Here is a 52,256-nt window from a genome sequence, read left to right as displayed (position 1 = left end):
GTGTTAAACCGTTACGATTGTCCAACAAATTGGTATGTATCGTTCAAAATTTATATAATAATCATATCACCGCAGACGAACGACCACTGTCGGCCAGCAATCCGGCGATCGGTGACACAATATATTTAGATTTTTTTCAATTGACAACCGTCGACAAGATACACTTCGACGACGATGAAAATGTTAATAATCGTTACGCAGTCATTCGCATCACGGAGAGCACCAGTTAATCTACGTGGTGTTATATGCGGAACAAATGACAATATTATGAACAACATTTAGGTATATAGACTACAGAGTGATTATCTTGTCTCGGCTTTATATATATATAAGCTCATCATTGATTGATTTCCTCCTCTTATTTGTGTCGATTAAACCACTATAAATATTTACGTATTTTAGTTGTTAAAAGTTAGACGCTTTCGACCACACATTATAATCTAAATTCCGAAAATTAATTAAAATCGAACGGATGTATTTTAGAATTCGAGCGGATCAAGTAATGTATTTATGATTATAAAAACATAAATCTCTACGCCCCTCCCCCCAAATTATTGGCATTTTCAAATAGTGTTCGAGCAGATCGTTTGTGCACAAAAACTGGCGAGATTATCTCTAAATCAAATTCAGAAGCCGTGGAAACGGCGATTTGGAATCATAGTTTTTATATTTATAGGGGGTTCGTATAAATGTTATCCAACCCATCAGAGTATCAGACCCTAGAAGGGGTGGACAGTGATTCGAAAGAACTGATCACCGCTACGTGAATAAATTGCCCTGTACGCATTTTTGACCGTGAAATTTAAGATATTATAATGTACAAATTTACGGTAGTTTACGTTTTTAGTGCACAATTCGTCCGGCAAACCGCGTGCATAAAATATACATATATAATACTCTCGTGTATATTTTACGTGGACGCGCAACTCTTGCGTCAGTACCCGCAGATATTAAGTAGTAATAACTAATAATAATAATAAAAAATAATAATAGGTGATAATTATTATAATATTATACGCAGATTTCGGGCGCGAATGACGCAGGTTCGATCCGGGGCGTGCGGTCGAGACCCGAGGATACATATTATAATAATAGTAATAATAATAACATAATCGTTCTCGGATTCGATGATGATGACGGTGACGATAATTATCATAAACTCTCAGCATCGAAATCGTTGGCTGACTATATACGCGTTATCGCAACTCTGCGCGTACATGCGTATAATATAACGTGCGCTAGGGCCACAAATTATAGAGGAAACGACGGTCGGAGGAATATTGTTATTACTGTAACACGTCATATAATATAGCTACGATCAGTGATCATAATATTGTTACCTATTATTAATTTATAATAAAGGAACAATAATAATATATAATAGTACAATAATTATAACATAGCGCGGTATAGGCACCAGTAGTTGTGACTATAACTTGTAGTTATACCTACGACGTAGTTGTGGCTAACTTATAGTTTTGCCTACGACGTAGGTTATTGTGATGACGGGCGTTGACGCACAACTGTCTGTTTTTTACCGAACCCCCGAGCCCACGGAATTATGTGCACGGGAAAATAATAATATTATTGATTATCGCTTGTACCTACTGTTTTTTTTTTCCAATCAGCGATGGAAATCATGGACAATCATTATTATTATTACCTATATTGCGCGCATGATATTATAATTCAAATTATACCACATTACCACTCATGTATATCAGTGGTGGATTTAACGGGAGGGGGGGCAGAGGGGCCTGCCTCTCCCATGGTCAATCAGATGTGTTAGTATATGGCGTGACGTAAACTTATACGTGAATAAAATAACATAATAAATACATGATTAACCCCCCCTCAAACTGGATCAAATAAAAAGAGTGAACCGTTTATACAATACTTACACCCCCGTGAAACATCATTTATTGAAATTCAATTTTCGTTATAAATAATATAGGTACAATTGTGATATGATCGTCTGTCCCTTCCTTGGAGCCTTGGAGGATAGGATGAAGAGTCGTAGTCTGTGGCACCTCAGACGTCCGAGTCGTCGCACTGAGGTCGGTGTCAGACCTCTGATCGGTACACACATTGTGTCGCTCGCAAGCTAATTTCCACTCACATTTTTATATCGATCAAATTCCCGTCTGAATCTGACATAACTTAAGAAGTGTGATTGAGACATAAACAATCTTATTTATAGCGAAAAAGACGCGGAGGAGTTAAATAATTATGGCACCTCAATGGCGTTATTTTATATGTTTCTCTAGACGGGTTGTAAAAATTTAAAATACCCTTAATTATAAAGGTTTTTTTTCAAAATTGTGGTCAAATTTAAGAGTGATCGTATTGCTTTTAGACTTTCTATAGTATCAGTTAGCTTCTGTACACGGTGATTCACCAAGCATGCTCATCACTTTCTTTTTCTTTTAATAATGAATTTATTCAAATTCTGATTTTTGGAATTTTTAAATATTGGTACTCGGACAATTTTTTCAAATTTTTGAATTTTGTTGTACTACTTAAGGAGTGTGGTGATACAAACTATTGTTTTTCAAATGACAACCCCACTTTAAATTATTTAATGAATAATTTTTTTGAAAATGTTGATGTAGGTACATAATTGTAAACGCAAATGAGTTTCTTAGTTATTAAAATATTTGTACCTTCTAAAAATAATAGTCCTTAAAAATGGTTTTACAAAAATATAAAATTGGATATAGTATTGACTATACTTGGGCCATTTTTACAAATTATTAATATTGTTAGATTAATGATAATGACTAAAATGTTCAAATCGCCATAGCCCCCCATATCTATTATAAACCAATTACCATGGACCTTTTATCCTTATAACACAAAGTTAAATAACTCAAAAACTACTCGTACGAACTATGATTCTGATACGTCAACATTTTAAGATAAATTATCCACTGTATAATTTAAATTTCTTATTGTAAATTTAAATATTCCAAAAATCAGGTTTTGAACAATTGCATTGTTGGAGAAAAAAGGGGTGAGCATGCTTCGTGAATCACTCTGTATATTTTGAATTAAGAAACTATAAATATTAATGTCGTGACAATAGTTTTCTATATATAGTGGCTTACACAATACTGTAATATACTTCCTCAAAATTAGAAAAATTATAATTACTTATGTTGTTTCACCGCAACAGCCGACCCTACCATTTCGTCGCTTTATAACCAGACGGGGGCCAAATGGCAAATGCCCCCACCTGACCCTCCCCCCAAATGACGCCACTGCGAGTGCGGGTGTAGAGCTTCGATCGGCGACCATCACGTCGTCGTGTCCTGCGGTGTGTGCAACCGAATATGATTGTATTGCAAAACCGAAACGTACCCGTAAATTATAAAAAAAATAAAATACGATTTATGCCGATCGTGTGCGTATAATATTATACATATAGTGTTGTGATTACGTGAAACGTCGTTATTATTTTTCGCCGTGCGAGTCGGTTGTAACACCCATATAGATAATATGGTAGGTAGGTATGTTGTGTAGCAAGTCGGGTGTTGTTATATGATTATCGCTATAATAATAATATATACGTAGGTACAGCAGGTACTATATAATGATAATAATAGTAATGATACGCGTATTATTATCCGGCTGTATATGATTATTACGCGCGCGAATGGGAAAAGTTCGTTTTCGGTGCGATTTTTATGCGCGATTATTATTATTATTATTCTTTTGCTGGATCCGAGATACGATCAGTTTACGGGTAAACACTATACGCACGCATAATACCTGCTATAATATCATTATTATGATTATTACTATTCTCCACTGCAAGACGCACCCATATAACGAAAATCTGTTTCCGCAGTATGCTTTTAAAATAATAATAGTATTATTGTTATAATTATTACGGTCGGCGACGCGCTACAAGTGGTCGATGATGATGACGTAACGCGTTTGTTAGGGTAATGAAAAATAATGTATAGACATCTACAGAGGACAGCGGCGGCGGTTAATTCGTTTTCTTTTCTCTACTAATTACTTTGTTGTTTTACACCGTAAGTCATTATGTTATGGTGTCATTCCAACTCACTCGCGAGTTAAGACAATATTACGCAAAAAACCATTTAAATCCATCGTCCTCGCGCATAGATTATTATAGATATCTCTTGCGTACAAGAGAGCATTCTTCGTGGTGGTGGTTCGGGCGGCACGAGAAGTAGTTATACCTACTGCAGATACGCATTGGATTAACTAGGGTTAAAGCCCCCCCCCCCCCCTCTACAGGCTACAGCCTACAAAACTATTAATTTAACATAATCCATTGGGGGCTTATATCTAAATCAATAAGGGATATTTTAGCGGAGTGGCTAAATCGTAGAAAGTAGGCTAAGCTACCCTTTAGCCCTCCCCCCTCTAGTTGCACCACTACAGATACGACCAGGCGCGGTTCTAAGGATAAATTTTCGTACGTGCAACAGTACAATAATAATAATTAATATAAATATGCGAGTACGAGTCAGTACGAATATTGACACGCATGCGCAATATAAATCAGTATCCTTGTGACTCGTCTTTGTGATGTTTTCAACACGTAGTACGCGTTTATAATGCAGTAGCTCTATCAATAGTATATGATCTAAGAGTGAAAGCAATCGCTGTCCTTTGTGAGACCGGCCTATAAGATATGAAAACAGTTTATGTTATCTTAGTGGTACACCCAACACTGTACCTACAAGCCAGTGGCGACACTAGAACTTCTAATGCTCATTGCTCAAGGACCGCGGCAAAATAATCTTTAGTCTATAGGGGTCATTAGCATTACAAATTTAGGGGAAAGGGTATGAGGAACTTTATGCATCGATTGATCGATCCACAAAATGTATCTAGATCTACCCCAGCCAATAGGTTATAACTTATAACTGTATAAGTAATTTATTGACGCCTTCCAACCATAGCAACCCGCTGTAAACCAAATTTCTTGAAAGCCATGGATGTGAGATCTCCAAGTATCCAGCACAACCTACAGTACGGTTTTTGAACTATAATCGAATATTTGAAAACATAGCCACGAACGTCCGATTTTTAAACTAGATATGGACACTGTAAAATAATATTTTTTTGAAAAGGATGTAGGTACTGTCTATATTTTTAGCAAAAGGTCTAGTGTGTGCATGCCGATTTTCAATCATGAACCATTTAGTTCATCAACAACGATAACCTAACCTAACCGTCCCACAATTATTACAATATCAGAGCTGACACTGCTAAAGTCCTAACAGATAAAATAATCTATAAAATATAACCGTGTGTTGGTCATCGTTCTAAATACCTAGTAAGTTTATTATATTTTAAAGAAATTCAAATTTACAAGGATTTAATTTTTTTTAAAGATTATCGTGACATCATATTTGAAATTTTTTTTTTTTTATTTAAGATAAATGCTTCAACATCTTAAGGTTATTAGCCTACAATTGTAACAAATGTGAATAGAAATAACGTTAAGTATTTACAGATATGTATTTACAATTTGTAATTCAAATATATGTAATGGAAAAATTTGTAAATTGCTTCAGTGTTCTCTTCGTTGAGAGCAAGTTGGAGGAATGTTGAGTTTTTGAAAATGTTCCGAGGTTCAGCGTATTTTGGGCATCTAGTGACAATGTGGTCGATCGAGAGTTTCTCCTTGCATGTGTTGCATACTGGAGCAGGTTCTTTGGTGATGAGGAAGGAATGGGTGAGGTGTGTGTGACCTATTCTTGCTTTTAAATTTTGTAATAATGGTGAACTGTTTTATGGATTTGTGACATTTCTTGGAGTGCACTCTAGGCTCATGGGCTTGTAGCTCATTTCCTGTCATGCCATCTTATCGGTACACTACTGCAACAAACTGGTTTTCATTGTTCCTTATTGTTAAATATTTTACTACTTAAGTAAAAAGTTTTGAAAGGGTGGGGGATTTTCCCCTCCCATTTATAGCTATGTCGTTTTTTTTTTTGATCCTCCCTTCCTTTTAGAAATCATGTCTACGCCACTGGCGCAAATGTGTTGTCGGACATTTTAGAAAAATATTGGCGTGTACAAAAAGGGGTCTACTTCGCCATATTTTACTGGTGTATGACTGCTGTAGGTACATCGTATAGTATATTTTGAAATAATATTGAAATATTTATATCGAAGCGAACGTATGAATTACAATAAATTATAAGGTACAACGACCGAGTGGGCAAAGGGCGCCTACTACTGCAGTAGTTTTAATATTTCATATTAAAATACTGTACATTAGTTCAACAATAATTAAAAAATTAAAACCAAGTATTTAATACCCAATCTTTAAAAGAAAAAACCAAGTTATATTTAATGCTTAAATTTAATATTGATTTCAATTTAATTTACCTTTATATACTATTGTGTCATTGTGTTCATTTTTGTTCCGGAGATTTTTTTCCTTAGGATTTTTATTCCAATTACCGACTGCTGTAGGTATATTTGTACATTGTATTGAAATTTAAATATTCATATCAAAGCGAACGTATAAATTACAATTATAATGTACAGCGATCGAGTGGGGAAAGGGTGCATACTGTCTATTGTTCTCAGGAATAATATTATTAGACGTAAGAAATGCATGTCTGCGGTAGGTATGCAGTCCGAAATTCTATCAAAAGGAAAGGAACAACATGTATAGGTAGTTATATTATTCCACGTGGTACGAAAATATTCGTAAAACCGTCAAAAGGTTCAAACTTCAAAGTAAATGACCTAAAATATGTATAAGGTGAACCAACTCTCGCTTAAACAGTGTCTCCTTATACCTTTATACCTAATATGGAAATCCGTACGCTCTTTGTGTGACCTTTTAGTATACCGATTTCACGTCACTCGTATTTAAGACTAATAATATAGTATAATTAATACATTTTTAACATAGGTGATAGCATTGGCCATTAGGTATTGGGCTCAGTTAGAGGCGTATGCAAATTCCGCCCGAATATGGTAAATTCCGCTCGAAACGAACTACAGGTAAAATAAGGTACATGTGAATTCCTCTGGAAAAAAAATTATAATTTATAAACACATCCTACGTATAAGTAAAAAGTTCTTATTACTTAATGAAGTTTAAAAGTTTAAAGTTAGTTTTTTTTGTATTTTTCAATCAAAACCGTGTACCTAATTTCTACAAAGTTTTTTTTAATATTTATTTTTTTGTATATTTAAACGGGCGTACCCATAGGCGCAGACCTTGTTGGCAGAAGGGATAGTCATAATGTAACATAATGTAACAAAATATAAAATATATTAGGTTTAAATGGAATACATTTATTACTTACTGTTAATATACAAATTTGTAAATGTGTCATATTATTCATATTAATAATATGAGTCATATCATAGATTAATTATTATAACTTATAAGTATTTAAATACATTTATACTTCCCATATTTTCTCAATTATATTTAATTAATAAAAATCGTAAAAATATTAATGATTATAATGATAAAGACGAGGCAAAATATAATCATCTAAAATTCTAAAATAAAAATTTAAAACCAATCAAATGAAATCACTTCTATGTTATTATTTTCGTTTGTCAAAATCCCCTAAGTAATAATACATTTTCTACATAATCAATATTAATCATCAATAGATATTTCATTATTTTTATAATTTCTAATTACATTGTAACGTCAGCGTACTCTACAGTTCAATGACTTTTGAACGTTTTAGTCCTCTTTCAGCACACACTAAGGAAGATGCTATACCCGCATACCCGAAAAAAAAAGGTTTGAAAACCGATTATTTACATTTTTATCCAATTTATCTATTTCGAGTAATATATGCAATACATATATTATATATGTCGATATATTTGAAATTATTCACAAATTTCCAAGCACTATTACTATAATGTATCTAATATTACTCGACATAGGTAAATTGGATAAAAATGTAAATAATCGGTTTTCAAACCTGTTTTTTGTGTAAACGGAAATATCTTCACTGCAGTTATTACTTATTGCAGAACGAGGGTCCACGAAAATATGGTCTCCAGAATTCGAATCAAATTTTTAACCACGCGCACGAAATTTGACTCTTTTTCTAACTCAATATTGTTCTTAACTATATTGTATAACTATTTATAACCATGGGACTCCCACCTCTTCCAGAAAATAATATGGTTAAGAGGATGCTATACCCGCATGCGTTGTCTCCGTCTTACAAATGTACAATATAGCAAAAAACTGTTTTACGCGCTATAGAACCGCTTCTCGGTATTTATAGTAGAATATTACCAAAATTCCACAACGCATAGGGAACAACTTTATCTGTGTCGTAGCGTTTTTATTTTTTTTGATAGCATTACTAATAATTTTTAATAATTAAAACAAAAAAAATCCTAATGTTCTCAAACTGATATCTTTAATTTTATTTATGTTATCCAAATAATAAAAACTCTACGATACAGATAAAGTTGTTCCCTATGCGTTGTCGAATTTTGGTAATTCTACTATAAATACCGAGGGAGCGGTACTATAGCGCGTAAAACAGTTTTTTTGCTATATTGTACATTTGTAAGACGGAGACAACGCATGCGGGTATAGCGTCTTCTTAAGTGTGTGCTGAAAGGGGACTAAAACGTTCAAAAGTCGTTGAACTGTAAAGTACTCTGACGTTACGCTTATAATACTATTAGTGAGTGTTTAATATTGTATTAACATAATATAATAATATTATATTTGTGTATAAGTGCATAGCACTGCACGTAATTAACAGCAACGAGTGTATTATAAATTCTTAATACTCGGATGAATCAGTAGAAATGACTAAGCTAGGAACAAACGCGTCAATCATCACGGTATTTCCTCGGTAACTGGTATACCTACGTTATACAAGTTTCCTTCTTCCGACTGCTTTATTTATTGGATCGTAGGTACCTATAATGTTGCAATAATATAATTATAATCAAGACTGGGAATTCGATGCACTTTGCATTGTTTTCCGAATCTTGTTACGCGACGCTCGTTGTTTTATGTTATACCTACACGTTTTTCATGTATCTAAGAACAAGAAGATTTTGTTTTACATTTTTTAGAGCATTTTATGATTTTTGAAGTACTTAAATTCTACATTTGAATTTGAAATTTTATTTTAAGATTTTTAAATGCTTTTACATGATTTTTATATACATTTAAAAAACTATTACTATGTAGGTACAAATGAGTATGTGATCTAAACAAGTTATAATTTATGGAAATAATATTGTTTTTCCTTATTAAAGAAGTCTAAAACGATCAGTAGTCATACTCGATGAATTAGTAGAAATTACTAAGGACAGACGAATCTATCAACGCGGTATTCCCTCAGTATAACAGCCAACAGGTAATATATGACGTATAAAAATCAGGGACTGACACCGAACCTAAAAGAACCGGTTCTGGAACCGGAACCTTTCAAATATTAAGAACCGAAACCTTTATTTTAATAAATAAAGTACCGGAAACGAACTGGGGTTTTTTAATTAAATAGGTTCTTTTAGGCTCAAAAATACAATTATTTTATTTAAATGGTGTTTATATAATTGAATGGTATTTCTGTCATGTGTATAAACTGAATATGATCATATGAGTTTTCTAATATTCCGCATACAATTAATTAAACCCGCATTCCTGATAGGTATTTAAAATTATTATACTTTTCGGTACCTAAATTATATGGAACCGGTACCGAAATTATTTGGAACCTATACCTTTATTTTTAAAGTATTTTTATTATAACCGAACCGGAACAGTTATTTTATTTTTGGAGAACCAGAACCAGGAACCGGAACCGATACCGATAAATTCAAAAGGTTCCAGTCCCTGATACAAATTTTCTTCTTCCAACCACTCCACCTATATTGAATCGTTTATTAAAATATTGAATATAATTTGCATTGTTACCGCTACCGCGAATCCCCTTCTACATAGGTATTCAAATTTCAAACAGTGACGTCAGTATAGCACCTAGGCAGTCTATGCGTAGGTAGTCCTAGCTGATACATCTTCCGTATAAATAATTTAGTGTATATTATATACTGTGTGCTGAAAGGCAAATAAAATGTTTAAAAGATTTTGAACTGTGGGACGCAGACGGTACACTTATACTATTATTTTCAAATGTCTAATGTCTACTAACAGGGGCGGATTGGTGAATTTTTTCGGCCCGGGATTATATGGATCAAACTGGCCCTACAACGCAAATGTAAACCCCCTCCCCCCCAAATGGTCATAATTTTACTCAAATTTCAAAATTTGTTTAGTTTCACTCCTAAATTAGTAAAATATATAATAGGTACCTATAGTTAAGGTTATAACAGTTTTGGGTTAGTCAGATAAGGTGGTTGTTCAGACTGTCCTAACTTAAACTTAAAAGTTTAATCTTAATACATTTTAGATTCTGAATGGAGCGATGAATGTATTGATTTTACAATGATGTGTGTTTTTTTCAAATTTTTAATTCTTTTTTTATTTATTTTTTTTTTTGTGTCTGTCATCACCTTTTAGGACAGTAAAAGTGCTTGGATTTTTTCAACAGTAACTTTTCTGATAAAGTGAATCTAGTTGGTACTAAGGGGGTTCAAAAGTAAAAATTTCCCAGTAGTTTTCAAAAGCGACATGAAAAACAAAAGAAAAATTAGGGAAAAACTGGAATTTTTACGCAAAATCTGTTTTTGAGAAAATCGATTCTAGTTTTTGGTGCAACTCTAAAACAAATGACCGTAGGTACATGACATTTTAACTGAATGTTTACGGACATTTTCAGTTTTTTTTCCTATAAATATCAATAAAATTTTATTTGTTAGTTAAAAAAGCTTGAAAATTTAATAGAAGGCTCCTAGGTTATTGTTTCAAAGGCAGATGAAAAAAATTAAAAATCCTTAGACACAGTTTTTATTTATAAGCATTTAAAGTTCAAATCTTGACAAAATACGGAAAAATCACGAAAATTAGCAAATTATTTTGAGTTGAGAATTCATAAAATTTTCTTTTTAAATCTAAGATTTGAAAATATAATACAAGATTATCCATAGTTTGTCTACCTTTATCAAAAAAAAAAAAATGTCTACAAGAAAGTCAAATTAAATTTTAATGAGCGTTTGAAATTCATATTTTTACAACATTTGATATATTCACTCGATTTCTCATGTATCGGTTTTGTTATTTTATTGTCATTCAAAAACGAATAACTGTAGATACATGAAAATTTTACTAAATGCTTATATTTTCATTTTCTATACACCATAAAATGTTGACTCTTTTTGAGCTGTTAACGGAGATTGTCAGTTTTAAATTTTTCTTGTTTTATTTTTCTATAATTGTCAATAAAATTTTATTTGTTGGGTCAAAAAGCATGAAAATTAAATATAAGGCTCTTGATATATCGTTCTAATAGCAGTTAAAAAATATTAAAAATACATAGGCACATTGTTTTTTTTATAAGCATTTAAAGTTTGAATTTTGACAAAATTTATCAAATTTTAAATTTTTTATAATTACTTTGTAGTTAAAAATGTATAAAATGTTTAACTTTTATAGCTAAGGATTGAAAATTTAAAACAAGGCTCCACGTAAATAGCTTATATATAAATTACTTTATTCACAATAATAACATCATCAATAATACTTGGTAATATGTCTAATATCATAGGCTGACTGACTGTTTTCGCTCAGAATCATTTTTCTTATACAATGATAGCATATCATTGAATTCAAATTTAACACCATCCATTACAGTGACTCACTTGTAACCTACTGTACAGCAGAGCGACATCCACTTACCCACCTTTTTAAAATTTTTATTTAAATTTTTGTTTGTGTGTCCGTCATTACCTTTTAGGTCAGTAAAAATACTTAGATTTTCTTCAACAGTATCTTTTCTGATAGGAAAGTTAATCTAGTTAGTACTTTGGGAGGTCAAGAGTAAAAATTTCCCAGTAGGTAGTTTTCAAAATCATCGTGAAAAACAAAAGAAAAATTAAGGAAAAACGGGAATTTTTAATCAAAATCTATTTTTGAGAATATCGATTTCGGTTTTTGCTGCAACTCTAGAAAAAATTACTGTAGTTACATGAAATTTTGATTGAATGTTAAAATTAGCATTTTCCATACAGCATAACATTTTCCAAATATTTTGACTTATTTTGAGCTGTTTACGGACATTTTCAGTTTTTTTTTTTTAATAATATCAATAAAATTTTATTTGTTGGTTAAAAAAGCTTGAAAATTTAATAGAAGGCTCCTAGTATATTGCTTCAAAGGCAGATGAAAAAAATTAAAAATCCATAGTTGCAATTTTTTTTATAAGCACTTAAAGTTCAATTATTGACAAAATACGTAAAAATGACCTAAAAATTTTGAGTTAGAAATTCATAAAAATTTTTTTTTTAAATCAAAGATTTGAAAATGTAATACAAGATTATCCATAAGTTTGTCTATCTTTATCAAAAAAAAATTGTTTACAAGAAAGTCAAATTAAAATTTTACGAGCGTTTGAAATTCATATTTTTACAACATTTGATATTCACTCGATTTCTTATGATGTAACGATGTTCTTATTTTCTTGTAATTAAAAAACGAATGACTGTATATACTAGAAAATTTCACTGAATGTTTTTTATATTTAAATATAATATCATGATTTAATAATATATTATTATATATTATTTAATAATACCATATTGATTATATTGATTATATATATATATATATATGCATTAAGCTGCACGCAATTTCTGCAATTTAACTGCAACGAGTACATTATAAATTCTTAATACTCGGATGAATCAGTAGAAATGACTAACGAACAAACGCATCTATCATCACGGTTTTTCCTCACTAACAATACCAGGTAGGTACTAGGTATACAAATTTCCATCTTTCAACTCATTGGATCGTACTTATATAGGTATGTTGTATAGAGAGGATAATATGACAGAAAGACCTGACAAATGAAATAATAACATTTGTTCTAATGAATATTTTTAACTTTTTTTTTATATATAACTTATTGTCTTGAGCGTTACACATTTAATATAACATTTTTTATTTTTTAACAATGGAAAAAAAATTTTAATCTGATTTAAATTTGAATATAGCCAACTAGTTAATCTTGTTTTTAGAAAAATTTGGACTGTAAAATCATTCATCTAAGTCAAGTGGTTTAGTTTTTATGGTTTTTTAGAATATCAAATTATTTTGAACTAGGCGTAAGACTCGTTCATTTGAAAAGCAATTACTTTTAAAAACAATATCTTTATTTCAATACACCTACTTCAAAATTCTCATAAAATGTTTAAAAAAAACTTATACTTTTTGAATTAAAAATAATAAGATTTAAAAAAAATAAACTACATGACTTAAATAAAATGATTTTACAATGAACATCTTTTTAAAAACCAGATTTACAAATTGGCTATTTTAAATTTTTCAAAAAAAAATCATATCAGATTGAACATTTTTGATTTCAGTATTAAAAAATATTACACTATACGTGTAACACCAGCGTCTGTAAATTATATAAAAATTTTTAAAAATATTGACCAGAACAAAAGTTATTTCATTTGTCAGGTCTTCCTTGCAATTTGCAATAATATATTATGCGCGTCTGTTATACGTACCGCGAAAAACCCTCCACATAGGTAGCCAGGTGTAGGTATATATTTTAAGCAGCGACGTCGGTAGTACCTATAAGATCGATAACCGTAATCGTCCTGATAATGTTAGTGTATAGTAATGTTTACCCAACTACTCGTACCATGGGCATATAATAATTAATAATTGCGGATGCCGATAAATATCATTAAAAATTAAAATAATAATTTATTCAACGGGGTCAATGACCTATACGCGAATAGCGTGGTGCCTAATTAATATAATATAGTGGAAGAGAAAGAGTATAAGGTACTTAATCGGCGTACGTGTTAGACGTAATTTTTTGAATGGATAATTGACTTGAGAAAATTTTGAGCAGAGTACATTGTACTCTGACGGGTCGGTCGTTGGAAAAGTCTATTAATATTTTTTAGTAGGTACTCACTTACTCACTTTTTTCATTAACGCAATACCTTTTTTGAAGCACGAAATTTCTCATTATCGTGCCCACTGTTAAATATCGCAAAATATACCGCTGAAATGACTAGACGATTCTCGGTCAAATATTTGATTGTGATGTCTTATACCCCATAAAGTAAAAACCTAGTACCTATTTAATATCCTAAGTAATATCTCAGGACATGTGCAATGTATACGGTCAAGACTTATAGTTTCAATTATATTTATAATATTCGTACCTACGTAGGTAGTTATTTTTAAAATTTGTATTCAACAGGTAACATAAAGATAAATGTTGTACTACATGCAGTGACATTTCGATACATCTCTCGAGTACCCAAAAATCGTATTAGTATTCTTAGGTGTAGTTAGGTACCATAATAGGTACTTACCTTATGACTTGTACAGTTGTACACATTAATACGTGTTTGTACGTATGTAGTATGTACCCAATGAATCACGGACGTCAAAAAACTGAGTCCATGGACGTTTGGTCCCCGCCAATTACTAAGGTAGGACGTTTGGTCCCTTGGTATTTTAAACCATCATTAAAATTTAAATAATATTAGTAAATTAAATAAAAATATAATACATTTTCACTAGAAATACAATATTATAATACAATACAATTACAAATATTATATAGGTACCTACTACCTACTTATATTTTATATTTTTATAAAAAATAATAAGTGATTTAATGTAAATAATTTAGATATAGTATTGACCATGGGCTTACTTACGGGGGCGGAGGACACGGTCTAGGACATTTCGGCGTGGCCAATTCGGCGTGGCCATTTCGACGTGGCTGTTTCGGCGTAGGGTCGTTTCGGCGTAAGGCCATTACAGAATTAGGTATAAAATATAAATAAATAAATAATTTTTATATAAAAAACTGTGTATAAAAATTAGAATTGCTATTAAAATTATGAATAAAAATATTCCGGTCACTCAGAAATTAGGTGTAAAATATAAATAAATAAATAATTGTTGTATAAAAAACTGTATACAAAAATTAGTATTAAAATAAGAATTGCTATTAAAATTATGAATAAAAATATTCAGGTCATCATACTTAAATTATGTGCTATTCCTCTTAAAAAACTCATAATATTACGATTATCATAATCACTGACTAATTTTAAAATACGTTTATCGACGTCGATGTATTTTTTTTTCTTTTTTGGTGGACTTTTGCCTGTTTCTAATTGGCAATATCGGCCACTTTGTATTCTCCTTAAACATGATATAAATGCCCATAGTGTCGGGTGGTCAACTGCCATTTGTAGATTAAGCCGACGATTTGCCGCTTCTGCATGATTATTTGTTCGATCTTCTTTATTAAGTACTCGATCATGAACGTTCCAGATTATAGGGGGGAAAATTGGGATTCGACGACGATTTCTTACAACTGTACCAATTTAGTTTTCTTCAAACCATTCTAAGAGAGGAAATATTTCTTCAGGCAGTTCGTCGTATAAAATAAAATAAGTTTACACTATTGTAAATGTCGTCAATTTTAACAAAAGCTAAAGCCAAAATCATCTTAATATAAATTGAAAATTCTGCATTATTTTTATACTTCGAAAATAATTCCAGGTCATTCATTTTAAGTCTAAAATTTTTTGTCAATTGAAATAAACATCCGTGAATTTGAACTTTAGGGAAAATGTTTTTAATTGCTTTGATCGCAGCCTGCTCAAAATCGAAAGCAATTGATTTTGGTTTTAACCCGGGTTTTAATTCAATTAGTATTTTAAATAGCCGTTCATACGTTTGATTTTTTTTTATCGGGTAAAAGAGCATAAATAAGAGGATGAACGCCATCGAGGTATTTACTTAATATTACGTATACTTGCGAAAATAAATGAGGTGCTACTTTAAAAGTGCCATCGACATACCAATTGGAAGACTCTGATAAAATATTTAAATTTTGAGGGCGACAAAAAATTAAAATTCTATCGACTCCAGGTCCACTATCGTGTAATAAAAATTGTTCAGTTACACCTTCAGATGGCGAATACGACGGTAATTCACTGATATTATTAATGAAATTAAATCTTTTGGAGCATCGAGTGCAGCTTGAATTTCACGTGTGCGTCTTATCTGTTTTTTTAAAGCTCCATCGGCCGTCAACGCTCCCTAATTAATTTAAAATTAATTCTCAATTAAAGTTATTAAGATTTTGATATTTACCTTTCCTGCTTGTGATAATCCACTCGTACATTCATTGATGATATTTGATGTAGGCTCCATTGTCTCACGTGCTCGTTTTTTCATCTTAGTGATTGCAGAATAATTAGCTTCAATCATAGCCGCTTCTGAGTCATGGGTCGAATGTTCATTTATTTGTTTTAAGACCTAATAAATAAAACCATAATACATGTATTTAATACCTACTGATAGTTAAAATAATGAAATAAATTACCTCCGAAGTTTTAACTGTTGTATGAATTCTCGCCTTACACGAATCTTTGTAACGACATCGCCAAAACTTTTTTAATTTATTTGCACTAAATGCATCAAAAATATACATGTACAAATATTTCACGTCCACGAAAAGTTTCAATTGCTTGTGCCATGGTGACTACTAACTACTGACTACTTGATGATCTACTCAATGATCGTCTATCGATACAGCGTATAGGTTAACTATACCTAAACCTATATCTTTATTAACTTAGACCGTAATATAAATTATGTTGTATGACAGTATAATCCCATAGTATATATATATATATATATACATATATAATTATTATTATATACAGTTCATACGGCATACCTCCATCCAACCGACGAAAGTGAGATAAAAACTGATAAATTATATCGGTACAATATAATCAATGCTAACATTATATTATCTAAACGCGATTAAAATCATTTTATGAAAAAATGACCACGCCGAAATAAACCCACGCCGAAACGGTCGTACGCCGAAAGGTCCGGATTCGCGGAGAAAATGGGGTTTAACAACTCCCCACCCCACCATTGGCTGTTTATTAACGCGCCAATAGACACACTACATAATTTCCAATAAATTATCCCCCCTCCCCCCGAATGAAAATTCACGAAAACGCCACTGATGGTATTGGTATTTTAAGTTTAAAATAAATAGTGACTGGATTGAAATATTAAAACATAAATAATTATGTAAATATATTGGTACTGTAAATGCATTATATTTTTATACAGTTTACTTATAATTATAATTTAAATTTGAATTATGCAAATTGTATTGTAATGAATATAAAATAATATGTAGGCAAAAGAAATTTCAATTTTTATTAGTTTTTTTAAAAAAAATATTGTCTATGAAAAATTTTACTATCTAGTCGATTTTTTTCAAAAATTTTCAAGAAGGTCAATTTTTCACACCGTCCAGAAACTTGAAAAATTAATACAAGGTCTCATACGTTTAAATTAAAATTATTTTAAGATATTAAAAATACATATTACATTGGTGCAAATAGGAGGGCTTTAGGAATAGGGGCTGAGCCCCCCAAACATTTTGTAAATTTTGTTTAAGCTTATTCAGTATTATTATATTAGAGATTCAGCCCCCCCCCCCCAGAAAAAAAAAAATTTTGAACGCTATCCTACGATATGTACGGTTTTTTGGTGAGCAATAAATTGATGTCAACATTTTTACAAAATTTGTCAAATTCACGTAGATACGTAAAATTACATTTTAGTTAAAAATGTATAAAATATTCAATTTTTATAGCTAAGGCTTGAAAAATTAATCCAAGGTTTCAATTACAACGACGAAAATTTTTTTGTTTTGTCATTAGCATACCTCTACTATTTATTTACTTACCACTTACCATACAGGTACTCATATTCGTTATATTTATTATATTTTATAAGTGATTATATTATCATTAGACATGAATCGACAGTCAAATTAATAAAAACGTTTTATGGTTTTGTGTATCATTATTACCTATGTGGCTATGTCTATAATCCTAGGTGCCTAAATATTCAATATAATATACAGGTAGATAATTTTACTATTGTATTATACTATACATTTTACATAATATTAGGTGCAATGATTGTTTTTTATAATTTTGTATATTTTAACGAGTAAAAATAATATCCTCACTTGGATTTAATTATTAAAACATTAACGCAACTGTTTTAACCATTATTTTCAATACTAATCAACAGCACTGCATCGTTTATCAACCTGCGTTACGCTAAGAAAACCTCGCTTTACAAAAAAAAGTGGAATTTATCATAACTTACATTAAATATTAGGTACCTATATGGTTTATTTGGTATTAATAATAAAGGAATAATACTTGTACATATATTTTATTTTATTTTTGTGCATTAAATGCTTATATTATCATCGTTATGTAATTATTCCTAATAAAATAAAATTCGATACAATATTATGTAAAATAACGTATACGTTTTTGATAAGAAACGTCATTTGCAGGTCATGTGCTACATGAAAATGTTCAAACTGTGCAGTAAACGGTACGTGGATAATGGATATAAAAAGGTTGATGACCGCTGATATAGCAGAATAAGGCAGATACGAAAATTTAAATTTTATTCGCCAGCATGAATAAAGATGCTCATTGTAAATGAATGCTCAATAAAGTGTAAAACCAAACAATATTTTCATTTTTGGTCAAAAAAAAATACAACTTGGCGCGTTAGATGTTCAAGTGAGTTGGCATTTTGCTTTTCTATACACACATATAGGTACGGCAACGACCAATGATACCACAGATGTACCCTCTGGACGTTATATAGGCATTAGGCACCTTACTCATTATCTACTGGATGGCAATCTAGTAATCTACTCAAAGGTCGATGAATTCAAAAAGATTTCGAAAAAAATATTATGAACAAAAACGATATTATTTTATCCTTTAGGCGTATCTATAATATTATGCATTTCGTGTGCATTTTTTTAAAACCATCATTTTATTGTTTTTAGCGGCAAAATAAAAGGACGTGTCTCGAAGGTCCGCGTGTCATATACGCGACTTGTGCGTTCATATTTAAAAACGATAATTGTAATCATATAATTTTTATGCGGAGGCATTATTGATACCTATGGAAGAAATCCGCCTTGCTGCCTACAATGATATAATATATATAAGGACGCTGATCATTTGTACTCAATTTTTAAGGTCAGACTCATCAGTCATCACTTATCCAGTCATCTAATATTGTTATAAGTTTTCGTCTTATTGTTTATAAGAAATAAATAACGTTTTAAAACAATAATTTTTTTTTTGTCATTTAAAATAAAAAAAATAAAATGATTAGTTAAAGCGTGAAATAAATAAATAATTATCAATCATTATCTAACTATAGAATCTAACTATAGGAAAAATTAACTGAACAACAAAAATCATAAAAGAGATATTACGTTTATCATCATTTTAATAAGCTGATACATTATTTCTAATTATTTTATTCCAATAAATAATAAGTTAATATCGCGAGTTATGATAACTTAACAATATGATGCAAATAACATATACTTATAGTACTTATAAAGCTACTTACCTATTACAATGATATTCAGCATCAGCATATTGTTAATGTTTGATTCACGACAATATTTTATTTTTATTTCGATACAGTTTCCTCATAAACTTAAACAGATGTACCAGTACACATATTATGTAGGTGTGCCATTTAAAGTTCAGCACGTACATTTTAGGTTGCAAGTGTTTTTTTTCGGTAATTTGCTGAATGTGCAAAACGATCATCATAATACTTGCACGACGTATACCCAAAAAACAAAACTACTCACAGAAAACACGTTAAAAAATATCAATTACCGCCATTCTATTTTTACCTCATTGCTCATTGAATGTATCGGCGTACAGAAGTCTGAAACCCATTTTTAGCTGGCCAAAAATGCTATTCCTATAAAAACTAAAAAATGCTACATTTTAGTGTTTATTTATTTTTGAAAGTAAATTAAAAAATGAGGTCAATCATTTGATTATTGAATATTATAGAACTGTTTGATTAGAAAAATATTGATTTTTATCGATTACTTCCAACTTTTACGCTATAAATATTAATTAACTTTTTCTCTCTAAATAATTTAATTAAAGTTTAAATTTTTATAATTCACACTTATTATTTTGTTCTTAATACCGTCAGAAAATAATAATAATTTTTTTTAATCAAGAGTAATACGAAATTGAACACGAAAAACACAAGATTTCCATTGTTTATTGGTTATTTAAGAACATAACTAAAAATTACGCAGTTTTACGTAGTATTAAATGCACACATGTTATAATACAAGTTGTCATCAATAAAAAAAAAAATTTGCCCCAAAATTGTTTTTGTAATTTACACAAATTTTTTAGCATCAAATAGTTTAAGCAGACAAATCAATTTCTGATAATGATTGATTTAAATCAATATTATACTACCATCATTGGTATTTGATTCTGGAATTATTAATAATTTCTTAACGTCCTTTGAAAATTCCTGTACATATTTTTCGGAACATTTCGCGAGGACTATATATATAAATGGATCGGACGTAAATATTAAAGTATGCATCAAATCTTCATTTAAATTGTATTCAATCTAGAATTTTTTTCTCACTTGACGCACTTCTTTGTCTAGAAAGTTTATTTTTTGCGGCGCATAAAATTTCTTGTAAAGTCATAACGAGAAACTAAATAATGACTGCATTTTCCGTCTTTGGGTTCGTTTATATCCCGATATCAAGTTATTAATTTGTGGGCTACCTGAAGATAATGCATTTTTTTTTTTAATATGTGTTAACGTCATCCTGTAGACCATTTTCGAGATGAAAAAAAGTGTAATTAATGGGCGCTAGCATACTATAATTTTCTGTATTACACGTGTAATTGCTATTTGCACCATTAGTCATAGATCATACTTGCTATGTAAGTACCGTTTGTAACTTGGCGGCTGGCGTATGCCCAAAGGCACTGGACCAATTTGAGTAGATAACCGTGAACCACATGTTGGCATGTATAGGTACTTTTTGTTTATATAAATATTACCTATTTGATTTATGTGTTCTATTGAATAGGTATAGGTACGTATTTCAGTGTTTCTCAAAAAGTATACTTCTAATTTTTAGCGTATTTATGATTTTATTTGAGAAAAAATTCTTCTTTACGAAGTTTAACAATATGAATTTTATTATGAATTATCATTTACTAATTATTATAATACTGTATATTATTTCGTACTTATTACCAAAAATAGCGATAAACAATTAAAAAATGCACGAAATAATTACAGTAAAACCTCTTTATAACGGTCACCCTATAAGACGGAAATCTCCCTAGAATAGAAAATAACAACGTTCCCGAATAACCTATGTACCGTATATCTTAGTTTCCCCATAACGAAAAACTCTTTATAACTGAAAAATGTGTTGGTCCCAAACGTGAAGCGATTCTGTTAACTTATAGAGAGGTATTACTGTATTACGTAAACAAACGCTAGTATTTCAGCCGGCGACATTGTTCCGATGACGTCAGATAAGCACTGTCTAACGTCGCCTCTGAGTTTGTACTAGACGTGTAAGCACGGACGACTGTTAAATAAGTTGAATTGCGCATGCGCAGTGATCATCGTGAGGCTCGATTTTCATCTAAGTTTACTTAAAATAAATGCGGTATACTGGTAATTGTTATTGTTATTGTTACAGCCAGGACAGCCCTAATTAAACCGTTTTATTGTTGTATTGTTGTAATATTATTAATATTAATATAATATATTTCACTATTTCAGACTTCAGAGGATGTAAGCGCACTATTTGTTTTCTCTCTTTAGCATACACGCAACATAGACAAAACGCATTAACGCAGAATCATTTTCTCTATGTTTTTATGTAATCTTAGAGTAAAATCACCCATTACAAAAAAGATAGGGAATAATATTTTTGAGGGAAGGACATATCGATTTTATATTTTATTGTTATTTGACTTTCAAAATAAACAAAAAAATATTGAACATTTAAATTATGTTTAAATTGTTTTGAGACAATATTTAGACAAATCGATATGTCATTTCATCAATGACGTGATTTTACTCTAAGATTACTTAAAAACATAGAAAAAATGATTCTGTGTAAATGCGTTTTGTCTATGTTGGGCATGAGTCAGAGAGAGAAAACAAATAGTGCGCTGACATACCTTTCAGATCTTTTTGAGATCCTCTTCAGTCTTGTTCGAATCGTCGATTGTGTAGTTGTGTTGGTTCGTTTAAATTTGTTTACACGTGCTGCCGTGCTTTCTATTAAATTCCATTTATTGTAAAGTCTAATTTTTGCTATGAAATGGGGAGGGTTGATATATAAGCCGTCTCACCGAAAAATTCACTGATTGTACCTCTACAGCAGGCGTACCCAACCTAGGCATTTCTCCAGCCAGCGGAAATATTCCAACCGGCCCGTGAACATTTTATAAAATTAGAAATTTGTATAGGTAGGTGCATAGGCAGAAATCCATTGAAATTTCAGGGGGGGTTAACATAATGTAACATCAATGTGTGCGGGGGTGGGGCTTCAATCCTAAAAACCTAAAAAAGGAGGGGGGGATTGACTGACTTTGGGGAGGGGGATCAGTTTTGTAACTACAATTTTATATTTTAATTGTGTATCCAAAACTATTTAATTTTTATATTATTCAATAATTATCAAATATATGAAGTACTCAAAGAAAATAAAAGGAATCAGATCAAAGTATATTTCATAATACAATTGATTTAACATTATGTATAATGTATGTATACATATATAAAAAAGAAATACAAACAATAATAATAAGTTATTAATTAATCTGATAAAATTTGGTCGCAGTTCTAAAGATTAAACACACATAAAAAAAAATAAAAAAATAAATAAACAAATGAAAACTATTAACCACAGTTACTTAACAAAACGATATGTTAAATCTATTAAAACAAATGCCTTGTAGTTTTTTTTTTCTTCAAAATACATATATTGCTTAAAAATGTTTATATCACAAAATTACATTTAATTATTATAAAATCTGTATAAACCATAACCGAGCAATAATAATATAGAAAATATAATAATAGATTTGTATATATACTATATATACATTCACAGATAAATTTTATATCTTAATTAACTATTAGCGTATAGTTGATCATAATAGAAGAGCTTTTAAATAATTTACATAAATTAACGTGAAGACTTGAGCTTCCATCGGAGAAATATGAATGCAGATATACGTAGCACAAAGAATATTATAATCAAGGCGACAATATCCAAAGAAAAGCTTGCATCTGTCATATCTAATTCCCTTAGTGTGGTACTCGGTTTTTTGAAGTGGCAATAAATCTAAAATTTAAACCATGTTAAACCATGTTTATGACATCACATAAAATATTGCTTATATACCTGGTGACATTGGAGGATTGTTCGATTGTAACCATAAGTAGCCAATGCTGTACCTTCAAAACCATAACGGATATAACTTAAGTATGTGATCCATCTCAAATAAATAGGTATAGCATCAAAGCTCACAAAGAAACCAGAGAACAGCAAGAAAGGTACAGACATGACTGGTGCTAAGAACACTCCATTCTAAAAAAAAATAGCGATTTTAGAATAATTGTAATGTAATTATTATTTAATACTATCAACTTTAGTTTACTTACTTGTACATTCATCGCAGCTCCAACTACGAGTCCAACACTTTGAGCAACAAATGATATGAGAAGACAGGCTGATAAGAACATACCAAATCTGAACATTTCAAGTGGTTGTGAAGTCATGTAATACACAATACCCACATACATGACACAAAATATTGCCTAAACAGAAAACAAAAATGAGAATAATTTAATATGGCAAAATATTTAATAATAATTCTTATTACTATGGCAAATTTTAAAATTTATCGAATATTGATTATTTGATTTATTATACTTATATAAAAACAATTACCTGGAACGGAATATCTGATAATGTAATTGCCAAATAATATGATCTAAGAGAATACCATCTATTAAAATTTTCTTTGATCAAAACGGGCAACTCTAGAGGGACTATAAAAATGGATTATATATCTTGATTAATATGTGATTTTCTTATTAAACAATTAATTGCTGAACTTACATGATAAAATGGTAATTGTCATTGATGTGTACATAAGGAACAACATGTTGAAAAATAGAAATCCAAGATTACTAAGTACTTTGGCGCCATCATTACCAATATCATAATACAATGAACCAATTAAAAACCCGACCAAAATGTGTGCAAACAAACGTAAGTACATAAGAGTCTGAAATAAGATTAACCAGTTGTTATAGTATAGTATTTTTAATCCAATTATAAACATTTGTATTTATTTATTTGGCTAATTTTTTAAGCCCGTACCCAATCTCTTCTGCTAAACAGTAATGTCCGCCTGAGAACAATCCAAAATTGAGCAAACTCAGATGTAGCATATCGCTGTTGACTACTTGGTAAACCGTTCTTTAATAAGGTATCAGTTGCTTCATCTGCATTATTTAGATTTCCAGTTTTAATCGAACTCAATTCAGTATTAATAGCGTCATCTACAATGTAACGAAAAGTTAATGTACATATTAATATGATGTAATCTAGTTCATGAAGAATTTATACGACATTTAATGAGCACTTACCAGGTTTAGAAAATTGATTCCCTGAATACTGCAATAAACTATCAGAATCCACAGATTTTGATAATTTATCTATTTCAATAAAGTTAGAAGACAAGTTGCTACCTGAAACCAAAAAAAAGAATAAAAATTTAAAAATTTAATTTTTAAAAAATGTTGGTTAGTCTAATTGATGATCAGTGTGTATAGAAATATTTACTTTTCATTATTTCCTTCTGGTTGACATTATTCAAATTTTCTGGTTGCGGGAATGGTTTACCAACTTGAATATCATATTTTCCATTGTTAATGGCCGTCACCAATTTACGTACATTGTCTCCATACTCGCCGCATGACACCTCGATAACTGCACAAGGAATTCGATTAGCACACGTCGAGTTTATTTATTCGAGTACCTACAAAGTTTGACTTACGGTAAGACGCGGGATTATGATAACTGGGACATTCGAGTCCGAGGGTGCCGAGGAAAGGGACGAGTTGTTTCGTGGATCCTTGGTAGACACACTGTCCTTCGGCAAGGGTGTACAGATGGTCAAACATCTCGAACAGCCGAGCACTGGGTTGATGAATCGTACAGATGATTGTACGGCCGCCACGACTCAGCGATTTCAGCAGGGAAATACATTGGAAACAAGAACTACTGTCTAAGCCACTAAAATTGTATAAATTAACATGTATTAATATTTGTATGTGTTCGGACGTTTGTCGTGATGCTGGTAATGTGTCTAACCTAGTTGGCTCGTCGAAAAACATAATGGGAGGATTGTTCACAAGTTCAAGAGCAATGGACAAACGTTTTTTTTGTCCACCTGACAAATTGCTTGTCATTGTCCTTCGGTGTTCCTGTAAACCTAATGTTTCTAATATTTCTTGAATCTGAAAACAAAGTTAGATTAACGAAAAATTGCGATATTTGTTTCCGAGCTCATATTTGTCTTTGTTGGTTGTAGGGGACGGCAATAATTGAAAAATAAACATTAAACAGTACGTGTACTGCGACTAACCACTTGATATTTGCTGTCCTTCGATATGTCTGACCCTAACTTTAGCGAAGTAGCCACTTGCATAGCTTCTTCTACAGATAAATTGGCATGGAGCTGATTGTCCTGCATAATATAACATGATAGTTTTCTGAATTGACTCAAATTTCTTTCGTGCCCGTTAATCGTGATGGAACCTTTAACTCCGGAACATCTGAAAGGTAAAGCAGAACATACGGTATAACACATATATAATTATTATTTAATATATATTATTTATGATTACAAAAAAATTGTATTGCGCATGTTTTGTATTACCTACATACAGTGATAAATGGGTGTATGGGTCAAAATTGAACAGAACCAACAAATGCCATAGTACGGAAAATAAATGTATATCTCGTGTGATAAAATATGAATCAACAACAAAGGAATATGTAACAATAACCAATACATTTAACTATCATAGTGAACTTTATAACACTGTGAACATACCATACAGACACGCGTATAACCTTGTCCAGCTGATATGGCCTAAATAATTATAATCAGTTTCTATATTGCAAACAAAAGCATTTAACATTGGGTGAAAAAAATCATATTTCAAACACTATAAAAGGATTTTCTAATCTTCTGCTACTTCTCCGATAGTAAAATTCAAAGCAATATAAATAATACGAGACAACGACCTAATCATGATTGATTATAATAGTAACATTAAATAAAGTGTTTTTACTTGTATCCGGTGAGAATATTCAGCAGTGTGGATTTCCCGGCACCGGATGGCCCCATGATGGCAGTCAACTCGCCTGATCTCAAACGGCCGCTTACGGATTTTAAAATATTTTTGGAAGCTGAAAGAAAGAAATTATTATGAATTATAAACACTAAATAAACAAAATATTTCAGTTTAAGGTGAACGGCAGCATCTCAGCAATCAAAATGTCATATAGAAAAATTAAAAATATAAAAACACCCAGCCATTATCTGAAACATTTTTTTTTTTTTCCTAAAGCGACTAAAAGCAAAAATATTGAATTTGTGTGTACCTCTATACATAATCAAGATATACATCAGAAACCGTTAAAAACGTCACACTAAAAAGTGAATTCGTTTAATTCATTTTCTATATATATACCTATAGATACACATAAAAATTCAACATTTTGGATCTAATGTCGATATGTGAAACATAAATAGACCATGCATACGGGCATTAGTCGATGAAAAAGACAATCTCCTCTTAATAAACAATTTCTTTATAAAATCCGTTAAAAAAATATAATTCGGAAAACTATTGCGTTTTAAAGATTATTCCTTATGAAATGTTTTCACTGTGATGCAGCTGATCCTCGATCTTCTCCATATCGTCGACGGCCTCAACACATATTGCAGTTGTATTACAGAAACAACCGACTTAGTAATTATAAATATTTTTTTTTTCGCAATATTGTCACAGTATTTTGAACAAGACTAGCACGTCGGGAAACTCAAAATGATCCAATAAGTCATACGCAAAAGTGTATGCGTTATTTTAATCGAAATCAACAAAATCGAATACCTAGGTAAGTGTTTAATTATGTATATTATGTAATGTAAAAATGTCAAAAAAAAAAATTTACCAACTACCTACGTCTAAGTAAGGTCATCAACCATGACAATTTTTTCATAATTTCCGCAATTGTTTATAGATACTTATCTATTTATATATATATTTTAACATCAATATTGTGAGTTATGCATACAAATATGATATTATGAAACACATTTTATTAAACAGCGGTTAAAGGCAACATATAATGAGCTAAAATTTAAAATCTATATTATATAAGAAGTTACCTACAGAGAGAACAGTAGTAAAAATAAACACACAAGTCGATACAATTTTTTAACATAAGACTCAAGTTCAAAAAATTGTATACATTCTCTTGAATGATATAGGTTACAAAAAAATATTGATGATAATTGTAACTGACATCATGATTTGAAATCGGATAACGTTGTAAACAGCTTATAATTATTCTAAAAGAGGTTATATAATATTTATAGAAGGTATTCGCTAGTAGAAATGCATAAAATAATTTGAATTTAATATCATCATGAACGTATTTCATCCGCTACGTAGGACCTTCAAAAATAATGTATATGATTTGTGCACAACTACTTGTAGAAATAAAGTAATAATAATGTTATAAAGTTAAATCATCACATGGCATGTTTTCTGATTGGAGATTCCAGAAGTACCCAAATATATGTAATAAATAAATAATATTAAATTACAATAACAATATGAAATATACAGGCTTTCCATAGCATGCAATACGAATCGAGAGACAATATGATTAGGGGTTCTCCTTATGTCTGAAAAGTTTTATGCTATGATATTATACGATTGCGAACAACCGGTCTGCTCGAGGACACTACACAAATCGTGACCTTGCATTTAAAGCCTGACAAAGATTCCTTCGTTTAGTAAAAAACTAATGGTATACGTTTAAGTCAATGGTTATAATGTACACATTACTAGTCATTAAAATTTCGCTTAGAATTCTCCACACACATGTAATGTAATACTTGATAATCCTCGTTATTTTAATGTACTGTAAAAACAATGCCAATTTCGTTTTTTAAAAGTCACAAGTAAAAAAAATAAAATAAATATAGTTTTAAATTACTACAACTTGGGCGTTGAATAAATACCATACAAAAACACCGCTAATTTCATAGACTTTCAAATGATCAGTGGTATGTAACAAAAATTATTATCACCGCATACAAAAAACAATACCTATTCAAAACGGATCCCAGCCGTTTGCCCATAAATGATCAAAATATTTTTCAGAGTTCATGGTTTCTTTGCAGTTTATTTTTGTTTTTCTCAAGGTTGCTAAAAACTATCAAGTAAAAGCAGCTGTTTCAAATACAAACTTAAATCTTAAATTCAAATTTACAACCTATGTAGGTGCTTTATAAAATATTATGGTGGTTAACTTGAAAGTGTTCAAAAATAAAAATAAATTCTAAGTAATAACCAATAAATACAAAGCTTCTAAAAATTATGTACAGACTAGTGTACAGCACTCCCAAGAATTTTGGTTTACGTAACACTTTTTTAGCACTTCTATAATAATAAATATCATCGAATTTAATATTATTCATACAATAATTACAACGATTCAATGTTTTATTTTTAGAGACAGCACAATGAGGAAATTGCCTTTAGAACATAATAACTAATAAGTGAGAGTCATGTATTTGTTATTGAAATACACAAACGAGTTTTGGTCATGGATAAATAGTGATCGAGACACATCCGGTGGTTATAGATAATTGCGAGGAATGAGAAGTATTGAAGTATATAACATACTATACATTATGTATATAGACTTAAATAAAAAACTAAAATAAAAGTCTAACTATAACGAAATTAAATGATAAGACAATTCCTAAATGGAATAGATAATGCTGGCAGACGGGAAAAAATCATAATAATTAATTACCTAATAAACAATAGAAATAAGTATGTACATAATGCAGGTATATCAACAGTTCAATATCTAATGGGTTAAATTCCAATATTTTTAATAAATACATTTTATTATTATTATTAATTTGTTGCATAATATACTTATTTGCTGAATATCACTATTGATTAAAATTCACCACGTGAAATCACGTATTATGGATCAATAAAGATGGGCATCGCCTGAATAAGATATAATTAAAAAGTTCAAAGTTGTGATATTGCCTATTTAGTTATAACTGAACATTCATCTTTTTTCGTTTAAGGCGGATATTAAATTTGAAATTAAAATAATGAATATTAGGTACTTCTTAATTATATTAACTAATCGAATATATAATATAAATATTTTTAAATCCACATTTGAAGCAATTTTCTTCTACAACATTCGGGTGAATGATATAACGGTTATATTATAGGTGAGTAAATTGTAGGTAGGTTTAAGTTAATAGTATATAATATATATATATATATATGTTATTAAATTCATATTTAAACTATGTATCCATTAAATATAAGATTTAAAAAAAGCAATTATATTTGTATTATTATATATACCTACCTCCCTATAGATGGTACCTAATTGTTTTCAAACAAATTATGATAATGTAGTTTTGTTTGCAGGGGATTGATAATTACGGAAACATTGCCTCTTCACTATAAAATGTATCCAGGAATTATTATAAATTCGTAAATTTCTCCATCATAAACAGATTTTTGTGGTTACTATATATTCAATATTAATTGATAATGGGATAGTGAAACGCAATGTTAATTTAAATTTGGTGGTAGCAAAATTGTTACTGTTCCTGCTTCTGAAAATATCTTGTTGACAATTTGTTTTATAAATGGAAGAATTTGAATTACTAATACTTTGATTTAATACATTATACAAATTAAAATATGTAACCTTCGAGTTTTAATGTCATGTATAGGTAATATAACCTCATTTCATAATTTAATTCTATACGTAAAGAAACTAACATGTATCGAATTTGCATAGTAACGAAGAACACCACGCATATAACCATAAATAAAATAAAGGTTAGGTAAGGTTAGGTACCTAAGTATAATACTGATATCGTAGCTTTTTGATACCTATCTTCAGATTAATGGAAGCAATTAAATGCCCAATGTTTTTATTTAAGTTTCGTTGTACAATGCACAGTTTGTAAAACACTGTTAAGGAGATCCAATGATTTTCACGGACTATACCTATGGGCTATGATTGCAGGTAGGGGGAATACTCGACCTTCTGGCCTTTCCCGCTTATTAATCGTCGCTGAGAATTTGTTAATAATTTATTATAAATTATAATGAAAATATCTTGCTGCAGCATACGTGGCCTAGGGTACACTATAGCTAATGTACTATTATTTTTAAAATTTTAAAACCAGCAGGGGAAAAATAATTACAAAAGAAATAGACCCAGCATAATATACGCCACTGGTATTATAGGCGAGATATTATTTCCAACCGTTTATTACCTATACATATAAGTATATAACTAATATTATAACGGACTTGGGCTCAAAAACAATAACAACTACCTAATAAGAAAACAATAAGAAAACGCTGATTCGTCGGCCTTCGCAACAGTAATAATTTACCTACTGTAATAATATAATATGTGTCCGACATAATAATACGCGTGATCAAGATGGACTTCGGACGTTCAATAAATTAATTTTACGTTGTGTCATAAATATCATGTTTTAGATTCCCGGTGTGACCTTATATCCACCACAGATCTGTTATACCTACTTACGTTAAATATTTATACATATTATGTATTCGCACCGTCATTATCAAATTATTATACCAGTTAAATTGGCCAAATTAACCTTATTACCAAATTTCCACCGCCTTTCATTATTATATGAACCGTATAATCAGGATAATACGTTTTATAAAGTAGCGAGGAATGAGTGAGGAGGGCATAAGGGTAATGAGTTGTAATTATATGTAAATAATAAACGTGTTCATAAAAACCAAAAATTGACAAAATTTCTGAAAGGACGCGTACAAACATACCCATCAACTTCTAAATCCCATCTATTCATATTAGTTGATATGTAAACAAACCGTATACCTAAATTATACCGACGAAATCGGTGGTAGAACGGCCCAAATGGTTAAGTATCGAACATGATAATATCGTCTGCAATGGCCTCGTCGACACAAATACAATAATACGCAATAATATAACTAGGTAACATAATTATTATCCGTCTACTCGACTAGTCAATTTTACGGTATACAATATACATACATGTTTTTAAAATTTGCAACATATAATTCCAATATATATATATATATCTGCGTAGAATATAAAATGTATGAAAATATAATGTTTAAATATACACTCACTGTTTTTGGTGCCTTCGGTCACGGTGTACATGAGGTCGGAGAAGGCAATGTCCACAGGCGGCCTCTTGGGCAGGTGACTCAGGGTCTTGGGCTGGCATGGCGTGATCGTCACTTTGACCGCGCCGGATTTCCTGTCAACAGACACGGGATCGATAATTAAACGGCCGTCTTGTTTAACGTTGGACAGCTCGTTCATGGGAACGACGATGGATTCATCGATTATGGTCATGATGAATAATTATCGCTGCAGCGGCAACAGAATGAAAACTTTTGCGCGCAGTGTTTGATAGTACGTTTATATATTTATATAATATATAAATAATAGTCGTACGGATATCAGCGTCCGGTTTCCGTACGGATTGAATTCGAAAAGAATAAAAAAACCTATTTTAAATATCACGCATAATTCGATCGGGAACGTACGAGGACCGTTTGCCTGCAGTTCATCGCAACCACTACTAGCTGCATAATATTACTAATGTTGGACTTGACTACTTATTTGCCTGCGCGCTGTAGTAGCGCGGCGCTCGCGTGTATATATAATAATATATAACGTATATAATAACAGTTGGCGACTGAATGTTTTAATAGTAGGGACTAGGAAATAACCTTTGTTTGCCTTGAAAGACGCCGCCGTCGTTCCCCACTTCTGGTGACGACTCTATGTTTATGTACGCGGTAAAATTACGAGCTTGTATACGCACACTACCTATTTCCGATAGCCCGGCAAAATAGTAAAATCAAAATAATATTATCGTGTGTGTGTAATAATAATTGTTATGACGTATTGCAGTATGACCGTGTGCAGTTGGTCTGTCCGTCGTGAATTTAAACGTCACGGAGGGTAATTTTTCTGCGTTATTCTTTTTGATGTATACAACTTTATACAGACTACAGTATTATAGTATCAATAAAATGAGCACGATACTATAATAAGTTTTTAATTCGTTTTTAAGCACTACGTGAAGTTTATTGCAAATCAATAATTTTGTATTTATAACAACATTACGCGCAGGCAGGTACCCCCACACATAAAGTCGAAATACTGTCAAAATGGTAGGCACACCCCTGCAGTGAAACTGCTGTCTGCTATTTTAAATCGATACAGGACTTTTATTTTATAATTTTTATGGTCTATCCGATTGCTTTAAAATAATTTATTTTACTACATAATATTATAACATATTATTGTGTCATCAATATTTTATAATGCAATCATTAGCCGTGTTCATCAACCTGTGGCATCGACGTGTTTTATTTTATTTCTATACCTACTTATTTCATGTTCCAATAGGATATTATTATTAATTTTTTTTTGGTGTAGGTACTAATATTATACTTAAAATAAACAGACAAATAATCCGGATAGATTATATAACATTTAAACATAAACCATGGAGTCACTAAAGTCGAGTCTAAAAGTAAATACAATATAACTTATAAGTACCTTAAATAAAGTGATTTTACAACTGACTGATAAATATTTCATAAGTATTTAGTATATAAAGTCTGTATTATATTAATTGGCTGCTAATTTATTTAATAAGAATAACTTAACTTAAATATATCCAACACAAACATTCACATAATGAATGTTCAACAATTGAATACGAAAACAACATTAGATTTACTATTGTTCCTAATTTGTATTCAATTTATTCTAATAAAAGTATTTTTCATACGTATTTTCGCGTATGTATAACATAACTTTTGAAGTATACAGACAATGTGATTATGTGATACCAAATAAAATGAGAACAAATTCTTATTAATATGTAGGTATAGCCAAATATTTATACTTTCTGGCAAGTTGCCATCATCACTAAATACTCGTATTTCGATTATTTTCGACGTATTTCGTATTATAATATAATATTTATATATATATATATATATTGAAATGGGGCGGAAGGCTGAGCTTCTGAGGTAATTTTCATATTGTATTAAAAGTTGTATTTTTATGTGTTTTGGTCATTTTATTTTGTGGTAAAAAAATAAACAAAATCTACTATGGCTTGAACAACTTTAAAATTGTTTTACCAATTTATTTAAAATTTGAAAATGATTATTAGTCGGTCAATCGTATTAATATACGTCTATGTGGTTGATGGGTCAAAATGACTTAAATTTCCTATTTCAAAGACTAGATTTATTGTAGAACCACCTATTCAGTATTCGTATATTATGTATATGTATATGAATACGTACATAGCTTATATAGATGAATTTGTATATTTATTCGCATATAGGTAATCAGTATGCCAATTTCACAAGCTAAAAACAATATTACTTACTATTGTTGACATGTGATCTAACAAACAAAGAGTAGGTATAACTGTATAAGATAATAATAATATAAGACTGGTTTATTAAAATATTATAAGCCATTATAATTTAGAATATAATATTATAACAGGTACAAACTGGAGTTTTAGATGGTAATAAATGTTTGCATTACTTTAAAAACAATTAAATACTCACTGCCACCGATTTTATCATATTTTGTTTCGTATATTTGTGTGTGTATAATTCGTACATAGGCATACATAATTGTGTATAATATAGACCTTACGATAGATTTTTTGCATGTATGATGTGTTTCTATACCTACGATTCAAACATATTTTAATAACTATGTTGAAAGGAATAATTAATGAGTTTTTTTTTTATCTCATCGTAGGTCACAATAATATGGAATGTGTGATACTGTGATAGTAAACGCTATTAATTTAATAAACCGAATATAATAATATATTTATCTTTTACTTTTTGATTAACGTTAAATACTTATTAAATTATATGGAATAATTTAAAAGTATTATACATTACACTCGACACATAATGCACAATATATAAAAACAATAACATTAAATGAAAATTATAGACTGCAGTATAGAATTCAAATTTACCAACCTACCAAGATTATAAAGACATACAGGGAGGGGGGACGATACCCATAGTGAAATTATTACAGGTTCAATTATAAAAGCATGCAATATACCAAATTTATATTATGTATATGTCATAATTATAACCCCTAGGTCCCTTAATAAATGAAATTGGCCCATAGTGAAAATAATTTCTATATACGCCATTATTACAAGTTTGTCACAATAAAACACAGAATGTTAAAATGGTATTTGTTTGAACACTTTTCATTCAAAACTAAGAGAGGACGAGGACATCCACAGGCATCAATGTATAATTTTGAACCTAGAGGTATAATACATAACATTTTATGGCAGTGTTTTTAAACGTGATATAGAAATACGTTTAATAAATAACTTACTGAAAATATAGTTACTTATGTATATTTTTTTTATATTTCAGTTAACCTTTCACAACCAAAAGACTTGCTTAATATCTAAAATCGATTTAATAACAAATACATTCACTCAAATTTATAGTAAACATTTTGTAGTGTTTGAAATAGGTATAAAGTATTTCATTATCATCAAATCCGCATACGTCATATTAAATTATATGACCCGTGTATGAATACTAAGAATAATATATTTTGTTCTTATTTTCACGAATTATAATATATAAGTATTTTGTAATTTATTAAGTATACTCATAAATCATTTTCATAAATCATCATAATAATTATTACAGACATCTAGGAATACATGGCGAAATTAATATTACTAAGAGTAGATGTACATACGCAATATCACACTACCACGCATCTATATATATATTTCGTACAATTCTAACATCCGATTAGTATTATAGGCCGTACTATTAAATAATAATGCCATACACTCCGTAAATTGTGCGTTACATGTATAGATATTTATTGTAATAATTATCATCACACTCATACATGTTTATTTTGTAATAACGACTGTTATGTTACAGCCTTTGATAATCACCTAGGGATTTCAGTATGCTTAGAACAGTTATAACTTATAAGCATTATTGTGTCGATTGATGAAACAAATTTATATAAATTATAATAGTTAATAACATGTTGCTTAAACAAATTTCGCAGGCAAATGTATTACACCAATATACAATAATTGGTTTGAAATGTATATACTATATATATAGATATGTATATATATATATATGTATAATATTCATGATCATCAAGCTTATTAATATGTGAAAATTAAAATATTTAATACACTTTGTATAACGGAGCATCATTTAAATCAAATAAAGTATAATATGTAACAAAATATGCAATTTATTATTAAAAACTACACATCTCTTAATCATTTTATGTTATTGAACTATTTTTTACGCAATGATATAGATATAAGTTGAATATGATAAAATAATCACCCATTATTTATAGCAATTATTATGATTTTTCCAACATGATTTATGATGTATTTAAAATATCGGATTCATTAAACGCGATATAGTACGTATAATATTGTATGCATATTTATATAATATATTATAAAGTAATGTAGGTACTGTATGTCTACACATGACCCCCGGGTTGAGAATCGCTGATGTAAGATACGTAGGAGGTACAGCGTACATGTACAATTATATAAATAATTGAAATATGGATATACAACGTTAATGCCTTAAAAAAACGTATAATGCAAAACAAAATACACGCGTGATACTTATGTTGTGTTACGTAACCGTGACGTTTTTAATAGGTTCTGTTTTTTTTTAATAACTATTGTTTTAATAATATAATTTATATTATTAATGGTGTAAACACAAACAAAAGTACTAGGTACTACATATCTATTAGTATTATATACATTAAATTTCATAACGTTGTGTCATTACTCATTACTCAACATACACATCTCACAAAAAGACATTCTCCGTCACCCATCAACATTATAACGATGCTGACACCGACTTTCTATTAGTTATAATTCTATTATTTTTATTCTCAAATTTTAAATGCATTGTCTGTTAATATAACATTCTAAATTGATTTAAAGTGCCAATATATAAGTGAATCAAACATAAATAATAGTGTGATTTAACGAATCTAAAATTAAATCAAATTAACCCACAATGTAGGAAAATGTAACTCCTGATTTTAGTAAAATCATAAAAATTTTGACATTAACTAAGATATTGGATTTACATTAAAAATGTAAAAAAACCCATTGCTATCTACTTAATAATGTATGCTTTCATGTTTGATACTGTTTTTCCAAACATTTCGATCTTATTGAGAAAATCATGTATTACCAAGAACCTCATTATATAATAACTTTCTATTAAAATAAGTATAACTATTTTAATACTATAAAATCAATTTTAGTATTGCACTTACAATAATGTATTGCGTGTTAACGACAGACCCAAAGAAGCAAAGCAATAGCGATGTATAGGTTGTAAGAATATAAAAAAAATAATTTATTAGATAAGTATGGTATTTAAGTATTTTAAATGAAGAAATATCGAAAAATAGTAGTACGCATAACTATTTTATTTTAACTCAACAATTGTCTTTATAGAATATTTAATTTGTTTGTATAGCATGATCTTTATGAACGCCAACATATTTACAAAGTATACCTAATACTTTAAAATAATTAATAGATAAACACGAGGATAAACATAAATATTAAATTATGTTATAAATAATAATGAAATATAAGAACGTGTATAAAATAGGTTTTGTTATATAATAGCTTCTAAAAACTAGGTAATGTAATGTAATGCGTAATGTTATTTAATCAATTAGTTACAGTGGTTTCAAAATTAGCACGCAAAAGAAAATTTAAAGATAATATAAATATAACTTAAATACCAATAAGTACATTATATATTGATATTGTATCGTAGCTATGTATGTTTTATACTTTTATAGTGTACCAATAGATCAGTAATCACCAAACAGTCGATCTTATTAAAAATTAATTAAACTATCTTTTGGTCGCATACGTAATCGTACCATTTAAACACATTTTTAAGCTTTATATACAAAGTAAAGTATTTATTGGCGAAGAAAAACACACATTTTCCGATGAAGAAATAATGAAAGGAGAATATTATTATGCTGCATATAATAATATAAATAGTGTACCTAAACAAAAAATGGTAGATCAACCATATAGGTACTTAACATTTTTCATGTGGTTTACTTGTCGGAAAAGGTTGGGGACTCCTGCTATAGACTATATTTATATGTATAGGTTATAAATTATAATAAATTAATCATCTTCTGATATTTTCAGATATACCTACATCGTCCTTTAAAAACGTAAAAATAAAATCAGTGTTGTACACTTAATTGTTACAAAAGGGCAAAGGAGCAAAAAGCGTTTGAGATTTGGGGGAGGGGGGCTGAAGCCGTAATAAATATGAATAAACTTAAAAACAAATTTGAAATGTTTGGGGGCTATTGAAATGTTTAAGGAGACTTACCAATAAAGCCTCCCCTCTATTTTCGTCTATGCAAAAGGGTTAGAGTGAAGATAAAAATAATTATTAACAACCTAATAAAAATATAGGATAAATCGCTACATATGACATTTAAACCGAGTATCATGATAATTCAGAAGATTTATTGTTACTTTTAAAGTTATGAGAATAATATTATAATACCAAGGCTTTTAATAATTTGATAATTTTCAATGATTATTACAGCAAAAGCTCGACATAGTAATAAGTAATAACTAATACCGACCTCCATTAAGAGGGCGCACTAGTAGACAAAATATGGCATAAAAACATTGTTTCGTAATTCCAGGAATACGGCTTATTGAAGCGTTTTACAGTATAAATACCTATTACAATTTTATTACCTATTTTTGAACACAATAATTTATTATTATTTTAATTATGACAAAATAAATATCACAATAAATTAAATTGTATTCAGTCTAACGTAGATGTATTTTTTTAGGTTGTACGATTGGTATGTTAGTTAAATGTTAATTATTTAGTTAGGAATTATCGACTGTGAATATTAAATAAAATTAAAATATATACTAGGGGGTATGTACCTATCTACAATCTACATGTTAAATTAAACATATTTATCAATTATAAATAGTTCTGACTTGTGGTCTTGTGTCAAAACCAGGTAACATTTAATCTGTAATAACTAATAACTACTCATAAAAAAACAGTTTGTATTAAATTATGGAAATAACTCAAACAATAAATATCAAAAAAGAAAAATCAATAAAATATGTAAGAAAACATTTATATTATAAACTCATAATTAAAACTGAAGTAAAATTTCAAAGCAGATTAAAATGCAAATTTATTACCGAGATAAATTTATTAGTATTTTGGATTTCCTATATTATATTTAATATAAAAATTTATAAAATTTTCATAATTTTCAACTTTTTGAAAATGTTTCAAATGTTATAAAATGTTGTCACTAGTCTCGACTTGTGCATAAGAAGACTTCCTCGTTTTTTGGCAAATTTTAATATGTAGGTACCTATAATAATATTATATTATCTTAGAAAATGATCGGAAAACTCCCACTCTTTTTGCCAATATGTGTGTCACAAAGTTATGATCAAAGTTATTTCTCATCATGATGTTTTTCATAATTTGTTTTAAAATGTACAAAACATCTGTATGATTGAAGAAGACTTCTATTTGTTGTATCCCTATAAGTTATGTATTCTGTACGCTGATTGTACAATATATTATTGTGCCTACCTTAGGTATATAAGTATATTATGACACATCACACATGGTATATTTTTTTTTGAAATAACAGTCACAATAATTGTATAAAAACAATTAATTATGACAGTAATATGACAATTGAAATACTTACTTAAATGTTTAAATTTAAACTTCAATGTAGAAGTATTTTTTTTAACCAGTATGCCTATACTGCATATTATAATTTACAAAAAAATAAATTATTTCCATGAATGGAGGAATACAATTATTAATCAACATGTCCTATTATCTGTTTCAAACCTTGAACTGTTTTTTAAGACAATAAAAATAAGATATAAGTAGGTAGTACTTATAATATTATTATGTAGGTGCCGTTATCATCAAATCTACCAAAAAATGATTATAATACTTTTAAAAACTGGCAACATTGCAAAAAGCTAACAAAAATGTCTTTCATTATTGTAAAAAATATTAAAAATCAGTAGAATTATAATAATATACAGACAATAGACATACCTAAGCGATAAAATCAATAACCCAAATATAAGGAACCAAAACAAAAATTGAATACTTAGTCCATTCATATTTTATGCAAACATTGGAACCACAAGAGTTACATAGTAAAAATTTCACTAGCATCGTTTCTATGAAATTATAAGATTAATAATCATATAGTTAACTTTCATGCATAGTGAGTTTAAGTGTATAGTTGCATCAACGAATTCTCTTTTCAAATAATTACACAATTCTTCTTCTAGAGAGAAAGTAACTTCTAACTACCTTGACCTAATCATATGATTTGTATAAACATTGAATACATATCTAATGTCTTCTTAAGATCAATGTATTGATAAAAAAATATATAATACCTATGAATAGTACAACAAACAGTAAAACAGATATTCCAAGTTCCGATTTATTAAAAAAACATTAAAAATGTTCTTAAATCTTAGAATTTTGGTGTTTTGTGTAATTAAAATTAAATTAATTTTGTACAAACATTTTCTAAAATTTTTGTTTATTGTATAATAGTTAGGATGTGTTTAATAGTAAGTTAAATAAGTAATGTTTTTTTAAATAAATTTCTCTAACACTTATATCTAGCAACATAGATTCAGAGAACAAAAAAAACAGGTTTTACTGTTTCAGCAGTTGCTAGTTTGAGGAAAAGTGAAAGTGAACTGAAGGTTTAATTTATAAGATTCTCAACAGACTAACTCTATGTACATATTGCGTTATAACAGTACATCAGACTGAAAATCATAGGTGAGAGCAGACTTTATTGGTAGAGTATAGGGAAAAAAGTTAATATAAATAACAAAATTTAAAACATACACTGAACAAAATTAATACTTAATTCCAAATATAATTTTTAATAAAAATAAAATCCAGTTACAACCCAACTAAAAACAATATAGGTAGGTAGTTTAAGATTTAAAGCATGGTAATTATTTTTTAATTGTAGATACCATATAAATAGAAAGTTGATTGAGGCAAATATTTTAAAGGACGGAAACTGTATTGGATCACTTCCAGGAAGCTCACTCTGCTCAATACATAAGATAAACATTGTTTTCTATCTGTTAACTCTTAAGTAACTTTGAAGTAAAAAAATGTTTATAAACTTTTTGTTCAATTTTTATTAATATAATAATAACACAAAAAATACATTAGGTACCTGCTATTAACATAAATAGGCAATGAATAAGTTCCAACAACCAATTAATATAACTTAGGTAAATATTTTAGAGCACATCAGACCCAAATGTGTTGTCTTCATCTTACTAACTCATAAAATAGCAAATTTAACATTGATAAGAATCCATTTTACTTTACTTTTTATACAAGAATAGTTTTGTAAATTTTAGAATGCTTACAACTTGCTTTGAAATATGTTGTGTGTTACTCAGTGTTAGTAAGACAGAGTTAACAAATGCAAATATGACATCCTCTTACTGTAGGTTCGAGTGTAGGTTTAACTATTAATTATAAACAACATAATTTTCCCTGTAATTTTCTTAAATAAAATAACTACATTAACAACAAATTACTGTACAATATGGAAATCATTTAAGGAACAAGGAATTCAATACTTAGTCATTCTAAAATGTCTTCATATGCTAAAAAATATGAATGAATCGAACACTATAACTAGATATGCACCATTGATAAACATTTTAAAGAATAATTAAATAGATATCAACATATTTCTTTAACTCTAAATGTATAGACGCTTATAATAAGACAGAAGTCAGATCTAGGTACAGAAATCCCACTCAAAATAGTTTGACAGTATATAAATTATAATGCCTATAAAATTAAGTACCTGCCTTAATTTCTTGATATATATTCGATTAACCTTTCTTATAAATAATATATTTACAAGTATGGTTAATCCCTAAAGGTTATTTTTTACCAAATAAAAGTTTAAGTACTAACATACCTATAAGATAAACACAGTTTAAATATTAAATATATTTAATATATAAAGATGCCTAAATATTTTAGGCATAATATTGCCATTTCCTTCTGCACCACAAATATGATGTGCTTAATTCTCCACTCAATAGGCGTGCATACGACTAGCAAATGAAGACTCATCTTTTCAATCTTTGTTAGATTAATAATAATTATTAATAACTATTTTTAGTATTATATCATGTTTTTAATTGTATTAATGTGTATTTAAATTTGGTCACGCCCATAATGTATACCTATATAAATAAATAAATAATATATAAATAACCTATTCTGAAATAAAAAACATACCTAGCATGTTTCTTAACTACACGTCGAACATCTATTAACTTATCTGTATGCAGATACTTACCAACTAGCTACTCCAAATCATAAAGAAAAATATAATAATTATTGGAGCCAATAAGGGAAATTAATGTGATATAATGCAAGGTAGGTACCTACATTGTACGATATTATGCCTTGTATTATGTGTACATAAAATATAGTTACGCGTGTAGTGGTAAGTCCACACTGTGCAAAAGTGTAATTAACAAATTTTATCAATATATATCGATTACAGTGTGTTAAAACTGACCACACTGTCACAAGTAATAGGTATATTAATTATCTTGATTACATGCATTGAAAAACCCGTAAAAAGGTGTACCATATGGTATACAATACATACCTACAGATTCCAGCAGACACTTAAAAAAAAAGATTAAGCTTCAATATTTAAACCTAATATATTTAAATCTACCTAATAATTTGCACTGTGAGTAGGTACATTAGTGTAGCAGCTCAAAAATTGACGATTTTGAGTTGCACGTGTTTTCTTATAGTAAAAATAGCATTATTTACAAGGCACTAGTGTATATTATGTCGTACTGGAAAAATTGAATGCGTTAAAACTATATAATAAAATATAATATAGTAGGTATAAATATAATGATATTGAAAACTTGATAAGCTCAAAATCATCAATGTTTAGTTACTACACTAATGAACTCACAGTGTCCATAACTATTTCAGACAATAAAATATCCAATTTTAAAAAGTCAGAGGGCAAATGCCTCTGCCTTCCCCAATTGGGTGCCTATAATTTAAAGCGTTACGAGCAGCAAGATGTCATCGTCGTGTACGGTGCATTGCCCGGTAGCAGTTGCACTCTAATTGACGATCGGTGTGCTCTGACCGTAGACAACATAATAGTGTAAATACCCGACCATCTGCTACCCGGGGATGACCCGAGAATTTGGGCCCAAACCGAATATTATGTCTCCGGTCACAGACCAACCGGTTCCACGGTTACCACACCATAATAATATTATTATGATTAATAGGTGATTGATCATAGTCATCACAGCATAATGTTATATCATATTATAGACCCTATGCAACGCAAACGAAACTCACTTGTTGTTGTTCAACACGAAGGAATTCATATTTTGACGACGTGGACAAAACCCGTATTATCGACGTGACAATATCGACCGGGCGACACTCTAGCGCTGTAGCACTGGCCCAGAATATCGCGGTCGGTCGGACGTCGAGCGTCTGCTATGGACGTGTTCACAAGAAGACGGTATAATCACAGACGACGGATGTTAACAGCGCACACCACAAAACACTCCCATGACGAACGAGTGACGAGTGTTGACTGTTCGCCGTTCGGGGCACTCGGGCGAACGGGTTATCGTTATCAACGGACGTTGCTCCACGGCGGGCTAGTCGCGATTGGTGAATGGCGGCGGCGGCGTCGCTGCTGTTTTTCCGGGTCAGCACTCAGCGCACCACACGTGTCGCGACCCCCCCCCCCCCGCTTTGGTGCCAACAGTCGGTGAATCGTTACCGCGGATACCGCCGAAAGTACCTATACGTAACCACTTGTCCACTTGGGTAAAATACCTGACGATCCCGAATATGTAGGTAGGTACATTGTTATATTCTGTGGTAGGTACGTCCTCTGCGGGCTAGTGCGGCTACGGTTGAACGGTACCGCTTTCCGCTAGTCAACCATTACAAATGTAGCTCTGAGTAATTTTTTGAACGCACGCGACGATACCGCGGTGGTTACGTAAGCATCGTAAGCAGCTGAAGTCGAATGTACAATAATATACACTGGTGCCTACTGCCTACGTTATATAAGAGCAATGTTCGTAAATTGTAATCGTCAACACTATATACAACAGCCTTCGCACGATAGTGACATCCGTATTGCATATATTGATAATATATAGAGCTGCGGGGCATAGATACGCAGGATTTTTCAACTGTGGGGGGCATGAAAATGAATAGGTAAAAGGTCCCTCATATAAGTGCCTGATTCAAAATTTTACCAAATAATCACTGATGGTTTTATAAAAATAGAATTTAAAATGAAATCAACCAAACCTCTATTATACTATACCTCTAACCTATGTTAATAAAAGCAATATTATCTATAAGATAAAATAAAATATCCTATGCTGACACACCGTCTTCACGACTTCACTCGGACTCGTTTTTCGTTTACAATGATGTATATAGTATATTAGATATCATTGAATTCAAATTTAACGCATCCATTACAGTGACCCACTCGACACCCGTTGTAGGTACTAAGGTACAGTAGACTGCAGAGTGGTTCCCATCGCTGTCCCATTTTTTATTTACGTAGGCTTAGCTTATCTTTTAAAATGTATATGAATTTACTATTTACGTCCTTGTTTAGATACTAATTGACTAAACAGTTTAAACTTGATAAATATTTTTGTAAATAAAATAGTAATACGGGGAATGGTGGAGAGGGGGTTAGAGTCTTCAGCCCGATAGCCCCTTCTCCGCTGCGTATACGCCACTGAGCCATAGGAGTTGTATAGGACAGGAACCTCACAAGCGTGTAGGTAAATGGCTGGCGCAGTCCTTATCTTAAGGATTTCTTCCAATTACCCAAATAGTTTGTATACTAGTTATAGTAGCCAGTAAGTTTCACTGCAGAACCCTTTTTTGAATTTTTGAATTTAATAGAAAACTTGTAATATCAACTTACTATTCAGTTCGTGCATGTGATTATTGATGGACGATGGTAGATAAAAAAAAAAAAAACGATTTCTTTAGGTATACCGTATACGTGTATACGGCATTGCATTATAGCGTGTTTTTTTTAGGTAGTTGGCATAAGTGCCTAAACTTTAAGTACCTTTGCATAATATTGTATACCATATGTCCATATAATATAGTAATAGTAGGTATCACATGAAGTGACATTTACTATCTGGATTTTTGCCTCTGGGTCTTTCATTCCAGATATTTTAATATCATTGTTATCCCTCCTTACAATAAAACTTAATTACCTTCTAGATACCTTGATTTGATTACCTGCACGATATAAGATAATAAAAAACAATATATTAACTCTAAAGTTGTGTTAAATACAAACATAATATATTAGGCATATTAATATATTATACAATACGACATACGTCAATACTCAATACACAATACACACAAATGAAAATATTAGGTAATAGGTATATATTTTCAGTTTATATTTAATTATATTTTTTTTGAAAATGTTGAGTGGTGAATGCTTGGTGAACCACCCTGTATTTATGAATACATAATCATGTGTATACCTATAAGTGTATTCTATGATTTTAGAAAGCTAATACGAAAATATGATTATAAAATCGTTTTGCCGGGTACAGACGTACAGTTATTGTAGAAAGAAATACTAAAACAGAATCACTTACTGTATCAAATTATAATGACATTATTGTCTAGTTAGGCAATAATTATATCATTTAAAATCTGTATTAGGTAGGTATTGCAATATTATGTATACATAGGTATCTACAAATCTACAATTAAAACCAAAATAACTTTCACGAATTAATGATTGTTAAAATATCTGCACCGCAGAGTTGATTTTGATTTTAATTTGTTATAACCACAAGATAGATATCATATGTATAGATCACGGTTATAATATAACCGTGGTATAGATATAACAGTAGTTAATGCAGAAGTGATTCGAAGGGAGGCCCGCCCCGGCTTATCAAATTAAGAAGCTACTAAAATATTCAATACACAATATCATCTCCCCCCATAAAAAATCCACACAAGGCTTAATTCTTCAATATTCATAATTTTGTCAATTATTCGTACATTATCTATAATAGGTAGTAGGTACCTATTAATATTTAATACAATAATACCTAAGTACATATAATTCTTAAATTGCAATGAAATGCATTCATACCTATACTGGCTGCTTAATTTGAAATACATTTTATTGAACTATTAACTTATAACTATTTACGACCCTTAATCCAGGCTTAGATTTACTGTTTGACAGTCTGGTCACCAGACTCTGGTGTACGTCGTGTCTGAATCGTTATCGTCCACGCCGTACTTACAGCCTGCATCGAAGCATCTGAAAAAGGAAAGGAGAATTAGAAGAGAAGGACGTAACGATCGGCCTAATTCCATGACTATATGTCGTATGAATATAATATGATGTCCTCGAGGGCCGAGCCTTCCCCTTTGGACGGTCGTTTCGATTTGTTCATTAAATCAGACACCACAGCGTCACAGCGATTATATTGTCTTCGATCACGTCTTCCTCGATGGACGTATTAGGCATACGCCGTACACAGTATAGCCTATGTCCTATAGGCACATGTACGGATGAAGTTTAGGACAAGTAACAAGATGTGTAAATAACGATTTATTATCTATGGATATAATATGTTCGGCGTATGATTTTATTTTAGTTGTTTACCTAAAGAGTACCGATATCCGTTAAAATAGGGGACAACATTTTTTTCAAATTCATATTACTATATTAGATATAATAATGATGAATTTTAAAATAACAAAAATTGTTAAGAAAGGAGGGCAAAAGCCCTTAGCCCCCTGGGTACGCACCAGGTCACCCTCTGCGTCAAAGGGCACTCACCTATGTCCTTAGTAGGATATAAAGTATAATAACTCTGTAAAAAATTAGTGTACATTTTTATTTTATTTCTTATATGGACATAATTATACTTATACATTATCATTAAAAAAATAACTATATTTATGTATAGCCTCAATACAGTTTTTAAACGTCGTAAAATATACGTTATTGAAAATACATAGTAGTAATATTATACTATTTATACTAATATAGTTTTATCGATAACTATATAGTCTTTGACTATATATATTATAATATACTTAGAAATTCCAAAAACCAGAATTTTAATAAATCCTTATTACTAGAATTCAAATTGGGTGAGCACTGAGCATGCAATAGGTAAGTCCTAAAATTATTTATAACGAAACTTATAGCTTAATGCTTAAAGAGTGCATTAGTGTTTTGTGTATACAAGACATTTATTTATACATTATACATAGTAATTTCTTTATTCAACAGGTAGTTATGTGCAAATTTCCATACCAACTTTGCTCAAAAACGACAACATTGGTCCGTTTAAATGCATGAGGTATTTCACATTGCGTGTTTTAGATTCTGAGGGGAGCAATGAATGTATTTATTGATTTTACAATGATGTGTGTTTTTTTTATTTTTTATTTTTGTGTCTGTCATCACCTTTTAGGACAGTAAAAATGCTTAGATATTCTTCAACAGTATCTTTTCTGATAGGAAAGTGAATCTAGTTGGTATTTTAAGGGGTCAAAAGTAAAAATAATAGCATTTTCTATACACCATAACATTTTCCAAATATTTTGAGCTGTTTGCGGACAATGTCAGCTACCATTTTTTTTAGTTTTTTTTTCTATAAATATTAATAAAATTGTATTTGTTGGTTAAAACTTTAAAAGAGCTTGAAAATGTAATAGAAGGCTCCTAGTATCATGTTTCAGTGGCAGATGAAGAAATTAAAAATCCATAGTCACAATTTTTTTTTTAAGCATTTAAAGTTCAAATATTGACAAAATTCGTAAAATTCACGAAAATGTGCAAATTATTTTGAGTTAGATATTCATAAGACTTTTTCTATTTAAATCTAAGATTAAAAAATGTAATACAACATTCCTCATAACGTTGTCTATCTTTATCAACAAAAAAAAAAATGTTTACAAGCAAATCAAATTAAATTTTTATGAGCATTTGAAGTTCATATTTTTGTTTTAATCCAAAACGAATTACTGTAGATACATAAAAATTTCACTGAATGTTTATATTTCCATTTCCTATACACCATAACATTTTGAAAATATTTAGACTTTTTTTGAGCTGTTTACGGACATTGTCAGTTTTCAATTTTTGAGTTTTTTTTTTCTATAATTGTCAATAAAATTTTATTTGTTTAGTAAAAATGCGTGAAAATTTAATACTAGGCTCCTGATATATTGTTACAATAGCAGTTAGATAGGCACAGTTCTTTTTTTATAAGTATTTAAAGTTCGAATTTTCACTAAATTTATCAAATTTAAAATTTAATAATTATTTTGTAGTTAAAAATGTATAAAATGTTCAACTTTTATGGATAAGGATTGAAAATTTAAAACAAGGTTCTACGTAAATAGGTATATATAAATTATTTTTTTCGTAGTAATATCATCAAATATACCTACTTAGGATTTAGGAATATCAATATATCATAGGCTGACTGACCGTCTTCGCTCAGAATCGTTTTTCGGCTATCTCCCAATATGCGGTCTACCTCCGTGGCTCCGTTTTGTGTACTACGCAACTATATATATGAGTATAGTATGCGGTCTACCAATGTTATGTGTTCTTCCTACCTGTAGCTGGGAATCCCTCATCATTTATATTTATTATCTACCAATTTATATGTTGTATCTTAATTTTTCATAACGATATATATTTTATCATGTCATGATACAGGTTACTAGGTTAGTTGGTTTAAAGTCGTTTATGGTGAAACAATATATTAAAATATTAAAATATTAAAATGCTAGTTAAAGAGTTTTATAAAATTTTTTTAACTGAAGAATCCACTGTTAAATACCTGCAAGATTATGGCCTACTACCTTGTTCAAAACAATGCTACAAATGTGGTAGTGAAGCTTAACTGTACCAAGGAAATGCCCGTGGAAAAGAAAGATAAGTTTTCCGGTGTAAAAAAAAAGGTTGCCAACTACCCAATAGGTACGTAATGATAATTCATTTTTTACTTACGTAGACTCAAATGGTCGAAAAAATAGTGGATTGAGTCTCAATGAAATTATGGAGATTGTGTACTTCTGGGTTACGGACAATCGACTTGTTCAAATAATAAAATTTACGGGGAGATCCAAAAATACTATTTGTGAGTGGATGAATATCTGTAGAGACATCCCTGTAAGACTATTCAACAAAAGGCAACCTTTTGTAGGTCCTGGTCTGATCGTTCAAATAGACGAATGTTTGTTGCGGGGTGCACGGAAAAATAATAAAGGATGCTTTCGACTTGCCGATTTAAAAGCTGCATTTATACCTAGACAAGAAGATGAAGAAGACACTAATCGCAATTATGGTCTGAGAATTGGTGGACCGTAGGTAGTCGGATTATGTTGTGTTTTGGAAAATGGTTTAGTTGATGTAAGATTTTTGTTGTTGAAAAAAGAGACAAAGAAACGTTACATGTACATCAAATAACTAAAAATGAGGTACCTATGAAATAATGTGTATTGTTTATTGTTTATTGTTTATATTATTATATATTTTATTTTCTATTTTTAAGGTATTACCTGGTACAACAGTTCATTTTGATTCCTGGATTGCAGGATATAAAAGTATATCTGAAAAGGGCTATGTAGGTACATGAAACAGTTAATCATTCAAAGAATTTTGTGGACCCGGAAACTGGTGCCAATACACAAAAAATAGAAAGTCTTTGGAGGCCTCTTAGACTGAAAGTTGTTAAAAAAATGTGTGGTACTAATGAAGTCATGAAGACCTCTTAGAGAGGTACTTAGCGTCTTAGCCGAGTATTGGTGGCGAGGATTAAATAAAACTGATGATATTTTTTATGCTTTCCTTAGAGATATGAAGATATGCTTTGTGGATAATTTGTAATATCGATAATAGTACCCATGTGCTTAGAATTAAATTGTCTTTTATAGTATAAGATTTATAAATGAATTTCTTAGTAAATTAAATTTGTTTCAATATTGTTTCAATTTTGTTCAATATTATTTGGTATCAGTATTATTATGGTAGACCACTTCCATTTTGGTAGACCGCATGTTGGGAGATAGCCACTTTTTTAATACTTACATATAGATATTGGTTAAAAATGTAACAGTAACAATAAACCAACGTTAGCATAGTGGAAATAGATATATAAATCATTCAAGTAATTTAAAATAAATTAAATTGACACTTAATTTGCACTTAAACTGTTAAAAGTAGTGGCCTGTAAAAATATGTATATTATAACTTATAACTATAGTGCTTGGAAGTTATAGGCAGTGTTCGGATTAGATAAGTATTTTTTTTATCTAGATAAAGATAAAGATAATGCAACTCAAATATTGTATCTAGATAGATATAAATGATAACTTAACTCATATTTATCTAGATAAGTTAAAAGATGAACAAATAATTATCTAGATATTCATCTAGATAAGTCCAAATACACTGGTTATAGGAGCTAAAAAATGAAAAATATGCATAAAAAAATTGTAAAATATGCATGAAAAAAATGTCAAATATGAAAAATAGTTCGATAATTAATGTTCATAAAAATTCAAAATCCTAAAAAAGCCATTTTCTGTTGTTATTAAACTGTACTAAAAGAAAATATACAAAATTTGGAAAAATAAATTTATAATATTTAAAATATGGCGAAAAACTGTATGACATTTTGACATTTTGTTGAACAGAAAAATATAGTAAAAAAATATATTCTAAAAGATAGTACATCGGAATATAGGCGCGTTAAAGATTATAAATGCGCATCGCACCATTGTCGAATATTCGATTGCGGTGATAACAATAAATACCTATCCATTAATATTGAGTTATATAATATTCAATATTATTATTAAAATACACAGCTTAAGAAAAAAAAAGATCAATTTATTTTGTAGAAAATATTAAATATAATGCAAAATATATTAATATGCGTATAAGATCAAGAAATATGCAATTGTCACTTAAAATTGACGAAATATGCAAAATATGCATTTAAAATTTTTGATTTTTAGACTGAACATTTTCATGCAACATCTTGGTGTAACGTTGGAGAAAATATTAACTTGGTTGTCACACTTATCATCTAAACTTCAATAAGCAAAGCAATGTTGTTCCCAATCCTAAAGATTAATTCGACATCACAGAAAAAATGATTGAAACAGTAGGTACTTACACGATTTCAACCTAAGGCTAGCTTCCGGAGTATTATTTAGATCCAGTCCAATTTCGAGCATACTCAATATTTCCCATACGCCGTCTTTATGTCTAATGCGAAAAAAAATGCCATGCTTTTAACAGGGAGACGGGCTCAGAGCAACCGCTATCTACCTATGCATCAGCTGAGCTAAAGTTCGAACTTCAAAGCTTTAGTTTTGGTTTTCTAGGGCCATCATAGACAAGAAGACACTATTTCCTTCGTGGATCATGAATGATAAATATAAAAGCATAAAAAGCATAAAAAGCATTATATAAAGCATATAAATATTGAATTTTCATTACTGCCCAAAAGTGATACCCAGTCCTAATTCACCACTGCCGTTTAAAGGGGCATTCTGATTGAAGCATGGTCATCCTCAAAATAGCCGACAACATCCATGAAGCATAGGCCCTGTCGGCCTGATCCAGATTGAAATATGTCATTGTGATACTGGGGTCTGGAATCTGGATATCCGAGACCCAACGGCTACAACACTCCCACCCCAATTATGAAAGGGAGGCTTGAGCATCATTTTAGATACATAATAGCCGCCACTGGGACGAACTGTCGACAGTATCAGTGGCATGTCAGGTATTTTGAAAGGGGAGGGATATTAATTTTTGACTATCCTTAGATCACGTAATACCTATAACGATAAATATATACGTTCACTGCTCTATCATACATTTGATATGACAAAAAGGGGGGGGGGGGAGATATACGCCCTTGAATAGTATATCCACTCAATAAAGTACAGCTAACTCGGTCGTCTCTAATCCCTAATAATGCGTAATTCAACACTTTCATAATACATTTTATTTTAAATTATAAAGTAAAGAACATTATTATATAATTTTATTTTATTAATTAGGAAGGTATCCTTACAACCACGGCTATTGATATACCTATACAAATATACAATATGAATTATATCTACATGGCTAATGGCTATATATATACACAGCCGTAATTACAACCATTGTACTCTATATATTTTGTAGACGGCCAATATAGGGTCGACATACATTTACGTTTATAGGTACTGGTTAGTAGGCTGTAGGTATACCTACCTACTATATATCTACATTATAGTATCATTATCGTCTATCACAATCTTATAATTTTATAAATTGAAAATTATTGGGGCACTAGAACTTACACCTGCGACCTGCTCAAGTATTAAATTGTTGGCGTATTATTTACCTAACGGATCTAGAGACTTAGTTGAAGGAGGGAGCCAGGAGGGGGCAAGTCATAATTTTCAGAAAACTTTCGATACC

The 52,256-nt window shown here is 30.2% G+C and overlaps 1 protein-coding gene and 2 pseudogenes across 2 annotated transcripts; 1 reads left to right on the top strand and 2 right to left on the bottom strand.

Moving 5' to 3' along the window:
- Positions 1-15,842: 15,842 nt before the first annotated feature.
- On the bottom strand, positions 15,843-16,365 carry LOC132937946 (uncharacterized; annotated as a pseudogene).
- Positions 16,366-22,774: 6,409 nt separating this feature from the next.
- On the bottom strand, positions 22,775-43,361 carry LOC132939023 (ATP-binding cassette subfamily G member 4). Of its 2 annotated transcripts, XM_061006021.1 has the most exons (14): positions 43,061-43,361; positions 31,601-31,731; positions 26,444-26,561; positions 25,732-25,921; positions 25,458-25,603; positions 25,141-25,379; positions 24,927-25,073; positions 24,731-24,832; positions 24,462-24,643; positions 24,198-24,366; positions 24,027-24,127; positions 23,738-23,893; positions 23,478-23,663; positions 22,775-23,417 (listed from the first exon to the last, which is right to left on the bottom strand). In XM_061006021.1, exons 1-14 carry the CDS (start codon positions 43,087-43,089, stop codon positions 23,259-23,261), a joined length of 2,055 nt encoding a protein of 684 aa, XP_060862004.1. In that variant the 5' UTR covers positions 43,090-43,361; the 3' UTR covers positions 22,775-23,258. The 2 variants fall into 2 exon arrangements, with proteins under 2 accessions (XP_060862004.1, XP_060862003.1); XM_061006020.1 differs by lacking the exon at positions 43,061-43,361 and having other exon boundaries at positions 31,601-32,109.
- A 5,466-nt stretch (positions 43,362-48,827) lies between these two features.
- On the top strand, positions 48,828-49,546 carry LOC132938785 (uncharacterized; annotated as a pseudogene).
- Positions 49,547-52,256: the final 2,710 nt, after the last annotated feature.

This window comes from Metopolophium dirhodum, chromosome 2 (genome assembly GCF_019925205.1).
Source record: "Metopolophium dirhodum isolate CAU chromosome 2, ASM1992520v1, whole genome shotgun sequence".
Taxonomy (NCBI): Eukaryota; Metazoa; Arthropoda; class Insecta; order Hemiptera; family Aphididae; genus Metopolophium; species Metopolophium dirhodum.
Note: the sequence above shows the minus strand (reverse complement) of the source record. Positions and strands in the feature narration are given on the sequence as shown.

Excerpts from the sequence above, each read along its gene's own strand:
- LOC132939023 (XM_061006020.1), bottom strand. The coding sequence starts at position 31,829 with ATGACCATAATCGATGAATCCATCGTCGTTCCCATGAACGAGCTGTCC. Across the intron at positions 25,380-25,457 it reads TTTTTCGACGAGCCAACTAG|TGGCTTAGACAGTAGTTCTT; the intron begins GTTAGACACATT and ends ATACAATTTTAG. Across the intron at positions 24,367-24,461 it reads TGTTTAGCAGAAGAGATTGG|ACTCTTATGTACTTACGTTT; the intron begins GTACGGGCTTAA and ends ATCTTATTTCAG.